Raw genomic sequence first — 59,912 nt, 5'->3', positions numbered from 1 at the left:
AACTAGAATCTGTTACAAACACGGTGGACTAAGTTTTGTAGACTTTACCCTTTGCCAAAGTAAAAAAAATGTGCGATGTTTAGGATTGCAAGGGCAGATTTAGTTATTACACACACGCACTTCAGTTCCCTAACATAAATATACAGATAAATACTAGAACACGCCAATAGGATCTCGCTAGCTCGTGCTTGGCTCTGCCCAACCTCCTTGCTTGTTCTGCCCACTATGATCCATTTGCTCCCTTTGGAAACAACAGGCTGTGGTCTATCTTGTGTTAGTTATAAAAAAATATATATATATTTGATACATTTCTACATCTACATGCAAGAAGGGGCCTCTTCTCATGGCAGTGGGGCCCTCCCTGCCCACTCTCCTCCCTTGACCAGTACTTAGGCACACAGAGCAGGTATCATAGTTTAATCTTATGACCCACAACCCCTCATACTCTCTCAATCCCACACCACCTTAACCCTGCAACTCCTGTGAGGGTTTAACAGATTAGCTGGTATAAATAACAGTGTACAGTGACAATCCCTATGTTGTTGTTTTGAAAGGAGAAACTCACGTACTATGTAGTTAGAACCCATTTATAAACAGCGACACTGTTCTTTCCTAATTTTCAGGATCAAGAGGAAATTGACACCAACTGGGACTAGTTATGTCTAAAATAAAATCCTATTGCCTTTTCCCCCATTAAATTATCAACTTTATTTGGGCCTAAAATAACTGGTCCCCCACTTTGCGCACTGATTGTGAAAGGCATGCAGGCTCTCCTGTTAGTTTAGACTCTGCTTGTTTACTGTACAAGTGAAACTGGACACTTGTGCTTCGTGGTAGTTTTCTCAACTGTAGCTACTTGACAGATTTATTTGTACTGTGGCAAAGCCAGAAGTCTGTTTCTGTGACAGTCTGTCTGTACGGTAGATTTCTGTCTTCGTGAATTTTCGTGTGTTTGATGTCTGTCTGTGTTCTAGACGTGCATGCTTGTTGTGTAGTAAGTGTGTGCGTACGATTGTGTCCGTATTTGTGTGTTGTGTGTGTCTAGTTTTTGTGTGCCCGTCTGCAGTGAGGGCATGGCACTGACCTACAACAGCATTAGCAGGAATCTGTGACTATGGTCCAAGTCTTGAAGTTGTAAACAAAGTGCCTGGCTGCAGTGTTTTCCTGCTGATGTAATGGCACTCAGGCAAAACACAATCAAAGTGAAAGAACTACGTCAAATGACACAGCACCACCTTGTGCAGAGTATCATCAAAAAAATGCGTCTGGAGAGAGTGATTTAAAAAAAAAACTTGAATATTGGTGGTGGGTCATTTTACCTGCTTTTGAATGTTGCTATTGCGCTGACCTGCTAGGAAAATTACTTTAGGTAGAATTTGATTCAACTCGTATTTTACTTTATTTTATTTTACAATAGCCTATTTAAAAAGTTGCCCAGTGTTACCCTGGTTGAAGGTCTACCAGAGGATCACTGACGTCTATTTCAGTTGGAGGCAAATGAGCTCTGACAGGCACATTCCTGGACACCTAAACGCATTCCACCCAATCCAATAAACAGCCAGGGATTGTGCTTCAACAAAGCCTCTGTCCTCACGCTTCCGTCTCGCTCTTTCTGAGGATTGTTTTGATGCATTAGGTCTACGTCAATCTAAATGGGGAGTCAGGGTTATAGGGCGGGATCAAGACCAAATGTTGAATATCCCGTTTACATCTACCATGTTCCCTTCTCACTGATGACCACTCTGAAGGCTGGGTGAGTTGTGCTATGACTTTTGTTTGTTTTTTGTAGTGTTGCCACGGCGACAAATGTCGTCAGTCCCCGGTGGTACTGGTGATAACATTGTCTACGCCCTGCTGTGTGGCGGGGCCTTCGCTGGAGCCATCGCATACGTGAGTCTATGCCTGGCCATTTTAGTTTGATCTGTCTGAGTTCAGATGACGTAGTTTAGAGATAAACTATAATACCAGACTGGCCTATTTCATAAACCTTTACAACTCTAGAATGTGCTCTATTTTATTATGTGACATGGCTAAAGTTATTATTATTATTTTAGGTATTTACATTTTTTTAAATAGTTTTTCTCCCCAATTTCATGGTATCCAATTGTCAGTTACTGTCTTGTCTCGTCGCTGCAACTCCCGTACGGACTCGGGAGAGGCGAAGGTCGAGAGCCGTGCGTCCTCCCGAAACACAACCAAGCCGCAGTGCTTCTTGACACAATGCCCACTTAACCCGGAAGCCAGCCGCACCAATGTGTCGGAGGAAACACCGTGCACCTGGCGACTGTGTCAGCGTGCACTGCGCCCAGCCCGCCACAGGAGTCGCTAGTGCGCGATGGGACAAGGACATCCCTGCCGGCCAAACCCTCCCCTAACCCGGGCGACGCTGGGCCAATTGTGCGCCGCCCCATGGGTCTCCCGGTCGCAGCCGGGCTGCGACAGAGCCTGGGCTCGAACCCAGAATCTCTAGTGGCACAGCTAAAACTGAGATTCAGTGCCTTAGACCACTGCGCCACTCGGGAGGTCGACATGGCTAAAGTTGCCTTCCAAAATAATTTTATAGATTTCTCTGGTAGAGGTGAAGATATTACTATTTTGAGCGTTTAAAATGTTCTTTGTGTTTCTTCCAACAGACATACAGCACTGTGACCACAGACCACGCCAGATTCAACGACCGTGTAGCGGATATCAACGCTCGTCCCAAGACCGTGTGGTCGCCCAAACCATGGCCTCCCAAGAGTCAGTCTCACTTCACCCACCATCTTACCACACAACCTCACCCACCATCTTACCGCACAATCTCACTCACCATCTTACCGCACAACCTCACCCACCATCTTACCGCACAACCTCACCCACCATCTTACCGCACAATCTCACCCACCGTCTTACCGCACAACCTCACCCACCATCTTACCGCACAACCTCACCCACCATCTTACCGCACAATCTCACCCACCGTCTTACCGCACAACCTCACCCACCGTCTTACCGCACAACCTCACCCACCATCTTACCGCACAACCTCACCCACCATCTTACCGCACAACCTCACCCACCGTCTTACCGCACAACCTCACCCACCATCTTACTGCACAACCTCACCCACCGTCTTACCGCACAACCTCACCCACCGTCTTACTGCACAATCTCACCCACCATCTTACCGCACAACCTCACCCACCATCTTACCGCACAACCTCACCCACCATCTTACCGCACAACCTCACCCACCGTCTTACCGCACAACCTCACCCACCGTCTTACCGCACAACCTCACCCACCGTCTTACCGCACAACCTCACCCACCGTCTTACTGCACAACCTCACCCACCATCTTATTACAACCTCACCCACCATCTTACTGCACAACCTCACCCACCGTCTTACCGCACAATCTCAACTAACCCATCATGTCATGAAAGGTTGTTGGATAAGACACGGTTTGGGTTTGGTCCTGGCGCTAAGGACCGTGACACACTCACTGTAAATACAGTTGAAGTCGGAAGTTTACATACACCTTAGCCAAATACATTTAAACTCAGTTTTTCACAATTCCTGACATTTAATCTAAGTAAAAATTCCCTGTTTTAGGTCAGTTAGGATCACTACTTTATTTTAAGAATGTGAAATGTCAGAGTAATAGTAGAGAGAATGATTTATTTCAGCTTTTATTTCTTTCATCACTTTCCCAGTGGGTCAGAAGTTTACATACACTAATTTAGTATTTGGTAGCATTGCCTTTAAATTGTTTAAATTGGCCTTCTTGCTCGCACACGCTTTTTCAGTTCTGCCCACAAATGTTCTATAGGATGAGGTCAGGGCTTTGTGATGGCCACTCCAATACCTTGACTTTGTTGTCCTTGAGCCATTTTCCACAAATTTGGAAGTATGCTTGGGGTCATTGTCCATTTGGAAGACCCATTTGTGACCAAGCTTTAACTTCCTGACTGATGTCTTGAGATGTTGCTTCAATATATCCACATAATTTTCTTTCCCATGATGCCATCTATTTTGTGAAGTGCACCAGTCCCTCCTGCAGCAAAGCACCCACACAACATGATGCTGCCACCCCCGTGCTTCACGGTTGGGATGGTGTTCTTCGGCTTGCAAGCCTCCCCCTTTTTCCTCCAAACATAACGATGGTCATTATGGGCAAACAGTTCTATTTTTGTTTCATCAGACCAGAGGACATTTCTCCAAAAAGTACGATCTTTGTCCCCATGTGCAGTTGCAAACCGTAGTCTGGCTTTTTTTATGGCGGTTTTGGAGCAGTGGCTTCTTCCTTGCTGAGAGGCCTTTCAGGTTATGTCGATATAGGACTCATTTTACTGTGGATATAGATACTTTTGTACCTGTTTCCTCCAGCATCTTCACAAGGTCCTTTGCTGTTGTTCTGAGATTGAGTTGCACTTTTCGCACCACAGTATGTTAATCTCTAAGAGACAGAACACGTCTCCTTCCTGAGTGGTATGACGGCTGCATTGTCCCATGGCGTTTATACTTGCGTACTATTGTATGTACAGATGAACGTGGTACCTTCAGGCATTTGGAAATCGCTCCCAAGGGTGAACCAGACTTGTGGAGGTCTACAATTTTTTTTCTGAGGTCTTGGCTGATTTCTTTTGATTTTTCCATGATGTCAACCAAAGAGGCACTGAGTTTGAAGGTAGGCCTTGAAATACATCCACAAGTACACCTTCAATTGACTCAAATTATGTCAATTAGCCTATCAGAAGCTTCTAAAGCCATGACATAATTTTCTGGAATTTTCCAAGCTGTTTAAAGGCACAGTCAATTTAGTGTATGTAAACTTCTGACCCACTGGAATTGTGATACAGTGAATTATAAGTGAAATAATCTGTCTGTAAACAATTGTTGGAAAAATTACTTGTGTCATGCAGAAAGTAGATGTCCTAACCGACTTGCCGAAACTACAGTTTGTTAACTAGAAATTTGTGGAGTGGTTGAAAAACGACTTTTAATGACTCCAACCTAAGTGTATGTAAACTTCTCGACTTCAACTGTAACTATTCATTGTCCACTGTTGCAATGCATTTTCAACTGACGCATACAAAATACAAACCTGCTACACTCCCACCAGCTGCCAACCCCCCCCATACCCCCCCCCCCCCAGTACTGTGGCCTAAGCCCTCTGTTCGTGAGTCATGGTTGGCACAGTAGCTCTGTCCTGTCTGTGTGTGAGAGAAAGAGGGATGTGATCCAAGCTAGAGATTGTGGGACAGGAGGCCTGGATAATCCTTGATTTATTTCACCATGTCCGAGGAATGTCACTGAAGGACCACACACACACGCTCATGCTCTTAAAGTAGCACGGCTATTCAGTGTGTGTGTCCTATTTTCTCCTCTGGGAGAGCCTTCCTTCTGCAGTGGAAATCCTGCTGAGTTCATTAGAATAGACACACACGCACACACTGAGGGTGTCTCCTGTCATGATGTATTATTAACTCTGACACGGACAGGCCAGCCCGCGGGTCAGGACAGCCCAGCCCGATCTACAGGGGAACACAACAGTGTGTGTGTGGAAATAACAAGCGGTCAGTAGTTTTGGCCAGACCACCATGGACTTCTAGCCAAGCAGGCCAGCCCCCCCCACGTTCTCTGGCCGAACCACGTCATTGCTGTCCAGTGTCCAGGCAGCTGTCGGAGACCTGCGTATCCCACTATCACTCCTTTTCGTCTCTGCCAAAATCACTTCCTGCTAACAAAAACACTCTCCCGTCCAAGACTATTCTATTTATGCTTGCAGCTATTATGTCATCCAACAGTGGCTAGGGAGTTGGTTATTTATTGACACTGGGGGAGGACCATATCGTTCTACTGGTGCTGTATAAACACAAGATTAGATATATATATAGCTTTTATTGTCCACTTGCAATGGATGTTTATTTTGGCAGGCTTCACCGTGACGATAAACTCCCAACTACACAGATATCATCACACAAGTGCACGGCTATCTCACCCATAAACGCTCATGCACGCTCATACACGTGTTAAAAGATAAACAAGGCAACAATAAACATGTTGTCCCCCACGAATGATGCAGCGCATTAAGTACTGCAGTGCATTAAGTACTGCAGTGCATCTCCTCCTCATGGACAGCACCAGATTTGCCAGTTCTTGCTGTGAGATTTTACCCCACTCTTCCACCAAGGCACCTGCAAGTTCCCGGGCATTTCATGGGGGAATGGCCCTAGCCCTCACCCTCCGATCCAACAGGTCCCAGACGTGCTCAATGGGATTGAGATCCGGGCTCTTCGCTGGCCATGGCAGAACACTGACATTCCTGTCTTGCAGGAAATCACGCACAGAACGAGCATTATGGCTGGTGGCATTGTCATGCTGGAGGGTCATGTCAGGATGAGCCTGCAGGAAGGGTACCACATGAGGGAGGAGGATGTCTTCCCTGTAACGCACAGCGTTGAGATTGCCTGCAATGACAACAAGCTCAGTCCTATAATGCTGTGACACACCACCCCAGACCATGACGGACCCTCCACCTCCAAATCGATCCCGCTCCAGAGTACAGGCCTCGGTGTAACGCTCATTCCTTCGACTATAAACGCGAATCCGACCATCACCCCTGGTGAGACAAAACCGCGACTCGTCAGTGAAGAGCACTTTTTGTCAGTCCTGTCTGGTCCAGCGACGGTAGGTTTGTGCCCATAGGCGACGTTGTTGCTGGGGATGTCTGGTGAGGACCTGCCTTACAACAGGCCTACAAGCCCCCAGTCCAGCCTCTCTCAGCCTATTGCGGACAGTCTGAACACTGATGGAGGGATTGTGCGTTCCGCAGTTGTTGTTGCTATTCTGTACCTGTCCCGCAGGTGTGATGTTCAGATGTACCGATCCTGTGCAGGTGTTGTTACACATGGTCTGCCAATGCCAGGACGATCAGCTGTCCGTCCTGTCTCCCTGTAGCGCTGTCTTAGGCGTCTCACAGTACAGACATTGCAATTTATTGCCCTGGCCACATCTGCAGTACGCATGCCTCCTTGCAGCATGTCTAAGGCACGTTCAAGCAGATGAGCAGGGACCCTGGGCATCTTTCTTTTGGTGTTTTTCAGAGTCAGTACAAAGGCCTCTTTAGTGTCCTAAGTTTTCATAACTGTGACCTTAATTGCCTACCGTCTGTAAGTTGTTAGTGTCTTAACGACCATTCCACAGGTGCATGTTCATTAATTGTTTATGGTTCATTGAACAAGCATGGGAAACAGTGTTTAAACCCTTTACAATGAAGATCTCTGAAGTTATTTGGATTTTTACGAATTATCTTTGAAAGACAGGGTCCTGTAAAAGGGACGTTTCTTTTTTTGCTGAGTTTACATGCAGCAGGATCATTGTGTAGATCTCTAATCCATATACTCCATAGCCTATATTATACTGAACAAAAATATAAACGCAACATGTATCAATTTCAACGATTTCACTGAGTTACAGTTCTTATAAGGAAATCAGTCAGTTGAAATAAATTCATTAGGCCCTAATCTATGGATTTCACATGGCTGGGCAGGGGTGCAGCCATGGGTGGGCCTGGGAGGGCGTAGGCCCACCCACTGGGGAGCAAGGCCTTTTATTGTCCCCCAGCACAAGGTGCACCTGTGTAATGATCATGCTGTTTAATCACCTTCTTGATATGCCACACCTGTCAAGTGGATGGATTATCTTGGCAAAAGAGAAATGCTCACTAACAGGGATATAAACAAATTTGAGAGAAATACGCTTTTTGTGCATATGGAACATTTCTGGAATCTTTTATTTCAGCTCATGAAACATGGGACCAACACTTTACATTTTGCATTTATATTTTTGTTCAGTATATAATCCATATAAAACCCTGTAAATATGTGACACTGTGCTTCTCTGTGTCTGTTTTCAGGCAGGGATGAGGAAGAGGAGGGTGAGTGCCTATGTGTGGCTCTACTGGCTAATGTCTTTCATTTTTATAATAACTCACAGCCTGTTAAATTACTCTCTTTCTGAATGACCAATGAAACTTTGTCTTAGACTAAGGGTACCTTGGCATGGATTTGATTATTCTCTCACTGTAATTTTGTTGGTGCACTCACACCTACTCTATTGGTGCACTCACACCTAGATTTTTCTCTAGATACATTCACAAAACTGCATTTCACAGAATTCTGAGGACCAATGGTGGGGAAAAGGAGCGGATTCATGGGCTCTGAAATGAGTGGAGTCTTCATGTATTGCATTTCAATGATTGAGCCGAATGCTGTGAAATGCTATGATGATAATCTACAGTATAGTTAGTAGTGATGTCTCCACTCATTGTAGGGTTCCTAAATCCTCATTGGTTAGTCACTGCAGAGCACCAATCACATAGCTTCTTACGCCCACTCTGAGATCTCCCTGTTCTGGTTAATAACTGCCTGAGCCATTTGCCTCATCTGAAATATTTTTCAGACAATTTATCAGCAATGAGTGCTTCAAACCTTCTGGCCTTAAATGTGTTCTATTTACGCATAGTAGAACTGGCATAACGGTCTGAGACAGATTACCCATGTATTTGAATTGACACCCGGATAAGGTGTCGGGTCAAGAACAAGTTCTGCGCTCTGATTTTCTGGACTTAGTTTTGGAAGTTTCACAACCCAATGCCTTAGCTTTCTGTCATCGGCAGAAAAAATATTGTTAGGGGACCCAAAGCATGTAGTTGGTGGAAAACTTTCTGTTGACGGTAATATTTGGGAGGACCTGTTCCCTGTACACGATGTCTTGGTTTCTCTAGATGGTAAACTCTAGATGGCCTACTCCTGTTGATGACTTTGATATAGACATTTTTATCGGAGTGATTCTGAAAGTAGAAAACTCAGCCTCTCCTTTCTGGCCCCACCCCACCCAGCTTCTCCCGTCTGACCCTAACCTGGTACTATTGGCTGAAATACCTGTTAATCAGAACAGGGGCTCCCCTCCTTGACACTACTCCTTTCCTACTGTACGATCCACCCCAAAACGTGCCCACCCTTCAAACCCTCTTCTTTCACTGTTAACCCCCCCAACCTCTCGTAAACCTGTACCTCTTTATTAAAGAGTCTTTATTCCCTACCAAACTCAATGTCCACACTGACGCCACTCGTCAAACGGAAACAGGTGAATTCATCTTAGTGCCCCTTTAAACCTAGAATGCTAATTCACTGTTGGCATTATCAGTGCATTATCAGTCATTTTGATGAGATAAGCCTGTAGGGATTTGATGCTCATAGTCTTTGATGTTAAATTTGCGTATTTGATAATGGTGAAATTGTAATCTGATTTGAAGTCCTTTTTTGGGTTAAAAGTTAAAGGTTCTCTTCCTCCTTTTTGCGCTAACGCTCTCCTATTTTTACTCTTTTCAGTGTAAAACTAAATTGGATATACGTCAGGGGACTTTATAGCCTACTGGACTCTTTGGATGAATCTGAAAAGGGGGAAATCTCCTACTTTCCTCCTTCTCCTGTATGACCGAACAAGTCCTGCTACGTCCCATACGTTCAACTATTGTCTGTTTCTGAACGTTTCTCCTCTGGACACTTCGTTCTATGTATTTCCCCATTTTAATTTTAATTTTATGAACTCATGTTTTTGTGGCGTCTTCTAGGATGGAATCATGTTAATGGCTAAATGTGTAAAAAGACAGACTGCCTCAATTTAAAATTAAATGCACACAAACCACCTGGCTTTTCTGTTATTGTTGGAATTTCCAGGTATTGGTTGCTTTGATTGGATGGTAAGATTCACCATCTTTATCCCCTCACTCCTTAGTCCACCCTCTGACCTCTAACCCCTGATCCTGTATACCTCCCCTATGTCACTTTCATTTTGCTCCTCTCCTTTTGTTGTTTTTATCCCTCTCTCCCCTCCTTTTCTCTCTGTCTCGTTGGGCTTTGCATGTGGTTCTGCAGTGAATTCTCTTCTGTAGGGATTTGTTTGCCCCTTCCAGGTGGAGTGTGGTATGAGCCGGAGGTGTGGTAAGATGAGTGGCATGGGCGCGTGAGATGCGTTGTGTGATTGTTTCAGTGTGTGGTTGTGTACATGGCAGCTAAATGATAAGTAATGAATGTAAATATGATTTAAGATAAAAACATAGAAATAGTACTTTATCGGAATATTCTGTTATATTATAGGCTAGTGTTATGTAGGCGTGAGTAGTGTAATTCACATGCCCTGCAAATACTCTTATTTCGTGTTGTAAAGCTTACTCAGGCAGTGTTTCAAAGGCCGATGCCATTTTTACTGATTCATATATTTTTCTCTCTCTCTCTCTCTCTCTCTCTGTTTTTTATTTCAGGTGAGGAAGCAGCAGCCTGGGGAGGAGAGGAGGAAGCAGAGGAGGCGGTTGAGGAGGGAGGAGAGGAGGAGGAGGCAGCAGCAGAAGAGGCTGGAGAGGAGTCTGCAGTTGAGGAGGCTGTAGCGGCGGAAAACGGAGCAGAACCCGCGGAAGAGGCCTCAGTCGAGGCAGAAGCAGTGTCCGAGGCAGTCTCTGAAGAACCTGCTGTGGAGGCAGCAGCAGTAGAGGCAGAGGTGGCACCAGCGGAAGCGGAGACTGTGGTGGAGGAGATTGCAGAGGGTGTTGCTGAGGTCGCAGAAGAGGTCGTCGAGGTGGCAAATGAAGTGGAGGCAGCAGCAGAGGAAGTGGCCGTGGAAGAGGCTGCTGAGGAGGTAGTTGCCGTGGCAGAGCCGGAGGAGGAGATCAACGGTACGGGCCCAGAGGAGGAGGCAGCCCCAGAGGCTGCTGTTGCTGCTGAGTAACGCACACACACCACAGGGAGGCACACGCTGTCCTTCACCACCAGCCCAACACACACTCCGATAGGCCAGCAACAACAGGGAGGTTATGTGTACACTGTTCCTTACCTACACCACAGATTACCACTACAGCGTCTAACACTGATCTCACCTGGTTCTAAAACCACTGTAGAGCTAGACTCCTCTGCCGTGAAGGTTATTCTGTCGAAGAGAACACTTTATTTACTAGTTTATTAGAGTTTACTTTGAGGGCAGAGAGTAACTAATGGTATGGCTGATTTTGTAAGTGAAAGTGTGAAAAGCTAGAAGACAGAAGCTTCAAGGTTTTTGTGTGGGGTTTGATTTTCTGTATTTCAAACTCTCCTGACTGTGTACGGTATATTTGAGTCCAGCAGATGGTAAAAGTGCTAAAGCAGCTTTTACCAGTGAATTCAATCAGAACAGCAGATGATCACCGCTGTGAGACCTTTTAGAAAGTGGCAGTGATGTCATCCATCTCAACCTCATATCACAGTAAGGATAGAAATACACAATAGTGCAAATCACTGTGCCCCCTCCCCCCAATAGTGAAATGTGACAAAAAACCTGATTATTTCCCCTTTCCCCCTCCAAACTACCTTTATTCACCCCTTCCCTCTCTCCCTTCTTCCTCTCAAACACTGTTTACAAAGCTCCACTGACCCCATGTATCAATGCCCTTTAACCTCTCCCCTGCCTTACCTCAGAGGCAACTAGCTAACGTAGTGAGTAGTCGTGTAATTGATTAAGGGAATTAATTGAGCCGTACAATAAAATGACTGGAAAGATCCCCTCCCGTGTTGAATTTGTCTGGGTTTGGTTTGCTTGTGCTAATACGCTACGCTTGTAGGGCTTTCAGGTGCCCTACAAAGTCTTTCCAAAACAACGGTGGTTTCCATCACCAGGACAAATGACAAGACAATACACTTCTGATCTAATATTATGCTTGTTGTACTATGAAGAACCTCGGGATAAATCCACCACACTGACACTAGAGTTCATTCACATCCGCACTGTTGCCCCATGAGTCAACAAACAATTTACTTTAGCCCTGGACACATGTCAGAAAAGCTCCCTAGTTGTGAAAAAATGTCAAGACAAATGTTTGAAATCAAACCATTATCCCATTTGGTGTGTGTTCCTTTGTGATATTTGTCAGGAAGGCATTTTAGTTTATTTGAGGTGGCCTCTTTCTTTTATTGAAGGATGGTGGACAACATGCAAAAGTACTGTCTTTGCTGTATGTTCTGATGACTTATTTTGGAATGTCTTCTATTCACATTAGAAATGACTCGTTCACACTTAACGGCATTTTGTGTTGCATACATGCACCATATGGGGAATTGTCATGTACAGCTAACTGCTATTCCACACAGTGTTCCTTCATTGCTTCTACTGCTTCCTGTACCCTCTTCCATTCAATGTTTTTCCTGTCACCGCACCTTTTTTTCTATGCCTGCCATCTACACCCATGCCACTGCTACCCTGTATGTTGAAGTTCTGCACCCATAGGCTCCATCCTAACTCTCTCAAAACCACCCATTATTTTGCGGTCACTCAATGCTCTGGTGGGTACATTCTTGCCATAGCCTGACAGTCTGCATTGGTCCAATGCATTTCTGCTTTGCATCATGCACCAAAATGTGCAACAATAGAGGTTTTAATGACTGGTCCAGCTGAACTTTTAGATATGGGATTTTTGGGGAGCAAGTGATGCAGGCAATAGAGGTCAATGCATGGTTAAAGTACACCTTGGTCTGTACAATGTTGATGCCAACGCAACAAAAATGCACGGATGACCTAAAAGTAGTCTCAAGACATTCGGATTGCCTTTTTAATCAGAAGAAGCACAAGCTAACACCTGTCTGTACAAATCGTCTTCTCCCTGTGACCTCTGTCTGGCTAATGGCTACGTGTTGGTCTGTGTATTCTCCCTAACCCACACAGTGGGCTGAGACAGTAAGGGTTTTGGTCAAACTGTACTATTTAAACAAGAAAGCGTCTTTCACCATCTCTTGGGATTTGAACACAGAAGTCTACAATGTTCACGTTGGCATGTCTAACTCACTCTATTTTCCTGTATCTCCTTTCTCCTTTTACACTGGGTGCATATATGCTATGTTGATTGAGTTGGAGATAAATTGTGAGTCAGTCTTTTTGTAACATGAGTGTGAGTGATGTTTGGGCGCTGGGTTCTGTCTTGCAGTGGAACCAGTCATTCTGGCAGCAGCCTCTGCTTTGGAGGTGACGACAGTCGCTGAAGTGGTCAAAGAAGTGGTTGTGCCTATTGTAGAAGAAGTCGAAGAGGCCGCCCCAGTGGAGGCCGCCCCAGCTGCAGTGGAGGCGGCACCAGCTGCAGTGGAGGAGGCCCCAGCTGCAGTGGAGGAGGCCCCAGCTGCAGTGGAGGAGGCCCCAGCTGCAGTGGAGGAGGCAACAGCTGCCCCACTTGAGGCTGCACCCGTAGAAGAGGCCCCAGCTGCAGTGGAGGAGGCCACAGCTGCAGTGGAGGAGGCAACAGCTGCCCCACTTGAGGCTGCACCCATAGAAGAGGCCCCAGCTGCAGTGGAGGAGGCCACAGCTGCAGTGGAGGAGGCAACAGCTGCCCCACTTGAGGCTGCACCCATAGAAGAGGCACCAGCTGCAGTGGAGGAGGCCCCAGCTGCAGTGGAGGAGGCCCCAGCTGCAGTGAAGGAGCCCCCAGCTGCCCCACTTGAAGCTGCACCCATAGAAGAGGCCCCGGCTGCAGTGGAGGAGGCCCCGGCTACAGTGGAAGAGGCCCCGGCTGCAGTGGAGGAGGCCCCGGCTGCAGTGGAGGAGGCTGCAGTGGAGGAGGCCCCAGCTGCCCCACTTGAGGCCACACCTGTAGAAGAGGCCCCAACCGTAGAAGAGGCCCCACCTGAGGTGGAGGAGGCTGCAGTGGAGGAGGCCCCAGCTGCCCCACCCGTAGAAGAGGCCCCACCCGTAGAAGTGGCTGCGGTGGAAGAGGCTGCGATGGAAGAGGCCCCAGCTGCAGTGGAGGCTGCCCCAGTTGTGGTGGTGGCACCTGTGGAGGCGCCCAAGAAGGAGTACATTGTAGTGGTGCTGGAGGGAGCAGCCAAGACTGAAAAGAGGCCCAAAGTCCTGGGGGTCGGCCCCATGACCGGCAGGATCATCCCATCTCCAGATGATGATGAGGCCCCTGCTGCTGAGGTAACAGGTAATTTGACAACTAACAGCATGCAACTGATCAATAGAATGTTTGATTAGTTGGAATAGTAGATGAAAATAGGACTAATACTGTCTATAAATGCACAGATGGTTATATATTTTGTTTTCATAGATCATTTTCAATTACAAAATCATGAATGATGATGATGCAACAGCCGTGGCGGTAGTACTGGGAGTTGTATCTCACATTTAGAAATCTAGGTTAATAGGATACTGTCACTTCAGTGCTAGTCATAGTATTGTGATCTAACGTGATCTCACCGTCTGTCTTCAGGGCAAGCGACGGCTGCTTAGGATGCAGATGCAGTAGAACCACCTGACAGGTACAGAGCTTTACTACAGTCGCCTCCTGTAGTCACTTCTCTAAGATATTAGGAAGCAACATTTTCCTTTGTGGGTGTGTAACGGAGTCAAACCTGAACCTGTAAGGGTTTTTCGCTGGTGAATAGATGCCTACTTACTTTTTTCTGTCTGGTCTGTGATGCACCAGTCTTGATAAACTGTGTATTTATGTCAATTTTTTTTCTTCTTTCTATTCGTCACAGTAAGCACTTGGAGCCCCTGGATGATATATAGTTTCTCTACCCTGAGGGAGAAGAGGGGATGTGCCTTCCCTAACCCCTCCACACACTTTGACCTTTGACCCTTGATATTGAATATTGATCTGTAGTATAAAACTTGTCTTCCCGTCTTGATCTAGGGAATTATCTGTGTATATATTCAGATAATGCCTGCTTTATGGAAAAATACATGATCTGGTATATTTTTCTAGATGTACAACACCCCCCAAAAATACCCCTCCCCCCCAAAAAGTCCCCCTCCGTCACACCGGGCAAGCTAAATTATAATAATCTGGGAATATTTGGCCATGGAAACTTTCCTGGTTGACGTCAGGAGAATGTAACTGTTTGCCAAAGTTACACAAGTTTGCCAAAATACCTTAGACTAACTATTGGACTGAAATAGTTATATATTAACTTACTTTTGTAGCTCTCCATTAGAAGCTCGCTGGAACTGGGCCCGGCAGAATTTGACCCAATGTGATTGGTTGACGATATGACACATTGGCTCGCTAGACCTATACCCTACGTTTTGTCGGGTTGGAATGCAATCAATGTCTATTCTGATCAAATGAATGGGAACTCTAAATTGAAATACGCAGTGGTGGAAAAAGTACTACATTTTAATACTTGAGTTAAAGTAAAGATGCCTTAATAGAAAATGACTCAAGTAAAAGTGAAAGTCACCCAGTAAAATACTACTTGAGTAAAATTATTTTTTAAAATGTTTTTAAATATATTTAAGTATCAAATATAATTGCTAAAATGTATCAAAAGTAAAAGTATAAATCATTTCAAATTCCTTATTAAGCAAATCAGACAGCACCATTTTCGTGATATACAATTGGAATTTACAGTCTTGTCCCATCGCTGCAACTCCCGTACGGACTCGGGAGAGGCGAAGGTCGAGAGCCATGCGTCCTCTGAAACAAGACCCTGCCAAGCCGCACTGCTTCTTGACACACTGCTCGCTTAACCTGAAAGCCAGCCACACCAGTGTGTCGGAGGAAACAACTGGTGGCGAAAGTCAGCTTGCAGGCGCCCGGCCCGCCACAAGGACTTGCTAGAGCACGATGGGACAAGGACATCCCAGCCGGGCCAAACCCTCCCCTAACCCGGACGACGCTGGGCCAATTGTGCGCCACCTCATGGGTCTCCTGGTCACGGCTGGCTGTAAAACAGCCTGGGATCGAACCCAGGTCTGTAGTGACGCCTCAAGCACTGCCATGCAGTGCCTTAGACCGCTGCACCACTTGGGAGGCCCAGACAGCACAATTTAAATAAAATATTATAATAATTACGGATAGCCAAGAGCACACTCTAACACCGACATAATTTACAAACAAAGCATTTGTGTTTAGTGAGTCCACCAGATCTGAGGCAGTAGGGATGACCAGGAATGTTCTCTTAATAAGTGCGTGAATTGGACCATTTTCCTGCCCTAAGCATTCAAAATGAAACACGTACTTTTGGGTGTCAGGGCAAATGTATGGTGTATAAAGTACAAAAAATATACTTAAGTAGCACTTTAAAGTATTTTTACTTAAGTACTTTACACCACTGGAAAAACAGAAGAAATTAACATTTTTTATGACTAAGTCAGGACACCTAAAAAGTGGCTGAAAAACGGGACTGTCCCGTGAAAAAACGGGACATATAGTCACCCTAACACACAGGGTCAACCTACTAGACTACAATGTTAATCACAATTAACTTTGAACCCCGGTAGGCCTACACAAATGAACACATACAGGCTTCAGATAAGTACATCTGATCGAATATCTACTTCAATAGGGTAAAATAACAATAGACTACATCACCAATACTCAAATGATCATTATTTTCTCCTTATAGGGGAGCTCCCCTGTAATTTGCACCGTGGTCATGCCCTTGACTATCCTCCCCATGCCCTTGTTTACTTCACCTAAGAAACTTCACACTAGATTCACTCCAATGGTGTTTCTTGATTCATCATCATCCAATGCAATACTACACATCTGATGCTTAGCCACCAAAAGTCAACCACTAATTGCTTCAGGACTGGGCAGGACAAGGCGTGGTTTTGGTGTGACCAGCATTCTCTAACTATCCTCAGGTTTTTCCTCGTTGAGCCGATTCCAATGTGAACATAAGTATTTAACTCTCAAAGACATTGTGATCGGAGACTCTCTATTTCTGAGTCACTAGCTTGTTTTTGGGAGACGAGACACAGTAGACTACCTCGGTAGTCCTCCTCTTTTCCTCCAGCTGGTGATCCACAGACCTTTTATTAATGCAGTCGGAGTATTAAAGTTGAACAAACCTTCTCAGTTGCAAGACAGACATGGGATTCTTTTTGGGAAATGAGCATTATGAGAGTCGGTCAGGTTTTTACATTCAGTGATGTCGCTTAAGCTTGACTCTAGCATATTTCATGATATCGCTATTCAGCAATATTTCACAAGGCAGACATTTTTGTCTCTTTACTTTCTCCCACACCCTCTGTTGTAGAGTTTTTCTCTCTGTTCCACACCATGGCTATAGAATACACAGCTGTTAGATAGACAAGTCATTTAATGGTGACCCTCTATAGCTTATTGTGAAGCTGTATCTGAAATAGAAAAAAGCAATTTTTTGAGTGTATAATATGGTTTCCGAGTCTGGTATAAACAGTCGTGTGTTGTTGTTATCATATGACAGTTGCATTTTTACTCAAGTCAGGCTTGTGTGGTTGCATAAGTTAATTCAGCGCTCGATGGCTCAGTAAAGTGTGTTGATATGGTTTTGTCTGCTTTTCAAATGGTATGACTTATTCGTTTGTGTTAGAATCATGAATAAATGTTACTTTGTCAAAACCAGTTAAAATAATCGGTAGGCCAATACAAGGCTCTCACTGTACTCTACAGATTAGTTGTAGAACTAGTTCTTCTCACTTTATATATTGGAGTTCTTGCAATGTTTAGGCATATTTGAAAAGGGACTGAGACCATTGATAAGTGAATGTAAGCTTATTCCTAATTAAGGAGTGGGATAATTCAATTTGTCTGTCCTAATGTTTGCAGGCACTTTTTGTATGGGATATATACAGTACCAATCAAAAGTTTGGACACACCTACTCATTCCAGGGTTTTTATTTATTTGTACAATTGTTTTACATTGTAGGATAATAGTGAAGACATCAACTGTGAAATAACACATATGGAATCATGTAGTAATCAAATAAGTGTTAAACAAATCAAAATATATTTTATATTTGAGAATCTTCAAAGTAGCCACCCTTTGCCTTGACAGCTTTGCACACTCTTGGCATTCTCTCAACCAGCTTCATGAGGTAGTCACCTGGAATGCATTTCAATTAACAGGTGTGCCTTGTTAAAGTTAATTTGTGGAATTTCTTCCTTCTTAATGCATTTGAGCCAATCAGTTGTGTTGTGACAAAGTAGGATAGGTATACAGAAGATAGTCCATATTATAGAAAGAACAGCTAAAATAAGCAAAAATAAATTACAGTTCATCATTACTTTAAGACATGAAGGTCTGTCAATTCAGAAAATGTCAAGGACTTTGAAAGTTTCTTCAAGTGCAGTCACAAAAACCATCAAGTGCTATGGTGAAACTGGCTCTCATGAGGACCGCCACAGGAAAGGAAGACCCAGAGTTACCTCTGCTGCAGAGGATAAGTTAGTTACCTTCCTCAGAAATCGGCAATTATCTGCACCCCAGAATTGGCAGTCCAAATAAAATGAAATGGCAGCTCTGCTTCATAGAGTTCAAGTAACAGACATATTTCAACATCAACTGTTCAGAGGATACTGCGTGAATCAGGCCTTCATTAGACCGGTGGAAATCTGTCCTTTGGTCTGATGAGTCCAAATGTTCGATTTTTGGTTCCTACTGCCGTGTCTTTGTGAGATGCAGAGTAGGTGAACGAATGATCTCCGCATGTGTGGTTCCCACTGTGAAGCATGGAGGAGATAGTGTGGGGGTGCTTTGCTGGTGACACTGATTTATTTAGAATTCAAGGCACACTTAACCAGCATGGCTACCACAGTATTCTGCAGTGATACGCCATCCCATCTGGTTTGCACTGAGTGGGACTATCATTTGTTTTTCAACAGGACAATGACCCAAAACACACCTCCAGGCTGTGTAAGGGATATTTGACCAAGAAGGAGAGTGATGGAGTGCTTCATCAGATGACCTGGCCTCCACAATCACTCAACCCAATTGAGATGGGAGCTTTTTTTTTTTTGGGAGGAGTTGGACTGCAGAGTGAAGGAAAAGCAGCCAACAAGTGCTCAGCACATGTGGGAACTAGTTCAAGACTGTTGGAAAAGCACTCCAGGTGACTACCTCATGAAGCTGATCGAGAAAATGCCAAGTGTGTGCGGAGCTGTCATCAAGGCAACGGGTGGCTACTTTGAAGAATCTCAAATATAAAATATATTTTGATTTGTTTGACACTTTTTTGTTTACTACATGATTCCATATGTGTTATTTCATAGTTGATGTCTTCACTATTATTCTACAATGTAGGAAATAGTCGAAATAAAGAAAAACCCTTGAATGAGTATGTGTCCAAACTTTTGACCGGTACTGTATATAGTGGCTTGTTCTGCCATGTGAGTGGATGGCTTGCCGCTGTGCAATGGCCTAGCATGGGCCAGAAACTGACTGTGAAACATTGCTGTTTTTCTGAAATAAAGAGGGAATCAAAAATGAATATTTCAGTTGTCTGTTGCTTTACTTTTTGTGTGTCTCAACTTTGAAACGCCTCTACCATGTCTGCTATTGAAAACCCAACATGGCACTAATTATGTCCTGTGTGCACTACTTTTGTCATAGTAAACCCACTAACCTTGTCCCCGGGCTCAATTGGGGGATGAGAATATAAACTCACAACCATAGGACTACAACACAATATTCAGACTGACGCTCATGTAGTTAGTTATGACATACACCGGCAGTCGTCCAGTAATCACAATGGATGTATTCATGTAGCCATTTCTATTTACAGAAGTTTTCTGAAAGGGCTTTATCGAACAGTGAGTTTTTGTAACGACTGGGGCCACAAGCCAGGGGCTCGTTGCGCGGTGCTCTGACGTCATCATTGCCAATGTGTCATTCGCTATGGGGCTCCAGGAGGTTGACCTGACTCCCTCCGCGAAGAGACGGCGCGCAGGAAAGCAGTGAGATCGAAACATCCTGTAAAACAGAACTAACGTAAACAAATGCAATATACAGCATTTTAGTATTGTTTGTCCGTAAAAATCTAAATTTTGCTACAGCTAGCTTGCAAACAGTTGAGAGTATTTCAATTGAGGAGCACGTCGACGTCGGTCTGGTCAACTTGGATAGCTAGCAGTTAGTTTACACAGCTAACGTTAGGCCTAGCGTGAAGCTATCCACCGCAGGAAAAGCAACATACGAAGGTAAGGAACGTTATTTTTGCGAGATTTTACACAATACCATTATTGGATATGTGGTATTTATTGGGCAAGGATGGCCATATGATAGCCAACTTTAGCGTTGCTAGCTAACAAACCATCTAGCTAACGTTCGCTATTTTAGTCTGTTGGCCGCTAACAAGCTAGCTAACGTTATTTCACTTGCTTCTATTTCATCTCTATAACACACACAGCGTAGAACACACGCCTAACGTTATATACCAGTCAATGTACAGTTAACTAACGTTACTGGCTAGGTAACTAGAGCTAACGTTTGTTACAGTACAGGCCGGAAACTGCTCAAATTATGTAAACATTGGTGCACGCTTGTGAACGTGATGTCCGAACCAGCAAGCATTGGATTATACAGTGTGCAGTTTGCTCCGTACTATTCCCGAAAAAGGTTTTCAAATGGTCAATTTCGTACTATTATTATGTTGAATACATTTACGCTACTGTTAGTTTAGTTTCTCAGTTAGTAGTGATGAAGATACTAGTACTTACTTTAGGGCCCGATACAGAACTATTCCTAGTCTGTGATGGGGAAGAGGGTGGCTCAGGTTCCCTTCCTGAAACGATTTTGTTCCCGTAGGAATGAGTGATGACCTCTGTTGTGGTGGCAGATGGTGGAGGGAATATGGTGGAGTACGTCACTGTCATGGAAGAGACTGAGCAGGTAAGATAGTATCACCAGGCCCGTGGTGTAGTAGTGCTTGGAGAAGTGGGTGTACTCTAATTTTGCCCAATATTACCCTAACGGCCTGTCAGGTGAAGGAAAGGTGGCCTATTTGGAAAAAGTATATGACAAACAGTGGCACTCTGAATGACCTAAAATGATAACTCCCAAATTGGTCTTTCACAGTCAGGCCAACCCAAACTGTACGGTGCAAGTAGGCTAATAGGCCTACTATTAAAACAGATAAATAAGGTTCAGAAATTGAAAGTGAATCAGAAATTCACAGGTCTAAGTTCTTTTCTTAATTTTTATTCAGGTTCTCTCTCGCGCTAATAGAAAAACAACAAAATTGGATGTTCCAAGCCCACAATAATGCTTAAACCACATCAGGAGACTACTTTGAGGTCTGGGAAAAATTGAAGAAATATAGATTTGAGTCTAGTTACCCTTAAATTAAACTGCACAGGAACCTAGCACTGTTTGGTTAGTGGTGTTTCTGTAGCGCACATGAGATGGAGTTTGCAAAACAAATGGCCACTGGATTGATGCTAATAATAATGATATCATTCTGGGAGGTAGGCATAATCTACTTTGTAGCTAGTTAACATTTAATGAAGAAGGTTTTTGAGAAAGCCTTTCCATCTACCAGAAGAAAGTTAGGCCTATCATTAGCATTACTATATTTTTCCTGTTCCTGAAATGTTTGAAACCTGGGCGTTTTACTTCATATTCTGAGGCATGTCTTACCTTGCTTAGGCATGTTTAACCTATAGCCAAAATCTCACCATAGAAACGTGGAGGCAATTATTTTATAAAGACTTCCTCATGTGCACTCACCTGTTCTATTGGCTCTCAAATCAACTTTCTTTCATTGTTTAGCAGACAAAGGCTTTATGCTAGTCATATTAGCAATCCATGATAGTTGTTGCATCTTTAGATCTACCCTCTTTCTACGTTTCTAGCTGATATTTACATCTCTGTTCATGAAACCGCTTGCATGTGCAGTGAGCATTTTAGAACAGTGTTTTCCCACAAATTTCATTTTGGAACTTTTGCGCGTAGGCCTACCGCCATGTGCACATTTAATAGTTGATCAACATTTTAAGCTAAACATTCTGACCTGTTCCATCAGCCTTATTAATTAATACGGCGTATACCTCTACTACACTACTTTGATACTCATCGTGGGGATTAAGACGTGAGTATACACAATGCCCACTGAAAAATAAGTCAATATACGACGTATACCTACCACTGCCTGGCCCTAACCTTCCCCATACAAAAAGGTATTTCACTTGCTATACCAGCGCAACCCAGAAGCCTATTCTAAATGTAAAGCAGTAGGACCACGGCTGATCTCATCAACATGAACAATATTGTGAAGTGAACCAATAAATAACAACTTGTTTATCTGGTGACCATGACATCTCTGTCCTGCAGTTTTGTGGAGTAAATAATTAAACAATGTTCAAACATACACACAATGGACGTTTCAGCTTGCGCCTCCCTCAATGTGTCTCTGTCCTGTCTCCAGAGTGAGGAGGGGGAGGTGGTGCAGGAGATAGTGGAGACGGTAATAGGGGAGGATGGGGAGGAGTATCCTGCGGTGGTGGTGGAGGAGGTTCCCAGTGCCCAGGTGGAGCAGTGCTACGCTGCCCAGGTGCTGGTCTACGATGACGGGACCTACCTGATGCAGGACGTGGGAGACGAGCAGGAGGTGGTCACAGAGGTGGTGGAGACAGGTGAGAGGGCTGCAGGGAAAGAGGTGGGGGTACAGGGTTGGACAGTGACGTATTTCAGCAGTGAGATGGAGGGTTTGGATTGTGTCGATAGAGAGACGTGCAAGGGTTGGCTGCTTAATCTTCGCTTTAGAGAGGGAAGCAAGAGGAGCGCGGGTGTTAGACATAACTTAGCTCCTTAAGAGTTGACATTGCCACAGAGTAGTAGTGGGACAGTGTTGTTTCCATCCAGGACCATCTCAATAAAGGACATCTGGTGGTGTATAAGCTGAGCCTATTGGAAGAATGACAGAAGCCATTGATGCTTGAGGGAGGGGAGAGTTTTATTGGATGTTGACCCAATGACCACCCTAAAGATGAAACTACTTCTGTAGGCAGTTGTTGCTATGCACGATCAAACATGGAATGGGAGGAGGGTCGTAAAGGGGAAAAAAGTGAATGAGTGCGATAAAGGCTACACAGTTTACTACCCTTTTCTCAAAAGTACAGGTTTACTTCGCCTCACCCCTCATTTTTTACAGAAAGACAACAGCTGTCTTGCCCAGCTAACTGTTTCCAAGGGGGATTGTTTGTGGTGTCTGCGGTTATAGAGCCCCAGCCATAGGGCGGTATGGTTAAATAATCATTGAAATAAACTAGTTGAATGAACATTACATTGACTTGAAATGTAGAATGGATTTTCACTTCTCTACCCTCTCTCTCTCCTTCCTCCTCTTCCCTCATCGCTCCTGTGTTGTCGTAGTAGAGGTGTCATCACATGGGGGCGCCATGTGCTTTGATAAGACCTTCGAAGCAGCCGAGGCCCTTCTTCACATGGACTCCCCTAGCAGTTTCCATGGAGACCGCAACAACACAGGTAACCACTCAACCCCTCCCCCACTGACCTTGCTGGGGACTAGGCATTACAAGTGGGTAGGACATGATGCCGACTGTTTATACATATTTTTTTTTGCCGTGTAACCCGTCAGTTCATTGTACCAATACATTTGTTTTATTACCATTTGCCAGTCTGAGTTGAATCACTGCTCTGTGGTTGTAATAATGCAAACTATTGTCTCTGTGTGTGTCTCAGTGGAGGACGTGATGATGGAGACTGTGGTGGAGGTGTCTACAGAGTGTGAGCCCATTGAGGAGGACAGCTTCCCTATACCCCCCGACTACGAGCCTCCCTCTGCCAAGAAGAAGAAAGGTCTGCCTCCGACACCAACCAAATGCTTTCGTACTATCTATCTCTGTGTTGATCACCGTGTCCAACCCAGTATTAAGAGTTGTATATTATAAATCAAATTGTATTAGTCAAATGCGGCGAGTACAACCTTAGTGAAATGCTTACTTACGAGCCCCTAACCAACAATGCTGTTAAAAAAAATATGGATAAGAGATAAAAGTAACAAGTAATTAAAGAGCAGCTGTAAAATAACAATAGCGAGACTATATACAGGGGGGTACCGATACAGAGTCAATGAGCGGGGACACCGGTTAGTTGAGGTAGTATGTACATGTAGGTAGAGTTATTAAAGTGACTATGCAGAGATGACAACAGAGTAGCAGAGAGTGTGGGGGGGGGGGGGGGGGGGCAGCAATGTAAATAGTCTGGGTAGCCATTTGACTAGATGTTCAGGAGTCTTATGGCTTGGGGGTAGAAGCTGTTTAGAACCTGGATCTAGACATGGCGCTCTGGTACCGCTTGCCATGCGCTAGCAGATAATAAGTCTATGACTAGGGTGGCTGGAGTCCTTGACAATTTTTAGTGCCCTCCTCTGACACCGCCTGGTGTAGAAGTCCTGGATGGCAGGAAGTTTGGCCCCAGTGATGTACTGGGCCGTACGCACTACCCTCTGTAGTGCCTTGCGGTCGGAGGCCGAGCAGTTGCCATACCAGGCAGTGATGCAACCAGTCAGGATGCTCTCGATGGTGCAGCTGTAAAACCTTTTGAGGATCTGAGGACCCATGCCAAATCTTTTCAGTCTCCGATGGGGAATAGGTTTTGTCGTGCCCTCCTCACAACTGTCTTGATGTGCTTGGACCATGTTCGTTTGTTGGTGATGTGGACACCAAGGAACTTGAAGCTCTCAACCTGCTTCACTGCAGCCCCGTCGATGAGAATGGGGGCATGCTCGGTCCTCTATAGGAAGTGTACTAAGTTGTTTTGTTTGTTTCCTTGCAGGGGGAAGGAAGTCGAAGACACAACAGCCTCAGCCTGACACCAACTGCACCATTGACCTGGGGATCAGGAAGAGACCCAGAGAGGGAAAAGGTACCCCACACAGCAGGGGCTAGGGTTTGTCAAGCCCATGAAGGGATGCTTCTCTACGTAGAGCAACTCAAGCTAGCAACTCACACTCAAGCTAGCAACTCACACTCAAGCTAGCAACTCACACTCAAGCTAGCAACTCACACTCAAGCTAGCAACTCACACAGGCAGATTCAGGAATCAGCCTGTGTGAGAGGTCCTCTATGAATGACGTTGGTCTTCTCTCTCCCGCTGTCCTCCAGGGAGCACCACCTACCTATGGGAGTTCCTGTTGGATCTCCTCCAGGACAAGAACACCTGTCCCAGGTACATCAAGTGGATGCAGCGGGACAAGGGCATCTTCAAACTGGTGGACTCCAAGGCGGTTTCCAAACTGTGGGGCAAACACAAGAACAAACCTGACATGAACTACGAGACCATGGGCCGGGCACTCAGGTAACCACGGGATACCATTCTGTTTGATAGGCAATTCCTCACTATGGTTAGTGAGTAAGGCTGGCTGTTGTTGACGCAACATATCTTTACTACTTTTATGCTAAGGAATGACTAATGACATTCTAAATTTTGGCTAGGATGCCTGTTTAAAATGCATGCATTTGACCCCTTTAAAGTCCCCTTTTCAAAATACATGCTAGGCTGTGACACTTGTGTTAAATAACATCTTGGGTTGTATTTCCGCACGTATTCTGAGTGTAAGTGCAGTCGTCTGACTGGTAGGGTTGTCCCTGTCTAGGTATTACTACCAGCGGGGGATATTAGCGAAGGTGGAGGGTCAGAGACTGGCTTACCAGTTTAAAGACATGCCCAAGAACATCAGGGTGATCGACGATGACGGGGATGAAGAGGGCGAGGAGTGTGAGGGGGAACCCTCTGAGCACCACCGGGCGGTCCAGACCCTGACCCTTGACCCTGCCACCTCCACCCAGACAAAGCAGAGCTACGTCACTGTCGTCCCCACTGCGTCCGGCAACAGGTGAAGCATGATTAATCATGAAATAATTATGCATGCTCTCTCTGTGTACATCTTCATACAAATGCACAGTGAACTCATTTGGAAGGTTCATGAATAAATCGGTTTTTGTTTCTGTCTGATGTACAGGACCATGCGTTTGGCCATGCCCATGGTCATGACAACGACGCTGGGTCAGATGACCCTCAACTCCTCCACCGTCTTCACCACCCAGGCTCCCATCACCCTGGGCAACGCCCATGCCAGCGGGCCCAAGCTGGTGATCCAGACCCTGCCCACCATGATGCCCTCCGGGGCCAAGAGCGGAGAGAAGATCACCATCATCACCATCCCTGCGGCCCAGCTAGCTCAGCTAACGCAGGGCAACCTCTCAGCCCAGCTCTCAGGCCAGCTAGCTCAGCTCATACAGGCCAAACCAGTCACCCAGCTCATACAGGCCAAACCAGTCACCCAGCTCATACAGGCCAAACCAGTCACCCAGCTCATACAGGCCAAACCAGTCACCCAGCTCGTGCAGGCCAAACCAGTCACCCAGCTCGTGCAGGCCAAACCAGTCACCCAGCTCGTGCAGGCCAAACCAGTCACCCAGCTCGTGCAGGCCAAAGCAATCACCCAGCTCGTGCAGGCCAAAGCAGTCACCCAGCTCGTGCAGGCCAAAGCAGTCACCCAGCTCGTGCAGGCTAAACCCGCCACGCTCCAGATAATGCAGAAACCAGCCCCTCCGCTCATACTGGCAAAGCCTGTGACACAGCCCCCCAACCAGCAGCTACCTGCGGCCTCCCCTGTAGGTATACCACAGCCCCCTCCCTCCACTGCCATCACCACCCCTGTACCAACCCCCACTACACCCCCTGTAAAAGAGGCCATCTCACCCCCCACAGCCCTCCCAGAGTCCACCCCATCCCCTCCTTCAGCGAGCACGGAGCCCTCCCAGTCCAGCCCAGAGGGCCCCTCTGCCTCGGAGTCGGCACAGAACCCAGTGGCCCCTGAATCTTGAACTTGAGGCCTGAGGGCTACTGACTCCATATTGACACTGTTTGAAGTAGTCTTCACTTCCCATCCTTCTCTCACTGGGCAGTGGAGCTGTTGGACCATACAGAGTAGGAGAGCTCTGAACTGGACCTCAGTTGGAGCGCCTAGTTACCAGGAAGCTAGTCTTCAAACTGGAGCTGCAGTGCCCTCCGTCCCTCCACATCAGAAAACCAGGAAGACAAGAGAGGAAAAGGGACTTTGTATACATACTCTTTAGAAGCTCGTTGGAACTCAAACGACAGGCAAGCCTTAGATTGTAAATCCTTTTTTAAAATCAAAAACATAATATAAGGAAGGTCTTTGTGTAAAACCTTTTTGATACTCTGCAGCAGGTTACGTATGATGTATTCGAAGTTCGATGCAACTGCAGTTCTTTTGTATCATAGTTGGAATCTTTGCTTTGGCTTTTCATCTGACTTTGTTGGTTCCCATTCTCAGTCTGTATGGCTATCGGGCAGTAGTAGTACCCCACAGCACTGTCCCTCAACACTCAATGTTCTTTTGTGTTTCTTTTTTTACTGTTCAGGTTTGGGAGCGAAAGGATGTTTGTGTCAAGAAAAGACGAATTTAGATAGTATATCCCACATTTACGCTATTTTCTTGTACTCGCTGTATTGATGTAGATTTAAACTGAAATGTATTATAAAAACTAACATGAATAGAAACATCTCGTCTCAGTCAATGCTTGTTGGCACTGAATCGCTTTCAAATACTTACAAATATTCAGTTGGATTTAGTTGGTCTTGTATACTGTACATTTTTTGAAGCTGAGGTTCCTGTACGGCTGCAAGGCCTGGACCCTGACAAGCGTCTAAATGGTTGCTACACAAGGGGGCTGAAAGGTGAAAACGGTCCACTGGTCAAAACACCTGTATCCTCCTTAAACCAACCAGGTCTCGCAATGCTCACATTTGGTTTTACATAAATATGGAAAATTCTAACTTTTTCTGCGTTATATTAATCTCCAGCACCACCCCAACATTATATGTGAAGATGGCACATTGTTTTGTAGTAAAAAAAATCTAATGACAATTAGTTGGCAATGCCTACTCATAATTGGTTAAAATCACACGATGCGGTCATTGGAAACACTTATGTCCCCTTAAGTGCACACTTTCACTCAGTGGCAAATGTCCCTTTTGAATATATGCTGACATAGCAGTACATGCCATGCTGCTGCTAATACTATTGTCTATACCAGGGGTTCTCAAACTTAATGGTCCAGGGATCCCTTTCCTGATAGCAAATTCATCAGCTCCCCCCCCAAAATAAACAGCACAACTTGAGTGAGAGAAAAAAAAAAAGCATACAAGGAGTTTTACTATGACCTTGGCAGCGCATAGCCGGACAAACCAAGTCTCGGGCTCTGGGAAGGAACATTTTAGTAAGGCCCGACTCTTGGCATTTTCAAGCTAAATTCCTATAATTCTACACATTGTCATGGGGCAGAGATTTGTTGTTGCAGTTTTGAACATCAATACAGTGGCTTGTGAAAGTATTCACCCCCTTGGCAATTTTCCTATTTTGTTGCCTTACAACCTGGAATTAAAATATATTTTTTGGGTGTTTGTATCATTTGATTTACACAACATGCCTACCACTTTCAAGATGCAAAATATTTTTTATTGTGAAACAAACAAGAAATAAGACAAAAAAAACTGAACTTGAGCAGGCATAACTATTCACCCCCCCAAAGTCAATACTTTGTAGAGCCACCTTTTGCAGCAATTACAGCTGCAAGTCTCTTGGGGTATGTCTCTATAAGCTTGGCACATCTAGCCACTGGGATTTTTGCCCATTCTTCAAGGCAAAACTGCTCCAGCTCCTTCAAGTTGGATAGGTTCTGCTGGTGTACAGCAATCTTTAAGTCATACCACATATTCTCAGTTGGATTGAGGTATGGGTTTTGACTAGGCCATTCCAAGACATTTAAATGTTTCATATTCAACCACTAGTGTTGCTTTAGCAGTATGCTTAGGGTCATTGTCCTGCTGGAAGGTGAACCTCCGTCCCAGTCTCAAATCTCTGGAAGATTGAAACAGGTTTTCCTCAAGAATTTCCCTGTATTTAGCGCCATCCATCATTCCTTCAATTCTGACCAGTTTCCCAGTCCCTGCCAATGGAAAAACATCCCCACAGCATGATGCTGCCACCACCATGCTTCACTTTGGGGATGGTGATGAAAGGTGTTGGGTTTGTGCCAGACATAGCGTTTACTTGATGGCCAAAAATCTCAATTTTAGTCATCTGACCAGAGTACCTTCTTCCATATGTTTGGGGAGTCTCCCACATGCCTTTTGGCAAACACCAAACATGTTTGCTTATTTTTTTCTTTAAGCAATGGCTTTTTTCTGGCCACTCTTCCGTAAAGACCAGCTCTGTGGAGTGTACAGCTTAAAGTGGTCCTATGGACAGATACTCCAATCTCCGCTGTGGAGCTTTGCAGCTCCTTCATGGTTATCTTTGGTCTCTTTGTTGCCTCTGGTTAATGCCCTCCTTGCCTGGTCCTTGAGTTTTGGTGGGTGGCCCTCTTGGCAGGTTTGTTGTGGTGCCATGTTCTTTCAATTTTTTAATAATGGATTTAATGGTGCTCTGTGGGATGTTCAAAGTTTCTGATATTTTTTTATAACCCAACCCTGATCTGTACTTCTCCACAACTTTGTCCCTGACCTGTTTGGAGAGCTCCTTGGTCTTCATGGTGCCACTTGCTTGGTGGTACCCTTTGCTTAATGGTGTTGCAGACTCTGGGGCCTTTCAGAACAGGTGTGTGTGTGATATTAATATACACACACATACTGAGAACATGTGACAGATCATGTGACACTTAAATAAAGTCCACTTGTGTGCAATATAACTAATTATGTGACTTCTGAAGGTAATTGGTTGCACAATATATTATTTAGGGGCTTCAAAGCAAAGGGGGTGAATACATATGCACGCACCACTTTTCCGTTCTTAATTTTTTTCATTTCACTTCACCAATTTGGACTAATTTGCATATGTCCATTACATGAAATTTAAATTACAGGTTGAAGACAACAAAATAAGAAAAACGCCAAGGGGGATGAATACTTTGCAAGGCACTGTATCCTGAAATTCTACGAGGCAGTTTTAAAGCTTAAATTACAGTTTAAGCTAATTTACTGTAATTCTACACATTTTGTTATGAGGCAGAGAGATGTTACAGCTTTAAAACTATCCTGCAATTCTGTTTCTTCTTCCATGAGTGAGTTTATATTTTATTTTATATATTTTTTTACCCTTTTTTCGTGCTATTCAATTGGTAGTTACAGTCTTGTCTCATCGCTGCAACTCCTGTACGGACTCGGGAGAGGCGAAGGTCGATAGCCGCGTGTCCTTCAAAACACAACCAAGCCGCACTGCTTCTTTACACAATGCCACTTAACCCGGAAGCCAGCCGTACCAATGTGTTGGAGGAATCACCGTACACCTGGCAACCGTGTCAGCGTGCACTGCGCCCGGCCCGCCACAGGAGTCGCTAGTGCGCGATGGGACAAGGACATCCCTGCTGGCCAAACCCTCCCCTAACCCAGACGACGCTGGGATCTGAGCCAGCCGGCTGCGAGGTGATAGCCGTCAGGCTCTGCAGCAAGTCAGCCACCCCCGGGCACCCCTCAGCCTCTCCCAGCCGCTCCTCGCCTTCAGGTGGGTCACGGCCATGCACAGCCTCTGGCCTGTCGCCCGGCAACACAGCGTTTGCACGACGGCCACCTGATTGGTAGGCAGCATCATGGAGGAGAGATGCAGGTGGGAGGTGTGGAGAAGGCTGAAGCATGAGCGGCGGTAGAAGAGAGCACAGCCATCAGGCCGTTGTTGCTGGCCACATCCAGGCAGGGGGACCAGGGCTTGGGCAGGAAGGAGCTTTGGTAGCCCGGGCTGGCCAGGATGGGCTGGAAGGTGTCGTAGTAGTGGTCCACTTCCTGAAGACACAGGATGTCAGGGCGGTAACTGAGGATCTGCTCCAGGTACTTCCTCTCAGCCCAGATCAGAGCTTCCAGAGGACAATGCGCAAAGCCATCTTCACCCCCCCTAGAGCTGAGAGGAGAGAGAGCCGTTAGCAGGGACCAGTTTGGGTCCGTTGTAGAGCACGGCGCTTGCAACGCCAGGGTTTGTGGGTTCGATTTCCACAGGGGACCGGTACGAAAAACGATGAAAATGTATGAACTCTACTGTAAGTCACTCTGGATAAGAAAGACTAAAAGACTCAATTGTAATGTGTAAATGTAGTTAGCTGACATTACCAGAGTAGACATAACCGTATACTGTTGTACACTTCTCCCCATTTCTGATCGTGAATGCTGAGCAGTACCATGTTCTGCAGTCTTGATACCAACCGAGTGTACAAAACATTAGGAACACCTGCTCTTTCCATGACATAAACGGACCGGGTGAATCCAGGTGAAAGCTACGATCACTTATTGATGTCACTTGTAAAACGCTTGTGTGTGCGTGCCATTTAGAGGGTGAATGGGCAAGACAAAAGATTTAAGTGCCTTTGAACGGGGTATGGTAATAGGTGCCAAGCGCACCGGTATGTGTGTCAAGAACTGCAACTCTTCGTTTTTACGCTCAACAGTTTCCTGTGTGTGTCAAGAATGGTCCCCTACCCAAAGGACATTCAGCCAACTTGACAGAACTGCGGGAAGCATTGGAGTCAACATGGACCAGCATCCCTGTGGAACACTTGACACCTTGTAGAGTCCATGCCCTGATGAATTGAGGCTGTTCTGAGGGCAAAAAGGGGTGCAACTCAATATAAGTAAGGTGGTCCTAATGTTTTGTACACTCAGACATACAGATGCTCTGGTGGTCTGTAATCTGCAGTACTCTATCATCCATCAAAGGTCTATGTACCTTGAGCTAGGATGTTCCACATCATGACCTGTATGGATGATGTGTTCTGCTGCTCATGGTTCCTGTATTGGTGCTGGTGTGTTGGGTTTGCAAGGTAGACCAGGTACCTGTGTGGCCAGGCCGGCCGGTTCTGGAGGGCTTCCACACAGTCTCTGAGCAGCTGGTCTGGGTTGGCCTGCTCCAGGCCCTCTGGGTCCTGGTCCGAGTCCTGGTGCTCTGAGTAGTAGTCCTGCTGGGCCAGGGTACCAAAGAGCCTGCTGCTGCCCATCGGACACACTGGGGACACAGAGACAACATATTAGAGATACAAAACACTGTACGCAAACCGTGTGCGCACATAATCCCACCTACATACACAAACTCCCCTGACAGCTCATGAGACATTGTGAAACATGAGTGCAGAGAGTAATCCTGTTCACTCCTGTCAAGTTACCCAGCAGTCAGCATAGACTGTCTGTGGTGCAGATGTCTCTTAGGCTCTCACATGAAAGATCATGTCCGAATCCGACTAAATCGAACATCTGTAATCACTCAGTGTAGCATGGAATGCTCTTAGGTTGACAAATCAACCGCAACACATTATTTTCCTCCGTTTACCACAATAAATGTCCACAGATTAGAAAGGCTAGCAAATTCATAGGACACACCCTTTTGACAACAGTCAGGCTCGGACTCATCCTCTGCGTACCTTGGAAGCCATTTTGTGAGTGAATAGCTAGAAAGAGGACAGAGAGAGAGAGAGAGTAGACAGGGACTGGATATAAAAGAGAGATAGATATGTGGTCTTACCCATCATCTCCATCCTGAGAATATGTCAGTGTGGTTTAGTGATTGTCACCACTCTTTAGTCTTGTCTGAGAAAATCAGAACTCTCTAGCTCTATTCTACTTTGATGTGCTCCTTCACTGTCTTTCTCCTCCTTCAGGGGTTTCTGATTTTCTCTCTCACTCAATTCGGACAATCTGACTCCTCCCAATTCAGTTCTCTGCTGCTTTCAGTTCTCTCCGATTCGGTCTTCCCCAATTTCTCTCTCTCTCCGTCTCAGTCCCTCTCTAGGGTTCTGTGTCAAGTGTGACATTCCAGCTGGTGACGGTGTGACAATTTAGACCCAGTAAGCCTGTCTTGAGACTGACTAGAGGAGTAGAGGGGGACTATAAGGTCATCATCATTGCTAGTCATAAGTGACAGTGACAGTGAGGGTTTCACAGCTAGTCAGGTGGAGCTGACAGACAGATGTATCTGGACACTTGAAAAATCCACAGGGGGTGGGAGGTGGGCAGTAACACACACACATGCACACACAGGTTTAGAGTTCCGGGGGCATGGGTAGGGGAGTTACTCAATACCCTGGACAGAGTGTTGCAATGCAGGATTATGTTTAAAACTATAAACCTCTCCAGAGAGAGAAGAGGAGAGATGAGGAAGAGAGGAGTGCAGTATTTATTTGCTACCATCTACTGACCTCTAGTGGGGTTCCAGTATCCCCTCTGGAGTTATTACTTATTCTCCTCATCTAATTTTATTGGTCACAAACACATATTTAGCAGATGTTATTGCGGGTGTCGTGAAATGCTTGTGTTCCTAGCTCCAACAGTGCAGTAATCTCTAACAATTCACAACAATACACACAAATCTAAAGTAAAACAATGGAATTAAGAAATCTATAAATATGAGGACCAGCAATGTCACAGTCCAGGGTGGGTGGTTGGGATGTATAGACATTATGGACAGTATGTGGATACTAAATATTCTGTCTGTAGAATACGTAGGATAGAATAGTATAATATATATATATATACACACACACACACACACACACACACACACACACACACACACACACACACACACACACACACACACACACACACACACACACACACACACACACACACACACACTAGTTGAATAGGATGGCATTGATTAGAATATATACATGTGAAATTAGTAAACCAGTATGTGAACATTATTAAAGTGACTAGTGTTCCATTATTAAAGTGGCCAGTGATTCCATGTCTATGTACATAGGGCAGCAGCCTCTGAGGTGCAGGGTTGAGTAATCAGCTGGTAGCCTGCTAGTGACAGTGACTAAGTTCAGGGCAGGGTGGGTGGAGGCCGGCAAGTGATGGCTATTTAACAGTCTGTTGGCCTTGAGATAGAAGCTGTTTTTCAGTCTCTCGGCCACAGCTTTGATGCACCTGTGCTGACCTCACCACATGGATGATAGCGGGGTGAACATGTCATGGCTCAGGTGGTTGTTGTCCTTGATGATCTTTTTGGACTTTCTGTAGGGCTGTAGGTGTCCTGGAGTGCAGACAGTGTGCCCCCTGCCCTGCGGTTGCGGGTGGTGCAGATGCCATACCAGGTGGTGATACAGCCTGACAGGATGCTCTCAATGGTGCATCTGTAAAAGTTTGATGCGCTGTTGCGCCTTCTTCACCACACCATCTGTGTGGGTGGACCATTTCAGATTGTCAGTGATGTGAACGAAGAGGAACTTGAAGCTTTCCACTTTCTCCACTGCGGTCCCATCGATGTGGATAGGGGCATGCTCCCTCTGCTGTCTCCTGAAGTCCTTCATTTAGATGACGTTGAGGGAGAGATTATTTTCCTGGCACCACTCCGCCAGGGCTGTCTCGTCATTGTTGGTAATCAGGCCTACTACTATTGTCGTCTGCAAACTTGACGATTGAGTTGGAGGCGTGCATGGCCACGCAGTCATGGGGGAACAGAGAGTACAGGAGGGGGCTGGGCACGCACACTTGAGATGGGATAGGGCAGTGTGCAATGCGATGGCGATTGCATCGTCTGTGGACCTATTGGGGTGGTATGCAAATTGAGGTGGGTCTAGAGTGTCAGGTAAGGTAGAGGTGGTATGATCCTTAACTAGCCTCTCAAATCACTTCATGATTACAGAAGTGAGTGCTATGGGGTGATGTCTTTCAAGCCATCTTTATTTACCTAGACACTTCAAGGATTTGATAAAATCTCAAACGCATGATATCTTCTTACGACTATTCTAAGAGCTCTCTTAAATATTGTCACACACACACAGCCCTCCTATTCAAACCCTGGCTTCAGACTTACACTCTACACATTGTCCAGGCGGTCTCCATGGCGCTACATGGAGCACTCCCGCTGTCTCACTCTCTCTCTCTCCCCCTCACTCCTCCGGTCTGTTTCTCTCTCCCTCTCCAGGAGTTCTGGTGGGTAGACTATTTCTTCTGAGCAAGATTGGACTCTTCTGAAACGGATGTAATGACGTGATAGAATGTTCCAGAGCAGGCGGATGTGACTGGACTGCTCCGTGTGAGAGTTTAGGGGATTCTGCCAGCTACTCAGCATTCCTGAATAGACCAGTGCCAGTTACACTCTCCCCCACTCTGCTGATCTGGCTGCCACAATAGCTTACTATAACTGTTCTGTGAGCGCCACACACACACACAGCATACAACCACACACAGGAGATATGGCACACTACATAATGATCAAATGAAATGAGAGAAGTGCGGTTTGTCCTTAGTTAATCTGTGTGATAGGGGAGGGACTGAACCGAGTGGAGTGTGATTCAATAAGCTGCTCATAGAGCACACACACACTGGAATGCTTCAGGGCCCCATTGAGCACATGAGTAATGAACTACTGCATGTACACTATGTGGAATATACATACAGTGCATTCAGAAAGTACTCAAACCCCTTCACTTTTTCCATATTTTGTTATGTTACAGCCTTATTCTCAAATGGATGAAATAAAACATCCTCAATCTACACAAAATACCCCACAATGACAAAGCGAAAACAAGTTTAGTTTTTTGTGTGCAAATGTATTAAAAATACCTTATTTATATAATTATTCAGACCCTTTGCTATGCAAATCGAAATTGAGATCAGGTGCATCCTGTTTCCATTGATCATCCTTGAGATGTTTCTACAACTTGGAGTCCACCTGTGGTAAATTCAATTGATTGGACATGGTTTGGAATGGCACACACCTGTCTTATAATAAGGTCCCACAGTTGACAGTGCATGTCAGAGCAAAAATCAAGCTATGAGGTTGAAGGAATTGTCCATAGAGCGCCGAGACAGGATTGTGTCGAGGCACAGATCTGGGGAAGGGTACCAAAAAATGTCTGCAGCGTTGAAGGTCTTCAAGAACACAGTGGCATCCGTTCTTCTTAAATGGAAGTTTGGAACCACCAAGACTCTTCTGTGCAATTGGGGGAGAAGGGCCTTGGTCAGTGAAGTGACCAAGAACCCGATGGTCACCCTGACAGAGCTCCAGAGTTACTCTGTGGAGATTAGAGAACCTTCCAGAAGGACAGCCATCTGTGCAGCACTCCACCAATTAGGCCTTTATGGTAGAGTGGCCAGATGGAAGCCACTCCTCAGTAAAAGGCACATTACAGCTTGCTTGGAGTTTGCCAAAAGGCAGTTAAAGGACTGTCAGACCATGAGAAACAAGATTCTCTGGTCTGATGAAACCAAGATTGAACTATTTGGCCTGAATGCAATGTGTCACATCTGGAGAAAACCAGGCACTGCTCATCATCTGGCCAATATCCTCCCTAGGGTGAAGCATGGTGGTGGCAGCATCATCCTGTGGGGATGTTTTTCAGCGGCAGGGTATGGGAGGCTCGTCAGGATTGAGGGAAATGATGAACGGAGCAAACTACAGAGAGATCCTTGATTAAAACCTGCTCCAGAGCGCTCAGGACCTCAGACTGGGGCGAAGGTTCACCTTCCAATTGGACAACGACCGTAAGCACACAGCCAAGACAATGCAGGAGTGGCTTTGGGACAAGTCTCTGAATGTCCTTGAGTGGCCCAGCCAGAACCCGGACTTGAACCCGATGGAACATCTCTGGAGAGACCTGAAAATAGCTGTGCAGCAACGCTCCCTATCCAACCTGACAGCTTGAGAGGATCTGAAAAGAATAATGTGAGAAACTCCCCAAATACAGGTGTGCCAAGCTTGTAGCATCATACCCAAGAAGACTCGAGGCTGTAATCGCTGCCAAAGGTGCTTCAACAAAGTACTGAGTAAAGTGTCTGAATACTTATGTAAATGTGATATTTTTACATTTTTAATACATTTGCTTTGTCATTGTGGGGTTGTGTGTGTAGATTGGAGAGAAACATTTAATCCATTTTACAACGTAACAACATTTTGAAACAGTGATGGGGTCTGAATACTTTCAGAATGCACTGTATGATATGTGGCATCTGAGTGTTGGTGTTTCCAAAACACAAGGTTAAAGATACTGTAGCTGGTAATGCCAGTGGAGTGGATATTTTGTTTGACTCAAGTTATTCAACTACGGAAGAACATGATTTTATCTGTGTAGTCAGTTGGCCATACATACTTTACATCTCCCTAGAGGACAACAAAAAAGACGAAGGAAATCGTTTCAACAATCGGTATGTAGGCCTACTCATTTATTCTGTAGAACTAAATCAATTGTTCTCCATTAGAAAAACTGCATTGACAGCACAGCAGGCCCTGCCTATCTATCTACAGGCCTACATTTCAATTGGAGAACAGAATCTCTCCTTAGGAATGTCGGTGACATCAGCGTTGAATGAGACAATCACATGACTGCTCCAGGCAATTATCAAATGAAGGATGGGAGTATGGAAGAGATTAGTCAGTCGGGTAGTCAAATGAAAAGATCATTCTCCTAATCCCAATTTTGAATACATTGAATGCTGATGGTTTATACATTTTGGCTGCCTCCCAACCCCAGAGGATTTACCCCAAATGCTCCTTGTACTCCTGCCCATGAATGGGAGGGAGATGTGAGGGGGAACAGCAGAAAATTGCCTGGCCCGGCCGCCTCACTTTCAGAGTGTTTCTGTGTGTGTGTGTGCACATTCTTAATAAGGAAACCTCGAGTCGTAACACATTATGTAACCCTAATCTCATTAAAACAGGCAGTACGCCAACGGGGGGTGGGGGGGGGGGGGGGGGGACTTTTAGTTTCTTCCTTCCCCTCGTCATTAGATAATAGTTTAATCCACTAGTGGAATTAAAACCAAACACATTCCTTCCTCTGAGGATTTACCATTAGTGGGTGAATGTAGCTAGTTATGAAACCCCCTCAGGCCCACTCTATAGAGCAGTGTACTGTTAGTTGTCTGGTTACAGAGAGGTACAGGGGCTTCTATCACCATGACCTGCTTTTACTGACATGATGGAACCTAAAATAACTCAACCCCTCTCTGATTCTGATCTGATTCTGATCTGATTCTGATCTGTGCCTTCATAGCTCCTCCTCAATCAGCCTTCACCTTTTAACCTCTGACTGTAACGGCTCAGAAACACTACTTCAATGAAGAACAAGGTGCGCTGCCTATGGACTGTGCCGTCTCTGATCCGGTCCAGAGCATGGGCCAAGCCAGTGTAAATGTACATGTGTTTATTTGCTAGCAGCAACATAATAATTTGTTTATCTACGACATGTATCAATCATTTGTGTTGCAGTGAATATCAGTTTGTGTGGAGCTTGTATTGGCTTTAAATAGGCAATGAGTAACAGGGGTGGGGGAAAGAAATCAAGTAAACACAGAATAGCCAGAATGCAAGATTGAATACAATGTTAGAGATGTGTAATTGATTAACTGAACTGTTGAACATTTGCTGAAATATATATTTTTTAAACAAATCTATTCTACTGTAGTTTTCACAAGAACATCAATACTTCTTTTTCATAAAACCCCTAAACTTGGCACCCATGCAGGGGATCCATTCAGGTGCGAGATAGACACTTCTGCAAGTAGTGGTAAAAATACAAGTGGTCAACCTTCTCTCTTATAGTTTTTGAAACCTGTAGATCTTTATATATCCTTTCAACTAGGATGACCTCCTGTGCACAGATGACAAAGTCACACCAGCTACAACCTGTGAGAAAGATTTGACCTTGTACCTGCCAGTAGTAAGCATGAGATCTTTTCAACTTCAGCTCTCTATTCTGTATCTTCAGGTAAGGGCAGTCAACATAACTTGGTACATTTGGGCACTTGACCTCTAAGAGTCCAAAGTGTGGTCTTACACTGGGATCAAATATGATGCCATCTGGAGAGGATCCTAACCACGGAGCATCTGGGTGCACTACGAAGCCACACGGAAAGAAGTTAACATTCTTCAGTGTGCAGTACTCCTGTACAGCCACTGGCTCCATGGCTAGCCCCCTCTTCATCTCCATGGTCTGCATACCAGGTCCCTGTACAGCCACTGGCTCCATGGCTAGCCCCCTCTTCATCTCCATGGTCTGTATACCAGATCCCTGTACAGCCACTGGCTCCATGGCTAGCCCCCTCTTCATCTCCATGGTCTGCATACCAGGTCCCTGTACAGCCACTGGCTCCATGGCTAGCCCGCTCTTCATCTCCATGGTCTGCATACCAGATCCCTTCAACATCCGCTCAGCTAGGTGGTCAGCTGAGGTCTCTCCCCGGACATGGCAAACCTCTCGGAAACGAGAGGATGTTATTCTCATTTTCCTGAGCTGATGCCATTCCGGGCTGCTGCTCTGCTCCCTTGTAGCAACCTTGACTTTGTGTGACATCTCGTAGGTTGTCTCTAATGCCTTGAGGTGGAACTGCTCCTGATGGCTAAGGACGCAAGCACACTGGGAAGCCTGAAGCCTGTAGCCATCTAATGGAAGTATTGGTGGAGAAGGGGCATCGGCAATCTTCACAATTTCACGGGTCTTTGTTCTGTGGAAGCTGATAGGACAGAACACTGCCGGCTTGCACTGGCCCAAAGGCGGACTCAACCAGGGGCACGTCAGCTGACATTTCCATTGTTGTCACAAGAGGGGCAGTAAGTGGAGAAAAGTTGGCATACGTTTCTGAGACACAGAGAAGGTCCATGTCAGGCATGTATCCATTGAGTGCTTTGTAGAGAGAACTTCTGCAATATATTTAAAACCTTAACATCAGGTTGGAGAGATTACTATGACAAAGACTCATGTAACTTTTCCAGAAACAGCACAAGCCCGAAAGTTCAAATAAAATGAATTAAAATATACAGATTTATAGATTATATATTTCCCCCCAGTCTTTGTCCCAAACATTTGTCATTACATCGTAAAGACGCCACTGTTTAGGCTTATCATCTGGATACAAAAACAATCACAAGAAAATGTTTTCTAAAATGTTCCCATTCTAGTAACCTCCAACTTACCTTATTCCATCAGCACACGAGTTAGTAGGTTTACAGAACTCTATCATATCAACCCGACCTGGTTTCACACCCTAATTAACAACGATTTACTGTTACATAGGCTGAATACTTTTCAGGTGCATTTTTTTATTGATATTGATAGACTCACAGGTGTTCTTGGCTTGTGCCAACGCTGTTCTGTGTCTGTGCAGCTGTGAACTGGTGGTGCAGCAGGAATGTTTAGTTGAGAGTAGTGCACTGTCTGGTAAAGAAGGGCCACCAGATGATTGCACAGAGCACTTCCTGCAACACAGGAGCAGTGGCTTTGGGCCGCTATCACTGGTATGGAGTGCTTTAACACCATCTGTGAAGATAAGTGTGATGAAAGACTGAAGTGAGAAACAAGAATGATGCGGCCCATAAATAACAATAAACATAGTAGTGTCTAGTTTTCTTAACTAGGGGCTCATTTAACTATACAGGAATACATTGTGTCTCAGTAACACAATTACCAAACACTGCATCAACAGATCTTTACCAAATAACCTGTTAAGTGGGCAATTCTAAATTGGGATTGGGACCCATCATTAATATCTATCTACTGATAAGATTAAACGTTGACACTGTCTCCCAACACGTTTTGACCATGATGACAGTGTCTCACAGGAGATCAAGAGGTTAACCTCTTGAAGCTAGGGGGCAGTATTTTTATGTTTGGAAAAATAATGTTCCCAAAGTAAACGGCCTATTTCTCAGGCCCAGATGCTAGAATATGCATATAATTGACAGATTCGGATAGAAAACACTCTAAAGTTTCCAAAAGTGTCAAAATATTGTCTGTGAGTATAACAGAAATGATTTTGCAGGCAAAAACCTGAGGAAATCCAACCAGAAAGTGCCTCTTATTTTGAAAAATCCCTGTTCCATTGCCTGCCTTTAATCTATTTAAAGGGATATCAACCAGATTCATTTTCCAATGGCTTCCACAGGGTGTGAACAGTCTTTAGACATAGTTTCAAGCTTTTATTCTGAAAAATGAGCGAGATTTATCAAATCGCTTCAGTGGACTACCAGATGTCCTTCGATTAGTTCATGTGCGCGAAAGTGGTAGCTCGACATTTTCTTTCTCTCTTGTATTGAATAGTTTACCGTCCGGTTGAAATATTATTGATTATTTATGTTAAAAACAACCTGAGGATTGATTATAAAAAACGTTTGACATGTTTCTACGAACTTTACGGATACTATTTGGAATTTTCGTCTGCCCTTCATGACCTGCACGAGCCTGTGGATTACTGAACATAACGCGCCAACCAAATGGAGGTTTTTGGATATAAAAATAATCTTTATCGAACAAAAGGAACATTTATTGTGTAACTGGGAGTCTTGTGAGTGCAAACATCTGAAGATCATCAAAGGTAAGCGATTAATTTTATTGCTTTTCTGACTTTCGTGACCAAGATACATTGCTGCTAGCTGTTTTGTAATGTTCTGTCTACTGATCGATAAACTCACACAAACGCTTGGATTGCTTTCGCTGTAAAGCATATTTTCAAAATCTGACACAACAGGTGGATTAACAACAAGCTAAACTGTGTTTTGGTATATTGCACTTGTGATTTCATGAAATTAAATATTTTTAGTAATTATCTTTGAATTTTGTGCTCTGCAATTTAGCGGATGTTTACGAAAATGATCCCGCTAAAGGGATCTGTGCGCCAAGATTAACAAGGTCCCTAGTAGCTATCTATAACCTTTCCCTACTCTCATGCTGTGCGGCTTTTCACTCTCCCTCATGGACCTGTGACAGGCAGCCCTCACGGTGATCTCCCCTGTCAATGTATCTTTGTTATTATTTTCAGCTAGCAAATATAGCTAGCAAGCATAACTTAACCAAGCTAACGAAAATACACACATTCTCAGGTAGATTCTGTCAACGTTACATAATTTTACGAAGTAACTAGCTAGCTACAGTTAATAGTTAAATTAGCTAGCTAATGATTGTAGCTAGCTAATGTTATATCTGTCACTGACTTGGTACTCCCCTTCATAGTTGTCTTTGTAGCTTCCTATATACATCTTGAACCCCTTTTCATTCTTGCTAGCTGGAGTCTCGGAGGCTGATTTAACAATTCGATGTACATCATTAATATTAATTTGAGGCAAGTCCTGAAGACACCTAGTAAAAAACTGCGACATAATGGTAGTAACGTTATTTTGTTGATAACAACTACACTGACCGGAAATTGCCAAACCGATAGGAAGTGTGTTTAGAACGTTCGATCATGGAATGTGCATAAGGGCTATTGATTGATCTGTACAGCAGTTTTTATGCACAGTGCATTCTGGGATCCTTGGGATGTCCATACACCCCTCCGCCCTAACCAGGGTTGCCAGGTCTAGCTAAATATTTTTCCCAATGTCTACACAAAACCCGCCCACAAGGCCTTAAAAAGAACCCCATTTTTTCCACAGCAAGAGTTGTCACAATTAGCCAATAAACCCTATTTCCATAAAGTTATCGAGCGAAATAAGAAGGAATCTTGACTTAACTTCTAACAACCTAAGAAGCAAAATTCGGTTTTCCATCAAAATAATATTTATTGCTTGCTAATGTGAATAATAAAGTAATTTTAATATGTTGCAAGACAAAATATAATTCGCCCTTAAACTTCAAAACACGAATGTTAGGCTATTTTCTGGCAATTGTGCCTTTACTATGTGCCAGATGATATAAATGGTCTAATTGCGAGATTTACGTGTAATTCAATTTTGCCATGGTTTGCTTAGTGGGCTCCCGAGTGGCGCAGCATCACTACAGAACCTGGTTCGATCCCAGGCTGTATCACAACCGGCCGTGATCGGGAGTCCTATAGGGCGCGCACAATTGGTCCAGTGTCGTCCGGGTTAGCGGAGGGTTTGGCCTGGGTAGACCGTCATTGTAAATAAGAATTTATTCTTAACTGATTTGCCTAGTTAAATAAAGTGCTAGATGCAGGGAGCCTATAGGCTTACATCTAATTTTAGATCGCCTACAGTAGCCTAGGCAAGATGTAAAATTAACAATTTAGCAGCTTGCTGTCACGCCCTGAACTTAGAGATCCTTTTTATGTCTCTATTTTGTTTTGGTCAGGGTGTGATTTGGGTGGGCATTCTAGGTTTTGTATTTCTTTGTTTCTGGCCGAGTGTGGTTCCCAATCAGAGGCAGCTGTCTATCGTTGTCTCTGATTGGGGATCATACTTAGGCTGCCCTTTTCCCTCTTTCTGTGTGGGATCTTGTTCTTTGTTTGTGTGCAGGGAGTTTGCACATCGAAGCTGTTCGGTCGTTGTATTCTTTATTGTTTTGTCCTGTTTTAGTTTCACTTCGTGATTAAATTATGTGGAACTCTATGAACGCTGCGCCTTGGTCTCTTCCGACGACATCCGTTACACTTGCTTAGTTCAAATTGACAGAATAATTTATTCAACATGAATAGCGAGGCAAGAAGTGCTTCTGTTGCTGAATAGCATGCTGGGATAGGCTACTGAGGATGGGGTCTAATTTAAATCACTGAATCAAGTATTAACATATGGATATGAACTGAATAGGCCTATGCTTGTCAACAAGGATTTTTTTAACCTGTAGCCTAATCTGGTTGACCGTTACCTTCAATCTAATGCATTCTAATGTAACAGTTTAACTTTAGTCTGTCCCCTCGCCCCGACCCGGGCGCGAACCAGGGACCCTCTGCACACATCAACAGTCAACCACGAAGCATCGTTACCCATCGCTCCACAAAAGCCGCGGCCCTTGCAGAGCAAGGGGAACCACTACTTCAAGGTCTCAGAGCAAGTGACGTCCCCGATTGAAAGGCTATTAGCGCGCACCACCGCTAACTAGCTAGCCATTTCACATCCGTTACACTAACAACAGTTGATGGCAATTGCGATAGAACTATGACCATGATCACAATTGATAACTTCCAATTTCATTAACTAAACAGGGCCATTAATAATAACACAAGACTACAACAATAAACTGAAGTCATAGGCTATTTATTCAACCCATTTGCAAGCTCCAGCTAGGCTGCACAAGAGGCACATTGATTTGCAATGACTCCAGTGATATTGTCATTTCAATGTATTTATTGTATCAAATGGTAGACTACAGTAGCCTACATTGGCATATAAATTAATAGGGTATTTGATGGCCAACAGATGCAAATGTGTCATTCTCCACATTTTTAATGTCAATTTCATTGTGGACTTTTCCCCATAACTGAAGCACGAGAGGGAGTTCCATAACTTTAATTTAAAATATCTAATCGGGCAGCGCTCGAGACCCAATAACTGAGCATGCATAAACTATTTGTATTATTCATATGTGTAAACATACTGAATTATAATTGGATGCATTTTACCGCCGTATCATACTGTGCTATGATTGGTTAAGACCACCCAGATGGTTAGGTCATGGTCAGTTGATCATGGTTGGAGATACTTGAACATGCAAGCTATAGCTAGCTAATAAAGAGCTACGTTAAGAAATATCCTGTAGTACTCCATTTCATTATTTTGTACAAAGCGTGCAAATCAAGACACCCTTCGCTTAATATGATTAGAATACAGTCTAAACCACTTCCAAGCGAATTTTACTAGAGCGCCTAAAATCTGATGCCCATCAGTTCTAGCGCGTTAATTCATGTTTTATGGAAAAGGGGTTGGAAATAGGTGTCTCCATAATGACAATCTAAATAGCCTACGGACGTGTGAGCGTGCTGCTCTGTCTCTCACGGAGACTCAGCCAACTGTCTTCTCAACACACACACACACACACACACACACACACACACACACACACACACACACACACACACACACACACACACACACACACACACACACACACACACACACACACACGGCCCTCCCCACTCCCTCACTCAGAAACAGGCTGCCTCACTGCCTGATAATCAGCAGGTCACAGTGAAATATATACTTGTAAGAAATTGCTTTGGCGGCAGCGGTGCAATTTAGATGTAGCCCAAAAACCCGCAACACGCGACCAATACATTTTCACCCGAGACATTGTTTTCAAAGTAGCCCAATTTCAGGAAAATCACGGACATGGCAACCCTGACACTAACATATTTAATTATTAACGTCAACCGTGTAGGGACATTCCAATGATTCCGATAGCACGGACTATTTTCATGCTCCCTACTCCAATGTGCTCACTCAATGTACTTTAGTGTTATTTACATTTACATTTACATTTAAGTCATTTAGCAGACGCTCTTATCCAGAGCGACTTACAAGTTGGTGCATTCACCTTATGATATCCAGTGGAACAACCACTTTACAATAGTGCATCTAACTCTTTTAAGGGGGGGGGGGGTTAGAAGGATTACTTTATCCTATCCTAGGTATTCCTTAAAGAGGTGGTGTTTCAGGTGTTTCCGGAAGGTGGTGATTGACTCCGCTGACCTGGCGTCGTGGGGGAGTTTGTTCCACCATTGGGGTGCCAGAGCAGCGAACAGTTTTGACTGGGCTGAGCGGGAGCTGTACTTCCTCAGAGGTAGGGAGGCGAGCAGGCCAGAGGTGGATGAACGCAGTGCCCTTGTTTGGGTGTAGGGCCTGATCAGAGCCTGAAGGTACGGAGGTGCCGTTCCCCTCACAGCTCCGTAGGCAAGCACCATGGTCTTGTAGCGGATGCGAGCTTCAACTGGAAGCCAGTGGAGAGAGCGGAGGAGCGGGGTGACGTGAGAGAACTTGGGAAGGTTGAACACCAGACGGGCTGCGGCGTTCTGGATGAGTTGTAGGGGTTTAATGGCACAGGCAGGGAGCCCAGCCAACAGCGAGTTGCAGTAGTCCAGACGGGAGATGACAAGTGCCTGGATTAGGACCTGCGCCGCTTCCTGTGTGAGGCAGGGTCGTACTCTGCGAATGTTGTAGAGCATGAACCTACAGGAACGGGTCACCGCCTTGATGTTAGTTGAGAACGACAGCGTGTTGTCCAGGATCACGCCAAGGTTCTTAGCACTCTGGGAGGAGGACACAATGGAGTTGTCAACCGTGATGGCGAGATCATGGAACGGGCAGTCCTTCCCCGGGAGGAAGAGCAGCTCCGTCTTGCCGAGGTTCAGCTTGAGGTGGTGATCCGACATCCACACTGATATGTCTGCCAGACATGCAGAGATGCGATTCGCCACCTGGTTATCAGAAGGGGGAAAGGAGAAGATTAATTGTGTGTTGTCTGCATAGCAATGATAGGAGAGACCATGTGAGGATATGACAGAGCCAAGTGACTTGGTGTATAGCGAGAATAGGAGAGGGCCTAGAACAGAGCCCTGGGGGACACCAGTGGTGAGAGCACGTGGTGCGGAGACAGATTCTCGCCACGCCACCTGGTAGGAGCGACCTGTCAGGTAGGACGCAATCCAAGCGTGGGCCGCGACGGAGATGCCCAACTCGGAGAGGGTGGAGAGGAGGATCTGATGGTTCACTGTATCAAAGGCAGCCGATAGGTCTAGAAGGATGAGAGCAGAGGAGAGAGAGTTAGCTTTAGCAGTGCGGAGCGCCTCCGTGACACAGAGAAGAGCAGTCTCAGTTGAATGACTAGTCTTGAAACCTGACTGATTTGGATCAAGAAGGTCATTCTGAGAGAGATAGCAGGAGAGCTGGCCAAGGACGGCACGTTCAAGAGTTTTGGAGAGAAAAGAAAGAAGGGATACTGGTCTGTAGTTGTTGACATCGGAGGGATCGAGTGTAGGTTTTTTCAGCAGGGGTGCAACTCTCGCTCTCTTGAAGGCGGAAGGGACGTAGCCAGCGGTCAAGGATGAGTTGATGAGCGAGGTGAGGTAAGGGAGAAGGTCTCCGGAAATGGCCTGGAGAAGAGAGGAGGGGATAGGGTCAAGCGGGCAGGTTGTTGGGCGGCCGGCCGTCACAAGACGCGAGATTTCATCTGGAGAGAGAGGGGAGAAAGAGGTCAAAGCACAGGGTAGGGCAGTGTGAGCAGAACCAGCGGTGTCGTTTGACTTAGCAAACGAGGATCGGATGTCGTCGACCTTCTTTTCAAAATGGTTGACGAAGTCATCCGCAGAGAGGGAGGAGGAGGGGGGAGGGGGAGGAGGATTCAGGAGGGAGGAGAAGGTGGCAAAGAGCTTCCTAGGGTTAGAGGCAGATGCTTGGAATTTAGAGTGGTAGAAAGTGGCTTTAGCAGCAGAGACAGAAGAGGAGAATGTAGAGAGGAGGGAGTGAAAGGATGCCAGGTCCGCAGGGAGGCGAGTTTTCCTCCATTTCCGCTCGGCTGCCCGGAGCCCTGTTCTGTGAGCTCGCAATGAGTCGTCGAGCCACGGAGCAGGAGGGGAGGACCGAGCCGGCCTGGAGGATAGGGGACATAGAGAGTTAAAGGATGCAGAAAGGGAGGAGAGGAGGGTTGAGGAGGCAGAATCAGGAGATAGGCTGGAGAAGGTTTGAGCAGAGGGAAGAGATGATAGGATGGAAGAGGAGAGAGTAGCGGGGGAGAGAGAGCGAAGGTTGGGACGGCGCGATACCATCCGAGTAGGGGCAGTGTGGGAAGTGTTGGATGAGAGCGAGAGGGAAAAGGATACAAGGTAGTGGTCGGAGACTTGGAGGGGAGTTGCAATGAGATTAGTGGAAGAACAGCATCTAGTAAAGATGAGGTCAAGCGTATTGCCTGCCTTGTGAGTAGGGGGGGAAGGTGAGAGGGTGAGGTCAAAAGAGGAGAGGAGTGGAAAGAAGGAGGCAGAGAGGAATGAGTCAAAGGTAGACGTGGGGAGGTTAAAGTCACCCAGTACTGTGAGAGGTGAGCCACCCTCAGGAAAGGAACTTATCAAGGCGTCAAGCTCATTGATGAACTCTCCAAGGGAACCTGGGGGGCGATAAATGATAAGGATGTTAAGCTTGAAAGGGCTGGTAACTGTGACAGCATGGAATTCAAATGAGGCGATAGACAGATGGGTCAGGGGAGAAAGAGAGAATGTCCACTTGGGAGAGATGAGGATCCCAGTGCCACCACCCCGCTGACCAGAAGCTCTCGGGGTGTGCGAGAACACGTGGGCAGACGAGGAGAGAGCAGTAGGAGTAGCAGTGTTATCTGTGGTAATCCATGTTTCCGTCAGTGCCAAGAAGTCGATGGACTGGAGGGAAGCATAGGCTGAGATGAACTCTGCCTTGTTGGCCGCAGATCGGCAGTTCCAGAGGCTGCCGGAGACCTGGAACTCCACGTGGGTCGTGCGCGCTGGGACCACCAGGTTAGAGTGGCGGCAGCCACGCGGTGTGAAGCGTTTGTATGGTCTGTGCAGAGAGGAGAGAAGAGGGATAGACAGACACATAGTTGACAGGCTACAGAAGAGGCTACGCTAATGCAAAGGAGATTGGAATGACAAGTGGACTACACGTCTCGAATGTTCAGAAAGTTAAGCTACGTTGCAAAAAATCTTATTGACTAAAATGATAGTGCTGCTGGCTGGTGGAGTAGGCTAGCTAGCAGTGGCTGCGTTGTTGACTTAGTTTGAAAGTGTAGCTGGCTAGGTAGCCTCGGTAACTGGCTAGGTAACCTTGACAATTACTCTAAACTACACAATTATCTTGGATACAAAGACAGCAAAGACAACTATGTAGCTAGCTAACACTACACTAATCAAGTCGTTCCGTTGTAATGTAATAGTTTCTACAGTGCTGCAATTCGGTAGACGGTAGACGTTGGCTAGCTGCTGGCTTGCTTGCAGTGTTGCCTACGTTAGGACGAAAATAGCTGGCTAGCTAACCTCGGTAATTACGATAATTACTCTAAACTACACAATTACCTTGGATACAAAGACAGCAACGACAACTATGTAGCTAGCTAACACTACACTAATCAAGTCGTTCCGTTGTAATGTAGAAACTAATGTAATAGTTTCTACAGTGCTGCTATTCGGTAGACGGTAGACGTTGGCAACTGGAATTTTTGACAAATAGCTTTCTACAAACAGCTTGACCCAGAACATGTCACGTTTTGCCCTTCCTTGTTTCCCCTTTTATGTGTATTTATTACTTTTATTTTGAGTTTGTGTTGATCTTTTTAACATATTTTGCTCATCTTATTAAAATGTTGCATTTATTTCTATGGTTTGTTGAATTTCTATGTTTTGCTGTGCCTCCTTTTGTGCTTTCCAATTGATTTATTGTAGACTCCTCCTCCTTGGCTGGTGTCCTTGGAGACTGGAGTTGGCCGGCCTGTCACACCTAGGCCTGATTAACTAATGGGCTACCGGAGCTCCTTAAAAATGAAGCTTCCAGTTCGCTCTCGGTTTGCTGCTGGAGGGAGAACACCAACGGTGAAGCGCTGCTGCTGTCACCACCACTACAGCATCTACCATCACCTGGACCACATCCCATCCAGCCACCAATGACCGGCATCATGAGGGGCTGCAGTTGCTCGTGGGTTTGCATACCCACATTTAGAGCAAAACGTTTCTTGTCAGTGGAGAGATATTTTTTCAGTTTTAGAGTTCATTTTAGAGTTCATTTTGAGCAATTGTACACATTTTTCCATGGGTGGGAGATAAGATTTTGCAATTTTATAACTAATTTCATGCAATTCTACATTTTACAGCTAATTTTATGCAATTCTACACATTTTGCCATAGGGTGGAGAGAAATGTTGACAGTTTTTAATATGATATCTGAGTGAGACTGACTTACAAAATCTGTGGGGGCTTCCCGACCGGTAATTCGACCATGATTACAACATTTAGATAGCTGGCCCACTAGACTAATTTACCAATCTAAAAATGTTTAGCTGACATGGGCTAATTCAGTGGCTGACATAACAAGAGAAACTGCTGATGCGCAACCAAATTTTGAAATTGCACCTTGTGTATTTTACTATTCTAACTTGCAAGTTGAGACCCCGACTGAGTTTCAATTGTTTTTATTTTTTCAATTGATCCATGGGCCTGTCCATCCCTGATCTATTGGTTTGCAATACTGAGAACCCCAAGTCTTATTGGATCGGGATAAAGTGGAACTAACTTATCTAATGTTGTTACATAACCTAACGGTAGAGTCTTCAGTAAAGTTTACTCCAGGTTAATTACAGACAGGGGTTTTGCAGTGCAGCAATCCTGCCTTGAAATACATGCATTTATGTCATATTTTTATGAATAGCAGAATACACTCAAAATAGGAGATAACAGGTTCCTTGTTGCCTGCACACTTTTTGCTGTTTCAGAAATGGAGAGAACAGGAGCTAAAGTAGAGAAAAAGTGCTGCACATGTTGGCACGTAGGAGATGGAATATTGTGTGTGTGTGTAATGCTGACAGGTGCGTGGCTGAATTAAGACGAATGTCCTTGTCTCTTTGCTCTCGACACAGGGCTTCTGGTGGCAAAACTGATCACATCTTAATCTCCCTTCTTGGAGGGAGACAATGGTTCTGTAAGTACAGCTGCTTGGCAGAAAGAGACAGATGCATTAAAAACAAATTAAAATAAAATCTCCCCAGTGATAGTATCTCACACCTTTCAGCCTGAAAAACAGGCCTATTAACAATGAATTGGAAAACGAACACACTGTCTTGGTTATAGTGTAGTGTACAGTATGTTTACCTAAGGATCAGATCCTTTTTTTCAATTTTCACCTAAAATAACATACCCAAATCTAACTGCCTGTAGCTCAGGTGTTGAAGCAAGGATATGTATATTCTTGATACCATTTGAAAGGAAACAATTTGAAGTTTGTGGAAATGTGAAATGAATGTAGGATAACACATTAGATCTGGTAAAAGAAAATACAAAGAAAAAAAAACGTTTGTGTTTATTTTGTACCATCATCTTTGAAATGCAAGATAAAGGCCATAATGTATTATTCCAGCCCAGACACAGTTTAGATTTTGGCCACTAGATGGCAGCAGGGTGTGCAAAGTTTTAGACTGATCCAATGAACCGTTGCATTTCTGTTAAATTTTGTATCAAGACTGCCCAAAGGTGCCTAATTGGTTCATTAATAACTTTTCAAGTTCATATCTGTGCACTCTCCTCAAACAATAGCATGGTATTATTTCACTGTAATAGCTACTGTCAATTGGACTGTGCAGTTAGATTAACAAGAATTTAAGCTTTGCCAATATTAGATATGTCTATATCCTGGGAAATTCTCTTGTTACGTACAACCTCATGCTAATCGCATTAGCCTACGTTAGCTCAACTGTTCCTGAAAGTTAGATGCATGCCAGAAAAGCCACTACACAACTCTGAACAATACATTAATTGCACTATAACAGTGACAAACAGTGCCCACAAATTGTTAGGGCCTACATAAAGCTGTCCCAACATCTTATCACTGCTACACCTGGCTATCAGTGGAGCCTTGTCTGTCAACAAAACAGTTCATTCAGCCTCATTTACTGCCTTTAAAAAAAGCTGATATGGCTGACTTGCTTAAACAAATGTGGTTTCTAATGTAAATTGAAATGTACAAACTATGGCATAAGGGGATGACGAGCGGATAAGAGGCAATCGGTAGTTTCGATTAAGAAATTAATGAGCGAGCTAGGTCGGATGTAACGTTAGTCAATATAACTATTTGTTTAGCACTTTTGAAATGTACAGCGACAGAATTCAGAACATGGGCCCCATTCTTACAGTGTTCTCCCTGTACACCAATATTCGATGATTACATTTCTCAAAAACAGGTTATAGGCTACATGTGCACCAAGTCAGAACAGTAGGCGAAATTAAGAGGTGTAAATAGACCAAATTATTAGGGTGAGGCACATGGGCTACTAACATCTTACTTCACAACATACACTTAGTAATACTTTCTTAGCTACAGTATACATATCTCCCTGGCATATTACATAATTTATGCAGCAGCATACAATACATTTTTGGACTTTTGGACCTTGTGCTGTGCTCACTTGAACAGGAAGATGGCGCAGCGGTCCTTCGAGGGCAAAATTTGTCATCAAAGTCTGGCATTCTCTGGATTTATGGTGCTTTCAAAACAACTGGAGGACGGATTTACAATTCCGTATTTTCCCAGTCGGGAGCCCGTTTATCCCTGACTTCCCAGTTGTCTTGAACTCACGTTTTCGCAGTTACGAGTTAACAGTTGTTTTGAGCGCTGCATAAGTCATGCTTCATTGACAGCACAGCCAATGTGTAACGAAGACGCTGTAAGTTGAGAAGTAGGTGCAGGTGAAACGTTTAATAAAACAACAAACATGGACCGCGACAACATAACAGTAGCGTCTTTGCATAAACACAGGATCAATACTGACTGGGGAAGGAACCAAAGGGAGGTAATAAGTGAGGTAATTGAGTCCACGTGTGCCTCATGATGACGTGCAGGTGCATGTAATGATGGAGCCCAGGACCGGTAGTTAGTATACGGGCCAGAGGAACGACCCCGAGGACGAGGAGCGGGCCGGTCAGCGAAGATGGAAATCATGGATAATGTTGGGATCCAGAATATCCTCCACCGGAACCAAAAAACGCTCCTCTGGGCCATACTCCTCCCAGTCCACCAGGTACTGAATCACTGTATCTGTACATAGCCAATCTGTAAATAGCACAACCAATCTACCGCATCCCCATATTATTACTTACCCTCTTGCTCTTTTGCACCCCAGTATCTCAACTTGCACATCATCATCCAGTGATGATCCAGTGTTAATACTTAATTGTAATTATTTTGCTTCTATGGTCTATTTATTGCCTTTACGTCCCTAGTCTTCTACATTTGCACACACTGTACATAGATATTTCTATTGTGTTATTGACTGTACGTTTATTTATGTGTAACTCTGTGTTGTTGTTTTTGTCGCACTGCTTTGCTTTATCTTGGCCAGATCGCAGTTGTAAATGAGAACTTGTTCTCAACTGGCCTACCTGGTTAAATAAAGGTGAAATAAAAAATAAAAATAAAAAGGGGCCAAGGAACCACCGGCCTGAGAAGGGAGACATGAAAATAAGGTAAGATACAGTAGTCACTGGGAAGCTATAACCGATATGTCACCTCATTGACCCTCCGAAGAACCTTGAACGGTCCCACAAACCGGGGGCTCAGTTTCTTGCAGGCCAAGCGGAAACCCAAAACACACTGGAAGTGGGTCAACCCAGTGGAGGAGTGACGTAGGGAGTTCTGGTACTCTGCCCATGGAAGGAATCAAGCCCACTCTCCCTGCCGGTCCTGACAGTGACACCTCAGGAACCTCCCCATCTCCAGGTTCATCCTCTCCACCTGCCCGTTGGACTGAGGCCAGTACCCGGAAGTGAGGCTGACCGTGACCTCAAGCTTCTTGTTACGTTCCCCAGTTTCTGTGTTGTTGTGGGTTTGTATGTGTGTGTGTGTATTTCAGGAAATGGAATCCTGGATTTCTCAAGCAGCTGATTGGTCGGCCCCATCGATGATTGGAGCTCTGAACCCTCCCTCTCGTCAGGGGAAACAGCTGTCTTCAATTACCTAACACCCACCCAGTCAGCAGAGAAATAACTGTGGCAACCTTGGACCTCTTGGTGGTGGGCGCTCCCCTCTTGTGAGTAAAGTAGAGGAGCCAGAAAGTAGAAGTAGAAAGCCACGGCATTTAGATGGGGTGCCATCATATTTATCTGGGAGGGACAAACGGGCATCGCTGACCTGAGCAGGTTGCTGAATGGGCTGTTGTGCTGGCTCGCTTGGTCCACTGGTTGTGGAGTATCCTCTGCTAATTGACGGCAATGCCTCTCAGGTATGTTCGAGACGTTGCACACTGCGAAGAACCTCTCCCATAGCCGTCCCCAGTTGTGCCAGCTGTTCCTGCTGTTGACGTAGAAGGTATCCCTGCTCGTTGACCGTCTGGGAGATATTTTGTTCTACTGCGGCTTCCATTGTTTGAGTCAGTATTCCGTAACGAAGACGCTGTGAGTCGAGAATCAGGTGAAACGTTTAATAAAACAACAAACATGGACCGCGACAACATAACAGTAGCGTCTTTGCATAAACACAGGATCAATACTGACTGGAGAAGGAACCTAAGGGAGTGCCAGATATAGGGGAGGTAATAAGTGATGTAATGGAGTCCAGGTGTGCCTCATGATGACGTGCAGGTGCACGTAATGATTAATGCCAGTTGTGCGTAATGATGGTTGCCAGGACCGGTGGTTAGTATACCGGCGACTTTGAACACCGGAGGGGAGGAGCAGGAGTAGATGTGACACAATGTTGAATGTTTACCATTTTAAATTTAGAAAAGAGCCCCTTAATCCCAGATTTGGGACCACACAGCCACTGTCACTGATTCCTTCCGAACCACTCATTGTTGAAATTGCGATTTCCAAATTGTTGTATAATGTTTATGTCCAATGGCCGATGAGCACCGATACGCTTTAACTATAATTTCTCTTCATTATTTCTCTTCATATAACAAGGATTAGAAAGGATTTGCCAGTAGATTGTCGACTTGATTCATGATGCTGACTGCTAGCTAAGATTTTGAAAGTATGATTTTGACATGATCAGTCCAATCAAAGCTACTGTACATATAACGTGATTTGATGTCATTTTATCTGTGGCCAATGACCTTGCGCCTTCTTGGATGGGCACTTCTAATGTAATTCTATGGCAGCAGCCAAAGGACTAGAATTTTCAATGTCTCCCCTTAGACTTTCCGGTGACATAGTTTCCCTATGAGTGACAGAACACTGAGCCAATCACGGCGCAACGCTCCGTATTTTCTGCTGGTTTGCCCCACCACAGAAAGCACTGAGCTAGGCTGAAACACCTGCATTTTGGAGCTGCCTTACTCAAGAAAACAAAAAAGACACCATGTTTGTATGCGGCTTTATTAACTGAATTATAAATATTTTTTTACATTGTTTGCAAACTGATAGATGACACTTATTAATGCCAAAATAACATGCAAAACAGGCAAGCCCCCTGCCCTGAATGACGAGTCGCCACTGAAACCATGGCTTGATCATGCCACTTACAGTATATGATTTAGGAAGAGAACCAGCTATAACAAGAACATGTTGTAAAATGAGATTTTTACCTCGGTCTCACCTTCCCGTCCCCTCATCACAGGATGAGCAGGCAGAGCTCCGCTCCCCTCAGCATGCTAACAGCTTACAGTACCAGAGCAGAGATTTCTGTAATTAGTGTCTTTCTGAAGCCTGTCTGGGATGGATTCCTGCTGAGCCGAGCAGGAGAACAGGAGGACTCAGAGGGCATACAGCAGATCCTTACCCTAATGAGCACGTTCCACAGTGCTAGCTCCAACAGAGAAACCTGCTACCCGCGACGTGTGTGTCAAGCGTTTGAACATGAAGAATGTGTTTCTTCTGAAAGGAACGCTTATGGTTCAGCCACTCGGCGCTAATTATTGCTCGTTGGTCTGACACGAGAAACATGTATTCATTCCTCTTCTCCCATCCTGAAAGAGCTTTTAGATCTTAGGAAACATTAGGAAAAATAAGACTGTCAAGGAGGGGAGGGAGAGAGAAACTCGGGGAGCTAATTTATCTTCGTGAAGTTTGTGTATAGGCACAGAACCAGACACACATGCATAGTGTAGCTACCTGCCACACAATTATACAAGAGAAAGATTCAGTTTGATATCAACTAAAATCAGATGTCAAACATGTTAAACATACCTGACCTCTGGTTCTAGTGAGTGGTTTATGAATGACCAGTAGTAGCCTACTCAACACTGGAGGATTTCCTCATGATTTTTCAAGCCATTGCCTTGAACATGCTGATAAAGCATAAGTGGCATATATTTTCTGATTATAAGTGTGTGTGTGTGGTTGCGCGTATTCAGGTTATGGCCAACGGCCATTGACTTGCCACCTTGTCTAACACTAACCTTCGGCTACATTAATCATTAAAGAGCCCTCAAGTCATTTTAATTGAGTTTTAGTGGACTCTCCATTTACAGACCGATACACAGTGAACGTGATCTGACATTAATTAGAAATTTGGTTGACTGATGTAGGCTACTAAAGTCAGCCAAAATGTATGAAAAAGAGAAACTGAGCTTTAAAACACTGAATTAAGCGCTTACTATCTTTATATGAGTAGATTGACTGATGCTTAGCCGTTATCCCTGCAAATATAACCACAACTATCTCAAATCACATCTAAAACTGTTAGACTGGGTAATTTAGGGCTCCATTTAGATATGTGATCTATTATAGATGCGTGATTGTGATCTGAGTGTGTGCCACAGCCGACGTGCAGTTTTTAGAGATTATACAGGTTATATCTGTACTCAGCACTAGGCGGCGCTCAAACCCCACATTTGACTACCCTTCCAACAAGTGCTCAGAAAAACATGAAACAGTCTTGTACCACCAGAAATGGGAAATAAATATGGTATGCGCTGTGTCAAATCAAAAAGTAAGCCTAATGTCTTGATTCGTGCAGTGTTGAACTGACAAGTACATTTGCCCTCTTGCCAGGTCGCCCTCGCAAAATCGTTTTTCAGCCTCCAATGGGTCTTACCTGGTTAAATAAAGGTTAAGTAAAAAAACCATGAACACTCCCATTTGATATGTAGTTCCAGGATGGAAGTTAAGTCTGTGGCACAATGGTAATTGGTGAACGAGTTCTCTCTGTGTCTCTGTGTCTGTCTCTCTCGCTGTTTCTTTATCTCTGTCTATCCCCACTGTGCAAAAACTGGTAAAATCAACGTTGTTCTCACGTTTCTACTAAGAAAAATCTGTAATGACGTTGAATCGATGTGGGAAACTGATAGAATTTGCAAAAAGTCATAAAATAAGGGCACTTTGTCTAATTTACTGCCTTTAAAAAAACATAGCTGATATGGCTGACTTGCTTAAACAAATGTGGTTTCTACTGACAATTGAGATGTACAAACTATGGCATAAGGGAACGACGAGCGGATAAGAGGCAATCCGTAATTTCGATTAAGACAATTAATAAGCAAGCTAGGTTGGACGTAGTCAATATAACTATTTGTCCAGCACTTTTGAAAAGTACAGCGACGGAATTCAGAACATGGGCTGTTCTTACAGTATTCTCCCTTTACACCAAGTCTGAACCGTAGGATAAATAAAGGGGGCATATAAGCAGACAATGAAAGCTCTTACAATATTCGATAGATATAACGTGATTTGATGTTATTTTATCTGTGGCCAATGACCTTGAGCCTTCTTGGATGGGCACTTCTAATGTAACTCTATGGCAGCACCCAAGGGGCTTGAATTATCGAGCTCTCCGTATAGATTTTGCACTGACGTAGTGTCCCGATGAGTGACATGACACTGAGCCAATCAAGCTCTAAATGATTTGGAATGGCACACACCTGTCTATATAAGGTCCCACAGTTGGTAGTGCATGTCAGAGCAAAAATCAAGCCATGAGGTTGAAGAAATTGTCCATAGAGCTCTGAGACAGGATTGTGTCAAGACACAGATCTGGGGAAGGGTACCAAAAAATGTATGCAGCATTGAAGGTCCCCAAGAACACAGTGGCCTCCATCATTCTTAAATGGAAGAAGTTTGGAACCACCAAGACTCTTCCGAGAGCTGGCCGCCCAGCCAAACTGAGCAATCGGGGGAGAAGGGCCTTTGTCAGGGAGGTGACCAAGAACCCAATGGAGAGAGTTCCTCTGTGGGAGATCATGACAGTGATCTCTGCAGCACTCCACCAATCAGGCCTTTATGGTAGAGTGGCCAGACGGAAGCCACTTCTCAGTAAAATGCACATGAAAAGCTGTTTGGAGTTTGCCAAAAGGGACCTAAAGACTGTCAGACCTTGATAAACAAGATTCTCTGGTCTGATGAAACCAAGATTGAACTCTTTGGTCTGAATGCCAAGCATCACGTCTGGAGGAAACCTGACACCATCCCTACAGAAAAGTATGGTGGTGGCAGCATCATGCTGTGGGGATGTTTTTCAACGGCAGGGACTGGGAGACTAGTCAGGATCAAGTCAAAGATAAACGGAGAGATACTTGATGAAAACCCGCTCCAGAGCGCTTAGGACAATGCAGGAGTGGCTTCGGGACAAGTCCCTGAATGTCCTTGAGTGGCCCAGCCAGAGCCCGGACTTGAACCCTACACTATGAAATAAAGAAAAATGATATGAAGAATGATAGTAAAAAGCTTTGGAGCACCTTAAATGAAATTCTGGGAAAAAGGCTCATTCATCACAAAACCAACTGATATTGCCAACTACATTGAATGATTTTTTCATTGGCAAGATTAGCAAACTTAGGCATGCCATGTCAGCAACAAACACTGACACTACACATCCAAGTATATCTGACGAAATTATGAAATACCAGCATTGTAATTTTGCATTTCGTAAAGTGAGTGTGAAAGAGGTGAGAAAATGATTGGTGTCTATCAATGACATGCCACTGGGGTCTGACAACTTGGATTAAATATTACTGAGGATAATAGCAGACGATATTGCCACTCCTATTTGCCATATTTTCAATTTAGGCCTACTAGAATGTGTGTAACCCTAGGCTTCGAGGGAAGCAAAAGTAATTCCGCTACCCAAGAATAGTAAAGCCGCCTTTACTGGCTCAAATAGCCAACTAATCAGCCTGTTACCAACCCATAGTAAACCTTTGGACAAAATGGTGTTTGACCATAAAAAATTAACTTTTAACAAAGCACACCTGTTAATTGCAATTCATTCCAGGTGGCTACCTCATGAAGCTGGTTGAGAGAATGCCAGGAGTGTGCAAAGCTGTCATCAATGCAAGGGCGGTTACTTAAAATATATTTTGATTTGTTTAACACTTTTTTGTTTACTACGGGATTCCATATGTGTTATTTCATAGTTTTGATGTCTTCACTATTATTCTACAATGTAAAAAATAGTAAAAATAAAGAAAAACCCTTGAATGAGTAGGTGTGTCCAAACCTTTGACTGGTACTGTGTATATATGTGTGACAGTGGCGCCGGAGGAGTGGTGAGAGTGGCTCCAGAGGAGATCACTGCTGTTTTACGGGCTCTTAACCTGTTTGGGCTGCAGGGGGAGTATTGAGTAGCCAGATAAAAGGTGCCCATTTCAAACGGCCTCGTACTCAATTCTTGCTCGTACAATATGCATATTATTATTACTATTGGATAGAAAACACTATCTAGTTTCTAAAACCGTTTGAATTATTTCTCTGAGTGAAACAGAACTCATTCTGCAGCACATTTCCTGACCAGGAAGTGGAAAGACTGAAATCGATGCTCTGTTCTACCTCCTGCCTATACATGGGCATGATACGTAAGAGTCTACGTGCACTTCATACACCTTCCCCTGGATGTCAAGAGGCGGTGAGAGAAGAAATTTCGTGTTTATCTTGGTCTGAGGTGGAATAAAAGCTCTTTGTATGACGTGACCGTCCATTTTCTGTTTTCTGGAGCGCGCGAAAGGGGACATGGATTTGCCTTCTGTTTAGCTGTCGTTATGGACGACTAATATCTCCGGCTATGATTTTATTTGATACATGTGACCATATCATCGTAAAGTATGTTTTTTCAATATAGTTTCATCAGATTATTGAAAATTTTTCGGGAGTTTTGCCGTGTTCCGTTCTCTTCCGTTTGTTGACTTGGAGAGCTTTGTGCCACTTGGCAAGTGTGCGTGCTAAATCGAGAGGGAAAATGAACGTTCTGAATCCAAACAACGACTGTTCTTGACAAAGGACACCTTGTCCAACATTCTGACGGAAGATCACCAAAAGTAAGAAACATTTTATGATGCTAATTCATATATCTGTCGTGCATGTGAATTAGTCGTGGGCGCCCAACTTTGGGGTACTCAGCTATACCGAAGCTGGATGTCGTAATGAAGTTATTTTTTAGAATTCTAACACTGCGATTTCATTAAGAACTAATGGATCTATCATTTCCTATACAACATGTATTTTTTACTTATGTTTATGAATAGCTATTTGGTCAGAATATGTGTGTCAGAAAACGTGTCAGAAAAATATCGTTGCTGTTTAGACGTTGTGGGAAAAAGATGCTACGTTAGCACAATGTGTAACCACTGATTTCAGCTCTAAATATGCACATTTTCGAACAAAACATGAGTGTATGTATAACCTGATGTTATAGGACTGTCATCTGATGAAGAAAATCAAGGTTAGTCAAAAATTATATATCTTTTGCTTGTTTGTTACGATCGCTAACTTTTGCTACTGGGAAATTGCTTGTGTTTTTGGCTATTGTGGTAAGCTAATATAACGCTCTATTGTGTTTTCGCTGTAAAACACTTGATA

The 59,912-nt window shown here is 44.7% G+C and overlaps 2 protein-coding genes across 4 annotated transcripts; both read left to right on the top strand.

The window, feature by feature from the left end:
- Positions 1-10,220: 10,220 nt before the first annotated feature.
- On the top strand, positions 10,221-15,233 carry LOC120062015 (fibrous sheath CABYR-binding protein-like). 2 transcript variants are annotated; one of them, XM_039011814.1, is made up of 4 exons: positions 10,221-10,717; positions 12,992-13,974; positions 14,267-14,315; positions 14,538-15,233. In XM_039011814.1, exons 1-3 carry the CDS (start codon positions 10,243-10,245, stop codon positions 14,300-14,302), a joined length of 1,494 nt encoding a protein of 497 aa, XP_038867742.1. In that variant the 5' UTR covers positions 10,221-10,242; the 3' UTR covers positions 14,303-14,315; positions 14,538-15,233. The 2 variants fall into 2 exon arrangements, with proteins under 2 accessions (XP_038867742.1, XP_038867744.1); XM_039011816.1 differs by having other exon boundaries at positions 12,992-13,981.
- Positions 15,234-19,651: 4,418 nt separating this feature from the next.
- Positions 19,652-27,314, top strand: LOC120062309 (ETS-related transcription factor Elf-2-like). Of its 2 annotated transcripts, none has more exons than XM_039012181.1 (9): positions 19,652-19,963; positions 20,571-20,654; positions 22,189-22,396; positions 23,139-23,249; positions 23,466-23,582; positions 24,561-24,650; positions 24,890-25,082; positions 25,381-25,620; positions 25,747-27,314. In XM_039012181.1, the coding sequence occupies exons 2-9, from the start codon at positions 20,580-20,582 to the stop codon at positions 26,612-26,614; spliced, it is 1,902 nt and encodes a 633-aa protein (XP_038868109.1). In that variant the 5' UTR covers positions 19,652-19,963; positions 20,571-20,579; the 3' UTR covers positions 26,615-27,314. The 2 variants fall into 2 exon arrangements, with proteins under 2 accessions (XP_038868109.1, XP_038868108.1); XM_039012180.1 differs by having other exon boundaries at positions 23,136-23,249.
- Positions 27,315-59,912: the final 32,598 nt, after the last annotated feature.

The sequence above is a fragment of the Salvelinus namaycush genome, chromosome 17 (assembly GCF_016432855.1).
Source record: "Salvelinus namaycush isolate Seneca chromosome 17, SaNama_1.0, whole genome shotgun sequence".
Classification (NCBI taxonomy): Eukaryota; Metazoa; Chordata; class Actinopteri; order Salmoniformes; family Salmonidae; genus Salvelinus; species Salvelinus namaycush.
This window is presented reverse-complemented; position numbering and strand designations above follow the sequence as displayed.

What these genes read in the sequence shown, in the direction of transcription:
- LOC120062309 (XM_039012180.1), top strand. Translation starts at nt 20,580, where the DNA reads ATGACCTCTGTTGTGGTGGCAGATGGTGGAGGGAATATGGTGGAGTAC. An exon ending in TCATGGAAGAGACTGAGCAG is followed by an intron (nt 20,655 to 22,188) that starts GTAAGATAGTAT and finishes TCCTGTCTCCAG; the next exon opens with AGTGAGGAGGGGGAGGTGGT. An exon ending in CACAGAGGTGGTGGAGACAG is followed by an intron (nt 22,397 to 23,135) that starts GTGAGAGGGCTG and finishes GTGTTGTCGTAG; the next exon opens with TAGAGGTGTCATCACATGGG.
- LOC120062015 (XM_039011814.1), top strand. Translation starts at nt 10,243, where the DNA reads ATGCCATTTTTACTGATTCATATATTTTTCTCTCTCTCTCTCTCTCTC. An exon ending in GCCGGAGGAGGAGATCAACG is followed by an intron (nt 10,718 to 12,991) that starts GTACGGGCCCAG and finishes TCTGTCTTGCAG; the next exon opens with TGGAACCAGTCATTCTGGCA. An exon ending in ATGAGGCCCCTGCTGCTGAG is followed by an intron (nt 13,975 to 14,266) that starts GTAACAGGTAAT and finishes GTCTGTCTTCAG; the next exon opens with GGCAAGCGACGGCTGCTTAG.